The following is a 72,089-nucleotide window of genomic DNA, read 5'->3' as shown; positions in this document are numbered from 1 at the left end:
TCTCATAGATACTCTGATGTAGAGTATGAGATGAGTAATTCCAGTCAATATAAGTTCTAAAATACTAATTATTTATAGGAAATTAAAATACACTAGGAATATACTAATGAAGCAACATACAGACAATTCTAGTTTGAACAGTCCAATTATACAAACGATACAAAGTTTCAAGTAAATGTGACTGTTTTACACCTTTAAAAAAACAGAACAGAAGAAATTCAGAGATCAACCCAAACAGCACTTTATCATTTAATCCCCAAATCAGACCTATATTGATCTTTTACAGTTCATACGAGATCAAGGGGAGTACCTGGATTGGAGCAAACAGAAGAATAAAAAGGAAGTCAGCAGCAGTACAGCAGTAATACGAGCAGCAATACAAACAGCAATCCACAAACAGCCCAGTAACATATGCAGCAAACCCAGGTGAATTTGAAACCAGTTAAAACTAGAACACTCAAACTTAAACAGCTCAAATAACCTCAGAAATGAAATCAGAAAAACACACTACTGCAACACTACACCCAAACTCATCTCAAGCTGTCTCAAAACCTTTGAAATATCGACAGCAACAAAACTCAATCGAAAACCTACTCAACTTTGATCAAAATTACTCAGCATGAAACTCTAAACCAATGCAACAGCATTTTTTATAGAACAGTAGCTCCTTGCAGGGTTGAATGCTATAACTTTTAAGAATATTATCTAAGACCCAGCCTGAATGCAAAGTGGAACCCAAGTGTGTAGGTCTATATTCTCAGCCTGTTTTTTTCGGCCTCAAAGACTCTGTTAGCAATGCTCTTACCATACTCTCCAAAAAACCCCCCCCCCCTCATTCTAAGGTCTGCCCTGTTTTTTATATCCTAAGAAAGACCCTTTTTCCAGCCTGTTTTAACACTTAAATCATTAAAAAATGTGTTTCTTCCATCATATTCCCTGACAGCCATTACTAAGTGTCTAATTTCATTGTTTAATTCAAAGGTGTATGGGCCATGCTATATTTTAATCAATTCTTTTTAAGCCTCCACATACCATTATGTTTTGTTTCCCACTAACTAGTAAACAAATGTCTATTTAATGGTACATTAGTACTTAGTGGACAGAACACTCAAACTACCCATTTCTTCAAGTTTTAAATTCTCAAATTACCCTCATGGAACCCCTGTGATTACTTCTTTCAACTATAACTAATTCTTAAGAAAGAAACCTAATCACTGATTAACTAAAGCTGAATTTAAACACAAGCTCAATTCCCCCAGACCCCAAACTTAAACAGAACCACAGTCAGATTCAAACCACTAAACTCACACAACAATTGAACTCTGATCAGAACGAACAGTATTGCAACCAAGATGAAGGGTTTAAGGATTCAGGGAATAGACTAACACAATTCTACACTAAACCTAAATACGAGCAGATGAAACTGTAAACACATTTGAATGAACAACTAAATTCATATGCCAAGTCACGTCACAGAGTAGGGGACCAAACATCACATAAAAATGAAACAATTTGGCGTAACAGCAAACGACTTGACCAGAACTACTGAACTACAATTAAACCAAATTAATCGACGAAACTATTTAACCATATGTTAATCAACAGAAGAAAATTGGACCAAGAAAAAGGTCCGAAACAGGAGGAAGAACTACTTGACATAAATGACGAACTAATCAGTCAGAATAAAACAACAACAAAAGAAAAAGGAAAACAAAAGAAATACCTCAAAATTTCAGACAAACCCAATGCGTTTCAGTCTGAACTTTGTCTTGCAACTTTGAAGCCAAAATGGACCTTAATCGAGTGTTCTAGATTGAGAACACTCGACTAAAGTCGGTTAAGACCTCAAATTTTTAACTTCGTACACAGTCTGAAGATTGGTTCTTCTAGGGTTTGCCTTCGATTTGAAATTCGAAAGGCTCTAACAAGATTTGGACAGAATCGGGGTAGGATTTGGGATGAGGGTAGCTAGGTGGTTCAGTGGTGTAACTTTGGGACTGGTTGGGTAGATTTAGGGTTTTTATCGAATCTTCGATTGAAGATTAGAAACAAATCGGGATGATTCGAGGTAAAAGGGGTAGGGATTTGTGTTGATGGTGGTTAGAAGGTTCAGGGGTGTGAATTTGAGGGTCATCGGTCCTCAGGCCGCCGGGTTTTTAGGCGAAGGGAACGAGGGCGACTAGGGTTTGGTGGGTCGTTTTGTTCGTCTCTAAAAGAGATGACCGGGGGGTATGGCTTAGTGGGCGTGGGGTGAGGTTTTTTAGGAATATATAGTTGGGTGGGGATTTGATCTTGGCCGTTGGATCATTCACGATCAACGGCCTTGATCACTTCACTAAGGAGGAACGATGTCGTTTGGTTTCAACTGGGGATTGGGTCGATCCGGGGACAAAAGGGTCGGGTAATGAAAATGGCTATGGTCCGTTGGTTTAATCGCATTAGAAACCATACCTATAGGGAATTGTATATTCAATATGTATGCAAAACCTCATTAACATATTGTTCTGTTTACAAAATATAAAAATCATGTCTATAGGATCTAAAATTGGAACAGATTATAAAAAGCATGCCTATAGGTTTGAATCAACCTAAATATCATTTTTGCCCGCATATTTATGAATTCCAAATATTGTGATGTTGCCTTCACTAGAAACATGCCTATAGGGTTCAAACAAATAATTCCGGACATGTTTCTGTGACTTGCCACTGTTTATTATCGCGTAAAACACCTAGACATCATTCCTATAGGTTTAATTTCTTTATGTTTAAAATCAATAGGCAAATCATACAGGTTTTGGAAAATATAACGGCTTTTGCGCATAATTGTCCGCCCATATAAATCCAGATTCATATAGAGATCCTGCCTATAGGTTTCTATAATCTTAACTATTTAAAATCAGCAACTGTCTTTGTTAATCTGACTTGCGTGCATTTGTTATCTAATTGCGGAGGCCAACTTGAGCCCTTATTTGTTTATAAATGAAAGTCCTAACTGTTTTATCTGTCGCTTAGTATTTTCCCTTTTGAGCAACCTAAGTTAAGGTCTAGAACTACCTAAATAGAGGTCCAAAGCCTCCTGGACCATAAGCATGGGACGGTTAGTGCACGCATAGGGTATGGTTTAGAATCAACTAGTGCGCTTTAGGTAACAACTTAAAAATATTAATCGGGTAGCAGGAGATGAAAGCTTGTGCCCGCTGAATAATATGAGTAACACCCCTTCTTGAGGGAGTTACGAAGTATTATTTATATTGCACGGGGTGATCCTTTAGGCTAAAAAACTTAGGACCCCCCATCTTGTCTTTAAACCAATTACCTTGGCTTTCATCAATTATTAGCGTTTAATGAACTTCCCGAATCCTTTGTCTCTTAGTTCTGATCACATAAGACTAATTCATATAATTGAGTTCGGTTTGGAACCACAGTTGTGGACCTCGAAGAGTGCTTAACACCTTCTATTCGAGGTAATTTCGAGCCCTTACCCGATCTTTGGTGACGCAAAATGGTTAAATAGAGTTATCTGCAAATAGGTGCCCTAACACACCTTAATACGTTAGGTGGAGACTCTCTCTTTTAAAAACCTTCCTTAAAAGAGTTGTCACATGTCGAAACCCGATTTTGCGAGAAAAAGGGGCGCGACATGCTGCACGCCAGATTTTTGGTTTTCAATCCAAAACACTTTGATACCTGTACGAAACTCACCCTAGCCCTCGAGGCTCCAAACCAAACCTCCACACAAGTCTAAAAATATCATACGATCTTTCCCGCGTGATCAAAACACAAAATAACGTCTAAAACTACGAATCGAACACTAAAACGCATGAATTTCAAAGTAAAGTTAAAAAATCTCCAGAATTACAACTAAACGTCTGAATCCTATCAAATCAACTCCAAATGGTACCAAATTTTGCAGACAAGTTAAAAATACCATAACAGACCTATTTTAAGTCCCAAAATCAAATTCCAAACTTGTTAGCTAAAAGGCAACCTACAGTCAAACTTTTCAACTTTAATTTGCCAAATTTCAGTAAATCAACATAAATCAACCTACAGAATTCCGAATCAATTCCGGGTATATGCCCAAGTACGAAATCATGATACGAAGCTATTGGAGCCATAAAAACACAGTTCCAGGGTCATTATCACAAATTTAAAATTTGGTCAATATTTCTAATTTAAACGTGTAAGTCAAGAACCAAAGGGTCCAAATCAACCCGAAAGCTTCTTGGAATGAAATTAACCGATCCTGCAAATCATAGAATCATAAACACACATGTGTGAAACACAAAAAGGGGTAACATGCGCAATTAAAGAAAATGACCAATCAGGTCGTTACATTCTCCCCATCTTAAAACAAACATTCATCCTCGAACGTGCATAAGGACATAACTGAAGTGGTGAATAGACGAGGATAACGACTCCACATGTCGTGCTCGGTATCTTAGGTTGCCTCCTTGATCGGATGATCCCTCCATTGAACCTTTATTGAAGCAATGCTCTCTAATTTCAACTTCCGTACCTGTCTGTCCTAGATAGCAATAGGCTCCTCAATATAAGTCAAATCCATGTCCAGCTGGACTATGCTGGAGTCTAGAACATGAGATGGATCACCATACAATAGGCTCCTCAATATAAGTCAAATCCACGTCCAGCTGGACTATGCTGGAGTCTAGAACATGAGATGGATCACCATAATACTTCTGGGGCATAGATACATGGAACACCGGATGAATCACAGATAAACTAGGTGGCAATGCTAGCTTGTAGGCCACCTCACGGATCCTCTCAAGGATATCAAAAGGTCCGATATACCTAGGGCTCAACTTTCCCTTCTTTCCGAACCTCATCACACCCTTCATGGGTGAAACCTGGAGCAAGACTTACTCTTCAACCATGAATGCAACTTCGTAAAAACCTTCCGATCCGCATAACTCTTCTATCTATTTTGGGTTGTACTAAGCCGTTCCTAGATCATCTTGACCTTCTCCAAAGCATCTCGAACCAAATATGTTCCTAATAAATTTGCCTCCCCAACTCAAACCACCCAACTGGAGAACGACATTGTCTCGCATAAAGGGCCTCATAGGGAGCCATCTGAATACTCGATTGGTAGTTGTTGTTATAGGCAAACTCCGCAAATGGCAAGAAATGATCCTAAGAACCCCCAAAATCAATAACATAGGCCCAAAGCATATCCTGCAATATCTGAATGGTGCTCTCGTACTGTCCCTCCATCTAAGGGTGAAATGTTATATTCAACTCAACCCGTGTGCCTTTCTCATGATGTATAGCTCTCTAGAAATGTGTTATAAACTGTGTACCCCTGTCAGAGATGATGGATACTGCTATTCCATGAAGTCGGAAAATCTCGCGTATATAGATCTGAGCCAGCTGCTCTAAAGAATAGGTAGTCACTATCGGAATGAAATGAGCCAACTTGGTCAACCTATACACAATCACTCATACCACATTAAGTTTCTTCTGAGTTCGTGGGATCCAAACAACAAAGTCCATGGTGACACGCTCCTATTTCCACGCAGGAATCTCAAGTCACTGAAGCAAACCTCCCAGCCACTGATGCTCATACTTCACCTGCTGATAATTTAGGCACCGAACTACATACTCAACTATGTTTTTCTTCATTCTACTCCACCAATAGGGTTGCCTCAAGTCCTGATACATCTTAGCGACACCTGGTTGAATGGAGTACCGCGAATTGTGGCCTCTTGAAGAATCAGCTCATGCAACCCATCCATATTGGGAAGCATAACCGGCATTGCATCCACAATACACCGTCATCTCCGATAGTAACCTCCTTGGCATTGTCGTGCTGAACTGTGTCCTTGAGGACGTGAAAATGGGAGTCGTCATATTGATGCTCTCTGATATGATCATATAGGGAAGACCAAGAAATCACCCAAGCAAGAACTCGACTAGGCTCCAAAACATCCAACATAACAAACTGGTTGGCTAAGGCCTGATCATCCAATGCTATTGGCCTTTACATTACTGGTAGGTATGCTAAACTACATAAACTCGCCCGCCTTTGACTCAAGGCATCGGCCACCACATTGGCCATCCCCAAGATGATATAGAATGGTGATATCATAGTCCATAAGCAACTCTAAGCACCTCCGCTGCTACCAGTTAAGATATTTTTGTTTGAACATATGTTGTAGACTTCGGTGGTTGGTAAAGACCTCACAAGGGACATTGTATAAATAATGCCGCTAGATCTTCAATGCATGAATAATGGATACCAACTCCAAGTCGTTGACCGGATAATTTTCTCATGGGTCTTCAGTTGTCTAGAAACATAGGCAATCACCATAACGTCTAGCATCAACACTGCGTCAAGGCCAATATGTGATGCATCACAGTACACAGTATAAGCCCTGAGCCCATAGGCAACACCAACACTGGGGTTGTAGTCAAAGCAGTCTTGAGCTTTTGAAAGCTCACCTCACACTCTTCGGACCATCCGAAAGGAGCACCCTTCTGAGTCAATCTGGTCATAGATGCAGCAATAGACGAGAAACCCTCTACAAAATGACAATAATAATCGGCCAAACCAAAGAAACTTCGGATCTCAGTGGTTGAAGACGCTCTAAGCCAAATCTAAACTGCTTCAATCTTCTTTAGATCTACCTTGATCCCCTCACTCGACACCACATAACCCAAAAACGCCACTGAATCAAGGCAGAATTCACACTTTGAGAATTTTGCATACAACTTCTTCTCTTTCAAGGTCTGGAGCACGATCCTCAGGTGTTGCTCATGATTTTCCCGATTACGGGAGTACACCATGATTTCATCAATAAACATAATGACGAATGAATCAAGATAAGACTGGAATACATTGTTCATCAGGTGCATAAATGTTGTTGGGCCATTGGTCAGCCTAAATACCATCACAAGGAACTCGTAATGACCATACTAATTCCTACAAGCAGTCTTCGAAATATCTGGATCCTGAATCTTTAGTTGATGAGAACATGACCGCAAATTAATCTTTGAGAACAATTTGGCACCCTATAGCTTATCAAATAAGTCATCAATGTGTGTAAATGGATACATGTTCTTCATTGTAACCTTATTTAATAGTCGGTAATCAATACACATGCGTATAGAACCATCCTTCTTCTTTACAAACAAGACTGAATCACCCCATGGCGATACACTAGGTCAAATAAAACCCTTATCAGGCATTTCTTGCAACTACTCCTTTAACTCCTTCTGCTCCGTTGGGGCCATACGATATGGTAGAATTGAAATGGGTTGAGTGCCCGAAAACAAGTCAATACTAAAATCAATATCCCTATCAAGTGGAATGACCGGAAGATGTGCTGGAAATACATCTGGAAAGTCTCTGACTACCGAAACTGACTCAATGGTAGGAGTATCAGCACTAACATCCTTCACAAAGGCTAGATAAGCATTACACCCCTTCTCAACCATCTGCTGAGCCTTTAGAAAATGATACAACCCTGCTAGGAACATAATCTAATGCACTCATCCACTCTAACCGTGATAAAACTGGCATAACCAACGTCATAGTATTGGTGTGTCAATCTAGAATAGAGTGATACGGCGACAACCAGTCCATGCCCAAGATAACATCAAAGTCTACTATAGTAAGTAACAATAGATCAACTCTGGTCTCAAAAAAACCAATGACAACTAAGCACGACCGATACATACAGTCCACAATAATAGAATCTCCCACAGACGTGGATACATAAATAAGAGAACTCAAAGAATCACGAGATATATCAAAATATGGAGCAAAGTAAGATGACACATACGAATAAATGGATTACATATCAAATAAGACATACATCTCTATGGCAAACTGGAACCATACCTGTAATGACTGAGTCTGAAGCAACTGCACCCATCCTACCCGAAAAAGCATAGAATCTAGCATATCCTCCCCCTCTATGTGACCCCTACCTACCTGTCCCCTCCCCTAGCTGGTTGTGCGGGTAGAGCGGGGACTTGACTGAATTCGTGGAGCCTGAGTAGTCTGTGGAGGTGCACCCCTCCTGAGTCTGGGGTAGTCTCTAACCATGTGACAGATATCACCACACTCAAAGCAAGCTCTCAGCGGGCATAGCTGCTAGGATTGGCTCGGGCCTGGTCGGCTGGACTGACCACTAAAGGCACCCCATACCGGAGGTGTAGTTGAAAGTGGTTGAGCAAAGTGTGCAACATGAGACCTCGGAACAATCGGAATACCACTAGAAGCTGGAAGTACTGAATAAACTGGACGGCTCACATAGCCTCTATCCTGACGGGCTGTAGCTACAGAGTGGCCACCATTAAATCCTCTAATACCTCAAGGTCTCTTAGCCTCCTTGTCCTCTCTCTCATGACCCTACATACCCTCCAACCTCAGTGCCATCTTTACCACCTACTGATATGGGGTATATGTCTCCAATTCTCGGGCCATGTTGAATCTAATACCATAGTTGAGCCCCTCGATGAATCGACGGACTCGCTCTCCGATTGTAGAAACCAAGGCAGGTGCATGTCTGGACAAATCACTTAATTAGACTGCATACTCTGACACTGTGGCGCAGCTGCTCAAACTCTACGTGTCATGCATCTTGAAGGGTCTGAGGAACAAACTCTCTCAAGAACAACTCTGAAAACCGAGTCCATGTAAGTGAAGCTACATTGGCTGGGTTACACTCCTCGTACACTTGCCACCACTGATATGTTGCTCCCGACAATTGAAAAGTAGTGAAAGCAACCTCACTCATCTCCACAATACCCATAGTATAGAGAATACGATTTCACTCTTCAAGAAAACCATGTGCATCCTCTAAAGCTAAACCACTGAAAGTAGGAGGATGATACTTTTTGAACCTCTCTAGTCTAAGTTGATCCTCCTCAGATGTTGCTATTGTAACTATGCAATGAACTGGAAAAACAGGTTGTACCTGTATAACTCTAGGACCTGATCAACCTGGACCCGCTTCTTTAAGGTACAGACCATGGGAGTCTAAGCTCGTTCCCAGCCTGATATGTGGCCGGTGCAAGTGGAATCAACCACGTCTGAGCTAAGGTACCAAACATGCTCAAGAACTGTGCGATGGTTTCCTAAAGTGCTGGGGTGGCAACAGGTGCCTTGGGTGCCTATCCCCTAATTGGATCTACTGGTGGCTCCTCTATCGTAGCTCGGGCAGGTGCTCCGGCTACACCATGTGCTACTCATTGGCCTCTACCCCAGCCTCGCAGAGCTTTAGTAGGGGGTGTGGGTGTCTAATCGTCAGATCTGGTGGTCTGTGTCCTCTAAAGTAAAAGATTTAGTTTTCGACGTCAACCAATTCACGCGATAAAGAATCAAAGAAGTGAAGTTTTCCTAACGGTTCTGTAGCCTCTCGAAGATAAGTATAAATGTGTCCGTACTGATCCGCATGACTCTACTAAAACTACTTATGACTCGTAACACCTTTGAACCTAGAGCTCTAATACCAACTCGTCATGACCCCAATTTCCTTCTGAAGGATGTCCTAATGGAACCTAGTCTCTATGACTCTGTAAGCCTAACAATTAGTAATAACTTGACATATATAATTAATATAATACTAAAACAAAGATGATTAACTGATATAAACTACCAAAAACAGATTCAACAATAATACACTCCCCAAGACTGGTGGAACTAAGTCATAAGCTATACAGAATAAAATTAGAATAAATATTGCATCACTGTTTGAAAGGAAATACAACAGTAAATAAGAATAAGGGAAGGTGACTCTGAGGCCTGCGGACACTAAGAAGGCATACCTTGAAGTCTCCGTAAAGCAACTAACAATTGATCTCTAACGATCGGCACGAGTAGACGTACCTGGATCTGCACAAAAATATGCAGAAGCGTGTATGAGTAATCCATAATGGTACTCAGTAAGTATGAAGCTTAACCTCAGTACAGTAGTGATGAGGCCAGGTCAAGATACCTACCAGAATATAAATAAATAGTATGAAAACATAATAAGGATAAATAATGGAAAGCGAAGAAATAACAGATGCGAATGGTTAGCAGCATGAACTAGTACCAGAATTGTAAGCATGGAATTAACATAGAGAAATCAGTTAAGGAGAACCACAATAATCATACATAGACAATAACTGACAATAACAAGGAAGAACAAAACAAGAATCACAACGAAGTACTGCCTCGTGTACAATAAGAATCACCACCGAGGTACCACCTCATGTATATACATACATCAAGAATCACAACCGAGGTACCGCCTCGTATTCACAATTCGTAATCTCATTCACAATCCTTCCTTATGCCGTCTTGTGAGCCTTACATTTAAAATATGTATTAAAAATAGTTTTCCCGAAATAGCTACATGCACTTTAGCCCACCTTATGATGCCGCGTAGCTTCATGTAGTTCCCCTACAAGCAACACGCACATAAGTCCCACCTTATACAGCCGTATGCACACTAACCCCAAGCCTTATACTGCCGCATGCGCGTCAATATAATATCACAATAACAACTCGCACTACAAGTTCCCATATATCACAACTTGCCAACAATCAACAATATCAATGTTTTTACAATAATAGCCCATGGCTCCACCACAATGTGTCTAAGAATATCAATAATAACAATGAAGGTAAAATTCTCAACAAGAAAGATATCTCAACAATTATCAACTTCGCTTCAAAATGATACGGCTTCCACAAGAACAATAAAAAAATAACGTGTAACTACGAACTAAATACAAATAACTCATAATGGAAGGAATAACATGACTTCAAATGAAAATAATAGCGACGAAAGAGATAAGTAGCCACGATGACTTCAAATAATAAACATTAATAATGAAAGAGATAACATGTACAATGACTTCAATAAATGATAATCAACAATGAAAGAGATGTCATGTATCAAATAAAGGCAACAAGTTCAACTAAGGGATGAGAAAAATTTATCATGTAGGATGTAGAACAAGTGTTAAACAAGTCGATTAGGGCATGTAAGGATAAACCAACACAAACAAGAATAGATTGACTATGAGAATTTAAGACATGATATGGCATTTCAATTTAGAGCATGGAAATAATCTAATTAGCCTAAACCGGTCAAATACCATGTACAACCCGTGTACCCACTCATCACCTTGCATACACGGCATTCACATAGCACAAATGAATTAATCAATATCAATCCTAAGGGGTAGTTCCCCTACATAAAATTAGGCAAGATACTTACCTCGACTTGGCCAATTCAACCCTCGGAAATAACTTTTCCTCTAAAATTTGCCTCCACACGGCTCAATCTAACCAAAATCGACTTAGTATCATCAAACAATGCTAGGGAAATCAATTGAAATAGAAAAAAGTATGATCTTTACACTTTTTCCAAAAAATCAACAAAAGTCAATCCGGGCTTGCCAGTCAGAACTCGGGTCCAATGGTAGATTTTTTCCACCCATGATCCCACGAGTTCATATATGTGATTAGTTTCAAAATCCGATTTCAAATCAACTCTCAAAACTCAATTTCTTATTTTTCAACCACTTATCAAAGTTTCACAAATTTTCACTTTGATTCACATGATTTTAGTATTAAAATCAAAGATATGTTGATGGAATATGATTAGAAATATATTAGAATCACTTACCCAAAGTTTGTAGGTGAAAATCCCCTCTCCGAATCGCCTCCTACCGAGTCTAGGTTTCAAAAATGTGAGAATAAGAGATGAAATCCTAATTTCCATACCTTTTGATCAGCTACAGAGGAGGTCACAATTGCGACTAGGATTCGCATTTGTGAAGCTTGTCCGCATCGCAAATGCGACTGTTTTGTCGCAAATGCGAACTATCCTCTACTTGAAGCTACTTTGCAATTGCGAGCCAGGTATCGCAATTTCGATACTTGAGGCTCCGCTGCTAAGCTCGCAATTGCGAACCTGGTGTTCACAAATGCGACACCAGAGGCTGTTGCACACCAGATTTCTAGTTTTTAATCCAAAACACTCTGATGCATGTCCGAAACTCACCCGAGCCTCGGGGCTTCAAACTAAACCTCCACACAAGTCTAAAAACACCATACGAACTCGCTCGCACGATCAACATACAAAAATAACATCTAAAACTACGAATCGAACACTAAAACTAGGGGTGGGCATAATTTGCGCAAACCCAAAATCCAAATCTTTTGGATTTTTTGTTTGGATTTTCGGATTATGGATTGGATTTTGGATTTGATTTTTAAAATTTTTGGATTTTGGATTGGATAATGGATTTAGTACTTCGGATTTTTGGATATCTAAAAATTCGAATATATTTAGGCCATTATCCATATGCTAGTATTAATAAGTTCAACACCCTAGCCATTAGATATTATCTCAAATATTCAATATTAATTTCTAAGTTACTGTCATAATACATTCTATTTGGCTATGGTTTTCCTATAGCTACTTCTTATCGGCCGTATTAATGTCTCTGTTGTACTTTCTTGATAATAATTTTATTACTTGAATACTTTATTTGGATGATTGCAGTGAGAATGAAGAACTTTTAAGGCAATTTAACATGAGTAGTTCATTTGGATATTTATTTTTGTAAAAAAAAGAAATATCTTAACTTATAAGCTCAAAATCGAAAATCCAAAATATCCAAACCTATTAATCCAAAACCGAACTTAAAAAATCTGATCCAATTCGAGCTTATTTAGATTGGATTTGGATTGTCATTTCTTCAATCCGAAAACCGAAAATCCAAATCGAAATTTTCATATTTAATCCGAACTGCCCGAACTCCCACCCCTAACTAAAATGCATGAAATTCAAAGTAAAGTTAAAAAATCTCTAAAATTTCAACTAAATGTCTTAATACTTTCAAATCAACTCCAAAAGGCACCAAATATTGTAGGCAAGTTCTAAATACCATACCTATTCCAAGTCCTAAAATCAAATTTCGAACTCAATAGCTAAAAGTCAATCTATTGTCAAACTTTTCAACTTCAAATTGCCAAATTTTGGCAAATCAACATAATTCAACCTACGGACTTCTGAAATCAATTCTGGACATATGCCCAAGTCCAAAATCACGATACAAAGTTATCGGAGCCATAAAAACACAGTTCCGGAGTCGTTATCATAAAAGTCAAAGTTAGGTCAATATTTGTCATTTAAACTTCTAAGTCAAGAACCAAAGGGTCCAAATCCAATCGAAATCTTCTCGGAACGAAACTAACCGATCCCATAAGTCATAAATCATAAACACACACGTGTGAAGCATAAAAAAGGTAACGGGTGAAATTACACAAAATGATTGGTCGGGTCGTTACACTCAGGAGCACATCACAACTTATACAATGGCTATGAAAGGGAACGATTTGGCTCAACATGAGATCAAATTTGTTCTACTGAATTCTTTTGGATAAACCCTCATGAATGGGGCCTTGACATGGTATTCGATCTTACTCAAGCATTCAATTGACTTTTTATTCATTAAGGTCCATGTCGGGACCAGAAAGGTCCAAGCTAGGAAGGCGGATATATTCAAGATCGCACAAGGTGAGTTCAAATTATTGCGGGAATTTGTGATCAAATTCTAGAAATAGAGGATGTTGCTACCGGTGGTACCAGACGAATGGGCAACGGAAGCGTTCACAAAGGGTTTGAATGAGCGGAGCTCTAATGCCTCCCGAAAGATAAAGGAAAGCCCGCTCGAATTCCAAGTGAACACACGAGCAGATATTCATAACCGCTATGAGTCGAAAATAAGGATAGAAGAGGATCAGCTCGGTTTTCCAACATCAACTAACGGGAGGGACCGACACAAGAACCAGGATTAGTTCAAAGGTGATTTTAACACAGACTGGTGATCTTCTAAAGGCCACTTCTTGCCATATGAGAGAACCAAAGGACGTTGCATCAAAGGGTTCTGGTCCAAGAATAGGTTCATTCCCGACAGAAAAATTGGCTATGGCCAGAATAACAAATCACTGCAAGAAAAAGAGATACCAAAGACTCGAGATTCCACATATCCCAGGTTGTCAGATTACAATTTTGACATCAACATATTGGAGTTAGTATCGGCAATGAGGAATATCAATGAAGCACAATTCCCGAAGCCAATTAGATCCTATCCCAGCCAGAGAGATCTTAATTTATAGTGTGAATATCATGGGACTCACAGCCACAGAACTGGTGACTGTCGGCATTTGCACGAGGAGGTGGCTACGTTGTTGAAAAATGGCCATCTTAGGGAGTTCTTCAGCGACCGAGCTAAGAATAATTACTGCCGTAGTCGGGACAACATAGAACCCATGAAGATAGGAGATAACCCTCTTCGGTTGACTATCAACATGATTTTTGGAGGGAATGAAATCAATGGTGTAACCTTCTTGGCCGCCAAGAGGACAAAGGTATCAATGATCCACAGAAAGAGACTTCGGGAAGTCGCCGAAGACGACATCGCCTTCATGGAGAAAGATGCCACCGGACTATTTCTGTCACATAACGATGCCTTGTTAATCTCTTGTAATGTCCTAGATTTAAAGATTAAGCGTATTTTGGTTGGAATAGGAAGCTCGGCCAACATTATTCAATGGAGGGTACTAGAATATGCAAAATTAACCGAAGGTATCATTACGGCAACAAAGCTCCTCGCCGGGTTCAACGTGGCAAGTGTGAAAACCTGAGGAGAGATCATGTTGCCCATGAATACCAAAGGGGTTACAAAGACCACCTTATTTGAAGTGGTGGACGGCAACATGGGTTACAACATAATCCTCAGAAGGTCATGGTTACATAAGATGAAGGTTGTACCATTAACATATCACAAACTACTTAAATTCCCGACCCCAAAGGGAATCAAGTAGATAAGAGGAGATCTACCAGTAGCAAGATAAATGAATGCAATGTCAATTTTCAGTAGTAAAGGGAAGGATCCCAGCAAATGGCAATTACAGGAACCGGCACCTTCTCATGTGCTAAGTGAAGATGATAAAGGGAGGAGTTGTTGGAATCCCACCAGGTACTGAGATACTTTCAGGTATCGAAAGAGACAAATGCAACCAAATCCATGGAAGAAGAACTCGAGCAAGTGGCTTTGTTCAAAAAATTCTTGGAAAGGAAGTTTCACTTGGGAACAGGAGAATTTTGCAACCCGTTTTCTCACGAAAACGGGTTTCGACGTGGGAAAACTCTTTTAAGTGGGCATTAAAAGAGAAGAGTTGCCGCCAAAATATTTTGAGGAGTGTTAGGGCATTTATTTGCAAATAATTCTGTTTACTTAGCCTATGTAACCAAAGATCGGGTAAGGGCACAGATTACCTCGCAGAAATGGTGTTAGGCACTCATCGAAGTCTACAAACGTGGTCCCGCCCGAAATTCATGCTATGTGGGATTATTGGATTGTCTTATGTGATCATGTAAGTGAAGGAAGACAGGGAATTTAAAAGTTCAACTATAATGTAAACAAGTCTAAAGAAAATCACATATGTGAAAGAATTAAACTATATATATAAATAATCAATCTTTAAAGGTTACAGGATATAACCATAATTATTCTAAATTCAAATAAACAAGGCGCGAACAATAAACATATAAAGGAGGGGGGTCCTATGCTTTTTATACTAAAGGATCACCTCGTGCAACATAAATAATACTTCGCAACTCCCTTAGGATAAGGATTTTCTCATATTATTCAACAGGAACAAACTATCATCTCCTGTTACCCAATTACTATATTAAAGTTGTTTACCTAATGCACTCTAGTTTAATTCTAAATCATTCCCGATGCGTGCACTACTCGTCTCATACCTTTGGTCCAGGAAGCTTTGGACGTACTATTTGGGTGGTTCTAGACTTTACTTAGGGGGGCCAAAAGATAAAACTAGGTGCACATTCGAAACATGTAGGATTACACGTAAAATCAATAAACAGATCAAGTTAGCCTCCACACATAAACAATCAAAGGCACGCGAGCGAATTTCTATATTAGGCAGTAGGTAGTTTCAAAATTAAGGCGTTAGATCATTTAGACATGGCTTCTATGTGATCCCAGTTTTAAACGTCCTACTGGCAGGGTTGCCATTTTAGACTATCGAATTGCAGATAATAAGTATTGTAAAACCTACAGATATGATTTCTAAGTTGTTTACGCAATGGGGCACTAAAACTATTTGAAAACTCAAAATTTCCCGCGTTTGATTTTATAGGCACGCTTTCTAAGCGAGTAGCAGTACCCTATAGGATGGTTCTCTAATAGTTGGTATTTAAACACAGATTCATCATGTGTATTCGTACAAACGTGTTATCTAGGCATGCAGCATAATAAGAACAACAAAAGCAGCCAATTATTTAATCAGTTAAAGCCCTATAAATATGGTATCTAGGTGAGTATTAGCAAATGCATATATTCGTACAATCCTATAGGCATGGTATCTAACAATCACACAACAGTAGGACAAGTTGAGTAAGTAATGAATGATGTTTGAATCCTACAGGCATGCTATCTAATATCGTGTTGAAAAGTGAAGCATGTAAACGAGTGAAACACTTAGATTCTTATACGCATGTTTCTAATAGTGTACAGGAGTACGACATGTTAAGCAAGTAAAGCACTTAGGTTCCTATAGGTATGCTTTCTATCATGGTATAGAAATAGATCATGTTAAGCAAAGTAGCAAACAAAGCATGTAGACCCTATAGGCATGTTTTCTAACCATTCATGCGAGAATTAAATTACCAAGCCCTTTTTTCACTAATTTCCCCATCTATCTCGTTTACAAATTATTATAGGCCCAATTACAAATATAGAATAACCCAGTAACATATTTAGGCCTTCAAATAGACTTAGAAATTCAGGCAAACAGCAAGTCCAAACTCCAGGTGCGGACAATGGACTTCAACCCCCCTCCCCCTAATACCAAAAGCAGGACTAATAAACCAAGCCCAAACAATTGAAGTATCTAAACTAATGGATGCCAAATTTAACCATACGGGTAACAAACTAATCATATAATTAATTAAACAACATAAACATTTAGTTGTTAAAACTAAAACTAGCTGCAGCTCCAGCCAGGACATATAAATAGGATCATGCTAAGTTGAAAGGCATCAAAGACACATATGGGCAAGTTCATGTTTGTAACAAAATTTAAGAGTGATAACAAAATACTTCAAATAAAGCATTGTCCAGAATTATCCTAAAGAGCTTTAGGCAGGGGATTTGAACATGAATATCTAGTAGAGCTATAGACATGAACAAGTGAGGTACAATCTTAACATAGGGTGTCTAACATGAAAACCTAGTAAAAGTAGCATAGCAGAACAAATTCATGATCGAACAAGTATTTAGTCGAACATAAGAAAAGTTTAACATGTTGAGTATCAGTCAATACCAGAAGCACTTATAGTAAATAAGTAACATGTCAATTTTCAGATCAACAGGACAGGCTAGCATCAAACTTTGCACTAGTTGGACACACATGGGAGAAAAGGCTAGGTATAAGATTTACCCTAAGGTCTCAAGTAATACTGAAGAGCACAGGATTGCACAACTCAAAGAGCATACACTGGAACTATAAACAACATGGAAATAGGCCCTAGCTAATAGTACAAACCCCAAAAAACGTAGCAGGTTGGGTATGAATAACTCAACAAGGACTAGAACACATGAGTTGGTTATTATAATAATCCAAAACAAAGCAGAGAGATAAACTCAGGGTAAGCATCAGGCATTAGCAAAGACACAGCAGGCTAAACAGGTTTAAGAGAACCAGGAGTCATTGATGCTAAATACATGTGATAGGCACACACCATAATTAGAACCTGAGCAAGTTAAGATGTTAAGAGTATGGAACCATAAGAAGGAATACGGACGAAAGAGAATGAAATTCCTAAGGTCAATAGACTTACCAGTTACAAATTAACAAACACGCAAATGAGAAGAACAGTCTCAGCACTACTCCAATCGTCAATAGCAAACGAGCAACAGAACCCCAAAATCCCAGTGCGTCAGAGTTCCCAAGGGTTGAAAGTGAACCCTAGGAAGAGCTCGCACTAGGAAAGAGCAATAATCGAATTCTGATAGCCTTGGATTTAAGCCGGCCAAGGTCTTAAATTTAGAATAGAATGAGTGAGAGTGAGAGAAAATAGCAATCGTTAAGGTCCCCTTTTTAGGGGAATGAAGGGTTTATATAGTGACAAATTAAGACGAACAAACATGGAAAATGATCAATTAAACACAAATAAGGGAAGAAAATCGCATGAAATTAGTAATAGAATCGGCAAAGGAGATGGAACATATTCCAAACCCTAGTTAGGCCTAAAGGCCATAAATCGAACTAGGATGCAAGAATCATCCTTTATTGAGTGCATATAGACGGAATAACATCTGAATCCTCATAGGCTTGAGGTCAACCGTCTTGAATCTGAGAGACAGTACTTGACAAATTAGGCAAGTACTTAGTAATTCATTAGTCATGCAAATAATAACGGAGTAGTACGTATAAGGTAAGTAAATCATGGAGAGTTTCCATAGTGTGGCAGGATTTGGAGAGGAGAAGGGAGGCGGTTGCTAGGGTTTTGTGAAGGGAAGAGGGAAGTAGAGAGAATGATGGGGAGGTCGGTTGTGGGAAAATGGGGATTAGGGCTAGGGGTTTAGTTAATAAAAGGGGAATATGGTTTATGGGTTGTTGATCTCTAAGATCAACGGCCAAGATTAAAAGGGGTTAGGGCATGTCATTTCAAGTGGGTCACGACCAGGTTAGCTAAAAGGGTCATTTGGTCTGGGCTGTGGGAATGGGCTAGCTATTTTGGGCGTTTGGGCTATTAAATTGGTCCGGAATTCGGCCTATTTTGGGCCAACTTTTAAAATACCCGAATTTCATTAAAAATAAATTACTAAAATGTTTAATAAATAGTAAAATATTATTTGTGCTGTGAAAAATGCTTGAAAATAATAACATGACATTATAAAAATATAAAATGTTATTTTGGCATAAATAATATAATAAACGCAATTATTTATAGGATATAGGCTATTATTGCAAAAATTGTGTAAATAGCTCAAAAATACAAATATAATTATGTGAAATAAAGTAAAATATTATAAAACACACACGTAGGTATAAATAACAAATTTGGATTATTAAATCACCCACAAATTATTTGAATGGATAATTAATAAATATTCGAATAATTTAAATGCAAAAAAATCAATTTTAAAGCTTTAAAATTAAGTAAATTATAGAAAATACTTATTTGACTCTTGTAAATAATATTTTGAAAGTGTATGGACTGCATTATAAAATATGAGGGCAAAATTAGGTATCAACAACTGCCTTTCTTTACCCGGGAATAATGAAAGAGTTGTCCGATAAAGAAAAAGATGACCAATTTTGTCTGAAATGAGAGAGGATGATGTGTGTTTAAAAAAATAGGGCCGAAATTAGGTCGTATGTAGTTCTGGAGCCAACGGCAAATGCAACTGATTGAGTTGTTATAAGACTAGTCGTGTGTTTTGAAAAATGGATTAGGGCTAGGGGTTTAGTTAATAAAAGGGGAATATGGTTTATGGGTTGTTGATCTCTAAGATCAACGGCCAAGATTAAAAGGGGTTAGGGCGTGCCAAGATTAAAAGGGGTTAGCTAGTCGAATATAGTATAATATAATATCGTATCCATAGAGATTGGAGTTAAACAGTATTATTGTAGTCGTAGCTAGATTGCTATCCAAGATGATCAACAATTGAGAGTTTTGTGATTAATACTAGAATTAAATAAGAATGTATAGCTAATTGACTAATGACAATCAAAGCAAGTAATAAGTAAAGAAAAATATCAATGGGAGAAGATAGGGTTTTGATAGGATAGGTGCAAGATAATTGTCTGGAATTTAACTCTAGATAATTCACTTCTAATGTTCAAGTGAGTCTCTCGAATTCACTTAATTATTAGTTCAATTGTTTAGTAGAAACTCCTCTCTCGATTAAGTCTCAACCTCACAAGATGAACCAATTTAAGCTTTGTGAAGACATGCAAGAATGCGTAGTGGATTGGTCTTTAGGAGAATCTCTCTCGATTATCCTACTAATTAGGTTTAATCAATAATTTACTTAGCCTCTTTCAATTACTAAGAAGAATTAATGAACTCAACCAACAAAATAATGCAAAGATATCACAAGTTATGCCTCTCTCGATTACATGAACAAGTGAATATAGATACAACAATTAAATTATCCAAAAAAACTTCAATACAAAAAACTAGAGTTAATATCCAAAAAAAAAATATCAATACACCAAATTCATTAAACCCAAAAGGGAAATATTCCATAGATATGGAGTAATTCATCACAAATATGTTTATAGTATAGAAAAACATAAAACGATCCAAACTCGTGTCTTGAGTAAGGATTGAATGATGAATTCCTTGTGCTTTTTGCTTCTCCAACTCCTCCTTAGCCTCCTTAGGTCTAAATATGTCAAAAGTGCATAAAATACCGTGTTTTCATGTATTTATACCAAGTAGGGTTGGGCCTAGACGAAATCTCCCTTTCCTAGCCGAAATAGAAAAACTTGCAAACTTATTGCTTTTTATGCATCGCACAGTGCGTAGCAGGGTGCGTAACATTAGTGCTTTTCCCTGACATACCACAAAGACGCAGTCTCTGAAGTTTGTCAATTTCTGACATAATTTTACCCTGATGTGTCGCACTGTGCATCACACAGTCCGACACACCAGTGCATTTCTTCAACAGTTGATTCTTCCTTGAATTTTGACGTCCAGAAGTGATCCTCGACCCCCGAACATGATCCTAGCTTAGTCCTTTGTGCTTTTACTCAGACTTCAAAGCTCCAAATAGCTCGAATTAGTTTCACAATATCTACATAACTCGGAGTCACTCCTACAAGGCATAAAACACAAAGTGAAAAATACTAGCAATTAAAGCTCAAATACAATTAAAGTGAAGTGAATTAGAGTGCAATAAGTGACTAAAATATGAGATTATAGCCTACCATCACCGACCCTTGGTTACATTTGAGATAATCAAAGGATGTGAACGAAAACCGGAGCGAGAATTGCTACTATTTGTAGAACGGTTACCTCCCGAGTCACCTGCAAAAATTAAAACACAATGCACGTGAATATATAGGGTTATGGTGGAAATTTAAACAAGATGCAAATTCCCTTCGGACCATAAGAGTTGTCTTTGGTCGATGAGGATCATGTTTTTTGACCATGACATCCTGGTCCATGAAGCGTATGATAAGGGATTCACAGGCCATGAAATAGTGTCCTCGGGCCATGAGGATGGTGCCTCTAGACTATGGTGCCTTTGAATAATGATATGCAGTTTCGATAGATCCTCAGTCCATGGCATGATATCTTTGGGCTCTGAGGATGACGCCATCAGACTATGACACCTTCGATCAATGTGGCGATGTTTTAGCCCATGAGATGCAAAGATGCGGCAATATCGATCATTTTATAGAGGGAACAAGTGATGCTTAATCATATGCGAGAGCGAGACAAGGTAGTGTTTGGCCTTATGCCCGTGATGGAGATTGTGCTTAGTCTCATGCGATGTAATGAAGGAAGTTCTTTGCCCTATGTGAGAAAGGAAGCGTTAAGACTTATACAATAATGGAGGCAGTTCTTAGCCTCGTGCAATGTAATGGATACAATGTTTAGTCTCATACAAATGATGAGGGTAGTGCTTATCCCTATATGTTGATGGAGGAGATGCTTAGCCTCATGTCATGTAATGGAGACAGTGCTTAGTTCCATGTAAATGATGAGGGTAGTGCTTAGCCCTATGCGTAGAAAGTCAGTGTTTAGCCTTATGCAATGATGGATGCAGTGCTTAGTCTCATGCAATGTGATGGAGACAGTGCTTAGTCTCATGCAAGAAAAAGTCAGCGTTTAGCCTTATACAATAGTGGAGGCAATTCATAGCCTCATGAAATGTGATGGAGACAGTGCTTAGTCTTATACAAGAAAAGGCAGCATTTAGCCTTATCGATGGTGAGGGTAATGCTTAGCCATATGCAAAGAATGATGGTAGTGCTTAACCCTATGCAATAATGGAGGCAGTGCTTAGACTCATGTAAAGAATGAGGGCAGTGCTTAGCCCTATACAGAGAAAGAACCAATTAAATGTGAGAGGGAAATTTGGCCTTATCTTGACGCATTTGTGCTTGGTGACTTACGTCGGTGTGAAGATAGCACTCTTGTTATACATTGGTGGACATGCTTGTCATGTCCGTTATGCCTGCATCCAAAGAAAAGTCGTGAGTTTTGGGAAAAGGTCAGTTCGTGCTCTTGATTCCTCATTTTGCCTTCACTCCTATCTTGACGCCTTATTCGAGTCACCCTAGGTAACATCTAGCCACTATAGAAATGCGATTTTCGAAAATATGCATTTACTGCAAATCATTTGTAAATATTGCAATTACTTTAAAAGATAATGTACAAAAGTAAATGGTTTGGTCGAATTATATGTCGTGACATGCTTTGAGACATTGCAACCCTCTTAACTTGGAATTTTGAAGACCCTCTTAAAATTTTGCCCCAGTTTAATGTATGCTTCTGGTAATACTTTCCATGGCGATACTTGACATAATGAGATTGAAGAAAGCTCGAGATCCTGCCCTGGTTTCTAACCATAGAGGGGAATGAAGATTTTATTATGATGTGATCGAACCCACAGGGCTGCCGACGTATCCCCTTTTAAACAGGAATCAGGACAAGTGTATTTCATGTTATATCAAAAGAAAGTGCAAACATAATCTCAAACGGAGTATCTCTTGACGGCGTCTAAAATGATAGTTTTTGGCCATATTTCTCTGTCCATCTCTACAAGTATAAGCACTCCTCATGCCAATACTCGGTGGACCATGTAAGGGCCTTGCCAGTTAGGTGAGAATTTTTAGTTTGCTTCATCCTGATGCAGGAAGATCAGCTTCAACACCAATTGCCACATGTGAATTGCCTTGATCTAACCTTTTTGTTGAAATACCTTGACATTCTATTCTGGTAGAGTTAATCATGCCACACTACGTTCATCTTCTTACCCTCAATGAAAGTTAGTTGCTCATACCGGCTCTGAATCCATTCTGCATCGCTAAGCTCGGCCTCCTGTATGATTCTTAGGGAAGGAATCTCCACCTCAATGGGTATAACAGCTTCAGTACCGTAGACTAGGAGATAGTGGGTTGCCCCAGTTGACATACAAACTGTGGTGCAGTACCCGAGCAAAGCAAATTGTAGCTTCTCATGCCATTGCTTGTAGTTGTCCACCATCTTCCCTAATATCTTCTTGATGTTCTTATTGGCGGCTTCCACGACTCCATTCATTTGCAGCCTATATACTGTAGAATTTTGGTGCTTGATATTGGATGTTTCACACATGGTTTTTATAAGATCACTATTGAGATTGGCAGCATTGTCAGTAGTGATTGACTCAGGTACTCCAAATCGACAAACAATACGATCTCGAACGAAGTCTGCTACGACCTTCTTAGTCACAGCTTTTAAGAAGCGGCTTCGGCCTATTTTGTGAAATAATCTATAGCCACCAAAATGAACTTGTGTTTGTTTGAAGCGGCGAGTTCAATTGGTCCGATAACATCCATGCCCAAGCATAGAAAGGCCAGGGTGAACTTGTTGCATTAAGTTTATTGGGTGGCACCCGTATCATATCAGCATGTACCTAGCATTGGTGGTACTTCTGTACATATTTGATGCAGTATGTCTCCATAGTCATCCAGAAATACCCTGCCCTTAATATCTTCTTGTTTATAATGAACACGTTCATGTGAGGTTCGCAAGTTTCAACATGTATATATTTGAGCAATCTATATGCCTCATTGGTATCGACACATCGTAGCAATCCCAAATCAGGAGTCCTTCTGTACAGAATTCCTCCGCTCTAAAAGAAGTGGTTGGCCAATCTTCGAAGTGTGCGCTTCTGAGTATGTGTGGCATTTCCTGGGTGTTCTCCTTTCTAGAAATAATCCTTGATATCGTAAAACCATGAATTTCCATCTAAATCTTCTTCGACATGAGTAGAATAAGCTAGTTACGTGCGTATCTCTATCGGGATAGGATCAATGAATTTTTTTCTGAATGTTGTATCATGGAAGACAAGGTAGCCAACACATCTGCGAACTTGTTCTAAATCCTCAAGACGTGTTTGAATTCTATCTTTGTGAACCTCTTGATCAAATCTTGCACATAATGCAAGTATGGTAATATTTTAGTGTTCTTGGTAGCCCACTCTCCAAGTACCTGATGTACCCGCAGATCTAAATCTCTAATTAGCAGCAACTATTGAATATTCATATCGATGGCCAATATTAGTCCCAAGATACAAGCCTCGTATTCTGCCATATTGTTGGTGCATGGGAACATGAACTTGGTGGACATTGGGTAGTGTTGACCAATTTCTGATACTAAAACAGCTCCAATACCCACTCCCTTGAAGTTTGCAGCTCCATTGAAAAAGATCCTTCAACCATTATATGTTTCGGCAATATCTTCCCCCACAAACGACATTTCCTCGTCGGTAAAATACGTCTTCAATGGTTCGTACTCTCTATCTACGGGGTTCTCTTCTAGGTGATCGGTCAATGCTTGCCCCTTGACCGCCTTCTGAGTCACACAGATGATGTCAAACTCACTTAGCTATATCTGCCACTTTTCTAACTTACCCGTAGGCATGGGTTTTAGAAAGATGCATTTTAGTGGATCTATCCTTTATATGAGATATTTAGTGTATACACAGAAGTAGTGTCTCAACTTCTAGGCTATACATGTCAAAGCACAACAAGTGCATTCCAGCAAAGAGTACCGGACCTCATGAGATGTGAACTTCTTACTCAAGTAGTATATTTCCTGCTCTTTTCTCCCGGTTTATCATGTTGCCCTAGGACACAACCAAAGGCTCCATCCAATACGGATCGGTACAGTAGTAAAGGCCTTCCATACTCTGGTGGGACCAATATAGGCAGCTTAGACAATTACTCCTTGATTTTATCGAAAGACCTTTGACATTTTTCGGTTCATCTTATCGCAGCATCTTTCCTTAGCATTTTGAAGATCGGCTCACAAAACACTGTTGATTGTGCCATAAAATGGCTGATATAATTAAGGCGTCCTAGAAAACTTACCACATCATTCTTGTTCTTTGGTGGTGGCAAGTCCTGAACAGCTTTGATTTTTTACGGATCTAGCTCAATACCACGGTGATTGACGATAAAACCCAGCAACTTCCTAGTGGGGACTTCCATAGCACATTTCACATGATTTAGCTTCAGATTGTACTTTCGAAGCAAGTCAAAAAACTTCCTCAGGTCTGTTATGTGATCTGAATTCCTCTTAGATTTGATGATGACATCGTCCATGTACACCTCTATTTCCTTGTGTAACATATCATGGAAAAGAGTAGCCATGGCCCTCATGTAGGTAGCCACAGCATTCTTCAAACCAAATGGCATCATTTTGTAACAATACATCCCCCATGGTATGATGAAGATTGTCTTCTCGGCGTCTTCTTCTCCTATCCAAATCTGGTGATATCGTATGAAGAAATCCACAAATGATTGGAGTTCATGCTTAGCGCAGTTGTTGATCAGTATGTGTATGTTGGGCAATAGGAAATCATCCTTAAGACTTGCTCTGTTCAGGTCTCGATAGTCAATGCACACCCTGACCTTCCCATCCTACTTCAGAACTGGTACGATGTTGGCTAACCAAGTTGGATACTCGGCCACCCAAAGGACTTTGGCTTTGATTTGCTTGGTAATCTCTTACTTTATTTTCAGACTCATATCTGGCTTGAATTTCCTGAACTTCTGCTTTACCGGCGGACACACGGGGTTGGTAGGTAGCTTGTGAGCCACTATGGATGTGCTTAACCCGGTCATGTCATCATAGGACCATGCGACAATATCCTCATATTCTTTTAGAAATATAATGTACTTTTCCTTCTCTGATGGCGATAGATGAATGCTAATTCGAGTTTCTTTGCCAGTTTCAGAATCCCGTAAGTTAACTGCCTCAGTTTTTTCAAAAGTGGACTTTGGTTTTTTCTCAAAATTCTCTACCTCTTTGACAATTTCTTCAGGTATTATATCATCTTCCAAATCTTCTGAATCACTTTTCTTATGTTGCGTTGTCTCATTACATTTCATAGTTGTAGTTTCATTACGATATGTAATAATTATGCTGAAACAAAATGTAGAAAGATAGTAATAAATAAACGAAAATCAATAAAACTTAAAACTGTCAACATGTAGGGCTCGATTTTTGGTGTAATTATTTCAAAACAAAATACTAAAATGCCTTAAATGCCCGAAAACAATTTAAAAATAAATCATGTTAATTCTGCTAAGGCTACTAAGGTACTCGGAGAGCCCCAGATGGTGCAGCAGTCTAGTTCCTGAGAACAGCTCCTTCTCCCATTGTCTGAATGGTAAGGTCTTCCTCCTCCTCTCAGATTTCACTGCAATCCATATCTTCCTCATCTAGAAACAGCTTCCTCATACTAGCCAAAACCTCATCTTCCTTGGATCCCCCAATCACATCAATCTGGCGGAATGTCTAGTGCAGTGGTAGTATATGTTATTCCAATGGATATTAAGAGTCACGCCATAGTAGTATCTAATCCTAATATTCCTGCATGATATACTCATACCTGAGAACAAAGGTTGTGCCATGATATTGTGGTCGTATTGGTTCTGTGATCCCTTGAAGCTTTGGACCAAGTCCCTTGCCTGGTTCATACCCCAACCACATAAGTATGCTCTTTATCTTATTGCCCTACCATCGACCCTTCTCAATTGCGTTTATCGCTCAATGATGTGGTATGTTTCTCCTCCCAATTTCCTCCTGTTATCGATAGCTGGCATAGTCTGGTTAGTATAGATAAGGTTACTTCCATCTCCATGAATAATTACCTTTTAATGATTCCACTCAAACTTTACAGCCTAGTGTAGAGTAGAAACGACTATCCCAGTTGTGTGTATCCACGGTTGTCCCAATAACAAGTTGTAGGTGGCAGATATATCTAGCACCTATAATTCAACGTCGAACCAGGTCAGGCCCATCTACATATCAAGGTTGATTTCTCCAATAGTAGCTCTCTAAGACTAATCAAACGTCTTCATGTTCATTATTCCCATCCGCATCTCATGTAGTCCTATACCCAATCCTTTCAAAGTGGTCAATAGGCATATGTTCAGACTCGAGCCCTCGTCTATTAGAACCTTGGCAATGAGTTTGTCTTCATATTGCACAGTGATGTACAATGCTTCGTTGTGACTCAACCCTTCCGGCGGTAGCTCATCTTCATGGAAAGTAATCTTGTGGTTCTCCAGTATATGTCCTACCATATTATCCATCTCCCCACTAGTGATTCTAGTAGGCATATAGGCTTTACTTAATACTTCATCAAGGCATTCTTGTGTGCATCTGAGTTTTGCAATAGCGATAAGATGGATATCTGGGCGAGAGTCATGTTTAGGTAATCAACAACGGAGTATTCCCTCGCTTGTACCTTCCTCCAAAGATCATCAGTGCATGTCTCCATGACAGGTGGCTTAGATGTGGTCTCTTTGTCTTGTTCCTCCAAGATTCTCAGGTGTGTAAACTCTGCCAGTTCTGGTCATTCCTTGCGCAACACCTCTCTCTTCCATCTTGGCTTTTCCTTTTCTTCTTGCCTCTGCCACATAATCCCATGGGACATCATCAGACTTATAGGACGATGTAGGAGCTACCATCACAGTGAAGGGTGTAGCTGCCTCAACCTCAAACGGTGGCTTAGTTTGCACCACAACCGGCGAGAGGGTGACAGGAGATGTTTTGGGAGCATCCCTCTCTCGAATAAGTCCAATGAATCCCTCATGACCCCATTCTTCATCAATTTGTATCATATTCACTCCCTCGCCTCTATGATCAAGAAGAAGGTTATTGCGGACATTCAGAGCAGCCTCCTTTGCTTGTATAAATTTGGTGCCAATCATCATTTGGATCTTGTCTTTCAACATACGGTATTCCTCAATGGTATGACTATTCATGCCTGAATGGGAGACACAAGTTTTGTTGGGGTTAACCCACTGGAAAGGGTTTTCAACAGCGACAGTAGGAATGGGAGTGACGTAACCAGCGGCCTTTAGTCTTTCATATAGTTGGGCTATGGGTTCAGCAATAGTGGTGTATTGTTTGGCCATGGCTTAGGGTAGTTTTGGCAGGCGGGAGGAGGTGAATGGTAATATGCAGGTTGGGTGTTATAGGTATGGTAGATGGTGGTAGGGTATTGGTATTTTCGAGGTGATGGTTGGTAGGTGGGTGGAGTTGTTTGGTAGGTAAGAGGAGACTTAGGGCCTTGGGCTACATTACGGCACCCGCTTCCTTCTTTGTCAAAATACCTCCTGACTGAAAGGCTTTGTTGGTGGCTTGCAGTGCCTCGAAGTTGGTCACCATACCACTCTTGATCCCTTCTTCTATCATTTCTCCCAACTTGATGATTCTGGAGAACTTGTGATTCTCTATAAACATCAATATTTCATAATATTGTGGATCCTTAGCTCTAACGAAGAACTTGTTCATTTGTTCTTCTTCCAGTGGCAGCCTCACCTTGGAGGCCTCTGATCTCCAATGAGTAGCATACTCACAGAAGATTTCTGTTGGCTTTTTCTTGAGTTTCTGGATATAGAAAATGTCTGACACGTTCTCTGTGTTGAACCTGAATCTATCCATGAAATCGGATGCCATGTTTACGCAGTTCGCTCACTTCTTCTGACTTTGACTAATATAAAAGGATAAGGCATCTCCTATAAACCTTCGCATGAAAGGTTTCATGCGGATTTGCTCATTCTGACCCACTCCTACAAGTTTGTTATAGTAGTCTCTCAAATGCACCTTAGGACCACCGGTGCCATCAAACATCTCAACTTAAGAGGTTTGTAACCCTCTGGCAGTTTTACATCTGGTTGGATGCACAAATTTTCATAGTTCAACCTTCAACGCCCTTCACGCCTTCAACACTCTAGACTCTTATCAGTTTCTTTAGCACCACCGCCATGTTTCAGATGAGCAGGTCCTTCTCGGTCGGTTCAAGTATGTATAGGGTTTGTTTTGGGGTATGGGGTAAGGTTTCCACATATATTAGGTTGCCTTGGTGTGTTCCCGGGATTTGGGTATATGGGTGATCATTGATCGAGGTTTAAGGGGGATCAGGGGTAAGTTGTGGTGCATTCTGAGGGGTGTGATAAGTGGTGATTTGCGGATATTGGGTTGGGTGATGGTGATGCTGTTGAGGGATTTGTACAAGCGGAGGGTTAAGGTTTTGAGAGGGTTCGGGGTTGTGATACTAGTGCATTGTAGGAGGATTCAGTAGAGCTACGGGTGGTGGATTTTGGGCTTGGGTATTCTATGGCGGTATTTGGTTTTAGGTGGTCGTGTTCTGATGGTTAATGTTAGGAACATTTAGGGTATGGGAGTGGTTTGAGATATTCCGGACCTGATCTAGATCACCTTGTAGATCCATGATTTTTTGTTCCAAATATAGGACCAACTCATTCTATCCTAGCGTACTTCCTCCGTTAGAGGTTTTAACATTCTCTGCCATGGTAGCATTGTCTTTTTGATTTCCACTTAGATCATCCATCTTCCCTTTGCCTTCGCTTTTGCTTTTCGGGGCGCTAGGTGGAGAAGGGTGTGATGGACCTCTGGATCTAGTGTGGTATATTGGTGAGGCCAGAATGCACGAACCAGCCTTTGGGAATTGGAGTAATAAAAAAAGGTAACCGAGTCAGTAAGAGAAAGTAAAAGAGTGTTTGCTATCACGTAAGGTCATGCAATAAGTCGCGTCCAAATTTGGGAACCTCATTGTGCCTGAGGTAGGCTTAAGCGACACATAGACTTGGAGAAAATTCATGCCAATGTGGCCTCATTCCATTAATGTGAATATAAACTAAATCAATCTTTTAGTAAATCAAAATAATAATTATAAAGTCACTAATGGCATTAAGCCTTATTACATCAAAATCTAACGAAATCTAATCTAGAAAGCAGTAAAGAACATTATCTCCTAGTCTACTTGGTCCTAGAAGGACCTTCTCCATGCTTGGATCTTTTGACTCTATCAATCATATTTCCTAGAGCGCGCATGTCGAGTAGTAAGTAAGCCATTTCCAACTTCCCTCCTTCATCATGGTCCATGCCTTGACAATCCCAAAGCCTCTTTCTCAGCTTCCCCTCTAGCTCGATCAATCCTTGTTCTAGATGCTCTAACCTCTCTGTCGACCTATATGCAATCTCCTTCCATTCCCTGATCCCCTCCATATCCACCTTATGTTGTTCTAGATGCTTAGCTTTAGATTCGAACACTCTTTTACGTAGCCTCTTGTACTTCACTTGTGCCTCAACTACCTCATCTATGATCCTATCTTTCAGATTGACCCCTAGTTTGACGTCCCCGGCTATGTCGTCTTCCAACCATGAGAGATAGTAGTACATATGACCGGCGTGATCCCCGTCTGGCTCAATAGTCTCTCCATCCACGATAATCTTTTGATTCCATATGTGTTGGGCTTCAAACTTGAATGGGATGACATATCCTTTGAAATCTGCTTTATACTTAACCATATTGGAAACTTGAGGTATGACTTGTTTCCTTCCAGCTTGCCTCATTAACCTTATAGGAGTATAATGGTAGATGCCTCGTAGTCCAATCAGTACTAAGTGAGTGGCCCCTTTGGACCTGATGATGAACTCGCTACTAGGAACTACTCAAACATCCGGTGCACTTGCTCGTCTATCAGATTCCTAATGAAACACACCCAACCTACAGCATTTTCGGGCTTTGCAAACCTATTTGGAATGAATGTCATCTTCTGTGGATGATGACTGGCTATTTAGTCATTCAGCAACTTGCGTAGAATCTTCTGGCGATAATCACCCCTCTGAAAGTATTCTAGCAGCCAAACTTGTAGTAAGAGATTACAACCCTTGAAGTGTCCGAACCCATGCTTGCACTAATCCAGAGCACGGTACACCTCAGCTAAGATCATAGGGATAATACCCTCCATTAAGGTCCTGGCGACTATGGCTAAGCGAGTGTGAATCCTTCCCCCTTGCATTGGAAAGATCAACAAACCCAAGAAACAGACTATGAAGACATAGACTCGGCGGTGTACCCATCCTAAAGAAGTAATGATTATATCCTCATGATGCAGACGATATGATTTGCTATGTCCATACCACTCATAGAGAAATTCAAAAGGGATGTATGATTTCTTCAGGTAGACTAGTTCGTCGTTCTTCTTAAAACATAGCATTTTTAGAAAACCGCATGGGGTGCGATTTTCTGTACTAGTAGACCTAGACTATCCCATTGTAACTTGGCGAAACCCCCTATTTCTTCTAGGAGAGGAGTAATTCCTATATTGACAAATCGAAAAACATCTCTCTTTTCATCCCAAAACATGGTGGGTGCCTTAATTAGTTCCTCATTGGGTCGAATATTCAGCAAAGATGGCAGGTTACCCCGTACTCTCCTCACATGATTTCTATCATATGGTGCAAGGTCGTTTCACTAGTCAATTAGCAGAGGCGGGATATTCTAGACCATACCAAACCTGGGAATTTCGTGCTTCATTTTCTGAAAACAAATAAAAAGTTATCCCTTACCCCCTCAAAATTCAACTATTTGCGCAATAATGATCAACATATTGGTAGTTTTCTCCAAGTAATGCACATAATATGATGGTGTCCTTTGGGATTATGAAAATCCCGTTGGACTTTGGAAAGGTTTATCTAAGCAGGTTGATGTGTCAATGACGTCTCAATCTGTACTAGGTTTAGTATGATGCATGTACATTTCAAATAGAGTGTGGTTTCTAGAAGCATCTAGACTAGTACTCCCAAGTGGACAACTTGAGAGGGAAAGGCACGGGACCGTTGACTTCACCACTGATCGACTAGTCTAGCGCTAATAAACCTTTTTAATTTAAAAAAGGTGTTTTTAGGAAAGCGCAGACACTCATCAAGCGTCGTTATGTTGATAATAAGCACGAGTGGAGTATGATGTTAAAAGAATGCTTTATGCAAAAACAATAAAATATTTCCAGATATTAAAGTTGTTTACCAAAAGCACTTTAGTTCAATTCTAAATCGCGCCTTATGCGTGCACTACTCATCCCATGCCAATTGTCCAAGAGGCTTTAAAACTACTATTTGGGTGGTTCTAGAATTTACTTAGGGTGATCAAAAGATAAAACTAGGTGCACAATCGAAACATGTATGATTACATGTAAATCAATAAACGGCTCAAGTTAGCTTCCATACATAAACAATCAAAGTCACGGGAGCAGATTTCTATATTAGGCAGTTTCATAATTAAGGCGTTAGATCCTATAAACATGACTTTTATGTGATCCCAGTTTTAAAAGTCCTACAGGCAGAGCTGCTATTTCAGACTATCGAATTTGCAGATTACAAGTATTGTAAAACCTATAGACATGATTTTTAAGTTATTTGCGCAATGGGGCAGTAAAACTGTTTGAAAAATTAGAATTTCTGTGTTTGATTTTATAGGCACGCTTTCTAAGCGAGTAGCAGTACCCTATAGGCAAGTTCTCTAATAGTTGGTATTTAAACACAGATTCATCATGCGTACTCCTACAAACGTGTTATCTAGGCGAGCAGCATAATAAGAACAACAGAAGCAATCGATTAGTTAATCAGTTAAAGCCCTATAGACATGGTATCTAGGTGAGGATTAGCAAAGGCATATATTAGTACGATCCTATAGGCATGGTATCTAACAATCACATAAAAATAGCAAGAGTTGAGTAAGTAATGAAAGATGTTTGAATCTTATAGGCATGTTATCTAATATCGTGTAAAGAAGTGAAGCATGTAAATGAGTGAAACACTTAGATTCTTATACGCATGTTTCTATAGTGTACAAGAGTACGACATGTTAAGCAAGTAAAGAACTTAGGGTCCTATAGGCATGCTTTCTATCAGGGTATAGAAATAGGGCATGTTAAGTAAAGTAGCAAACAAAGCATGTAGACCATATAGACATATTTTCTACCCATTCATGCCAACAAAGTACCTAGCCCCTTTTTTCACTAATTTTCCCATTTGTCTCATTTACAAATTTTTATAGGCCCAATTACAAATATAGAATAACCCAGTAACACATCTGGGCCTTCAAATAGGCTTAGAACTTCACACAGACAGCAGGTCCAAACTCCAGGTGCAGGCAATGTACTTCAAACCCCTCCCCTCCAATACCAAAACCAGGCCCAACAAACCAAGCCCAAACAATTGAAGTATCTAAACTAATGGATGCCAAATTTAATTATACAAGTAACTAACTAATCATATAATTAATTAAATAGTTTAAACACTTAGTTCTTAAAACTGAAACTAGTTGCAGCTCCAGCCAAGATATATAAACAGTATCATGCTAAGTTGAAAGACATCAAAGACACATATGGTCAAGTTTATCCTTGTAACAAAATTTAAGAGTGGTAGAAAACTACTTCAAACAAAACAATATCCATAATTATCCAAAAAAGCTTTAGGAAGGGGATTTGAACAAGAAAATCTAGTAAAGCTATAGACAAGAACAAGTGAGGTACAATCTTAACATATGGTGTCTCACATGAAAACCTAGTGAAAGTAGCATAGTAGAACAAATTCATGTTCGAACAAGTACTTAGTCGAACATAAGACAACTTTAACATTTTGAGTATCAGTCAATACCATAAGCACTTATTGCAAACAAGCAACATTTCAATTTTTACATTAAAAGGACAGGCAAGTATCAAACTTTGCACTAGTTGGCCACACATAGGAGAAAAGGCTAGATATGAGATTTACCCTAGGGTCACAAGTAATACTGAAGAGCACGAGATTGCACAACTCAAAGAGCATACACTGGAACTACAAATAGTTTGGAAACATGCCCTAGCTAACAATACAAACCCCAGAAACATAGCAGGTTGGGTATAAATGACTCAACAAGGACTAGAACACATGAGTTGGTTATTATAATAATCCAAAATAAAGCAAAGAGATAAACTTAGGGTAAGCATCAGGCATTAGCATAGACACAGCAGGCTAAACAAGTTTAAGAGAACCTGGAGTCATTGATGTTAAACACATGTGATAGGCATACACCATAATTAAAACCTGAGCAAGTTCAGATGTTAAGAATATGGAATCATAAGAAAACTTCAGAGCAAATAAAAATGAACAATTTGGAATAGTAGGTCATTGATTCATAGAAGTTTCAATGGCACAAAGCATGAATACGAACGAAATAGAATGAAATTTTTAAGGTCAATAGACTTACTAGTTGTGAATTAACAAACAAGCAAATAAGAAGAATAGTCCCAGCAGTACTCCAATCGTCAATAGTAAAAGAGCAAGATAACCCCAAAATCCCAGTTCGTCAGAGTTTCCAAGGGTTTCAAGTGAACCCAGAGCAGTGCTCACACTAGAAAAGAGCAATAATCGAATTATAGTAGCATTGGCTTTCAGCCGACCAAGGTCTCAAATTTAGAATAGACTGATAGAGAGTGAGAGAGTAATAGCAATCATTAAGGTCCTCTTTTAGGGGAATTGGGGAAGGGGTTTATATAGTGATAGATTAAGACGAACAAATATGGAAAACAATCAATTAAACACAAATAAGGAAAGAAAATTGCATGAAATCAGTAATAGAATCAGCAAAAGAGATGGAACATATTTCAAACCCTAGTTAGGTCCAACATCCATAAATCGAACTAGGACGCAAGAATCGTCCTTTATTGAGTGCATATAGACGAATAATATACGAATCCTCATAGGATTGAGGTCAACCGTCTTGAATATGAGAGACAGTACTTGCCACAATTAGGCGAGTACTAAGTAATTCATTGGTCATAAAAATAAAACGGAGCAGTACGTATAAGGTAAGTAAATCATCGAGAGATTCTATGGTGTGGCCGGATTTGGAGAGGAGAAGGGAGGCTGTTGCTACAGTTTTGTGAAGGGAGGAGGGAAGTAGAGAAAATGTTGGGGAGGCCGGTTGTGGGAAAATGTGGATTAGGGTTAGGGGTTTGGTTAACAAAAAGAGAAAGATGGTTTATGGGACGTTTATCTCTAAGATCAACTGTCGAGATTAAAAAGGGCTAGGGCGGGTCGTTTGAAATGGGTCGCGACCGGGTTGGATAAAAGGGTCATTTGGTCTAGGCTAGGTGTTTTGGGCGTTTGGACCATTAAATTGGTCCGGAACTTAGCCTATTTTTGGCCAACTTTTAAAATACCCGAATTTGATTAACAATAAACTATTAAAATGTCTAATAAATGGTAAAAATATTATTTATGCTGTGAGAAATGATTGAAAATAATAACTCAATATTATAAAAATATAAAATATTATTTTGGCATAAATAATATAATAAACGCAATTATTTATAGGATATAACCTATTATTGCCAAAATTGTATAAATAGCTCAAAAATACAAATATAATTATATGAAATGAAGTAAAATGTTATAAAATATACATGTGGGTATAAATAATAAATTTGGATGATTAAATCACCCTAAAATAATAAGAAGGGATAATTAATAAATATTCGAATAATTTAAATGCACGAAAATTAATTTTAAAGCTTTAAAAATTAAAGAACATTATAGAAAATATTTATATGACTCTTGTAAATAAGGTAATAATGCAAAAAAATAATATTTTGAATATGTACGGAATGCTTTATAAAATATGAGGGAAAAATTGGGTATCAACAAGACTCAATCCCGAACTCAAGTCAAGATTTATTAATTTCCTCAAATCTAACGTTGATTGTTTTGCATGGTCGCACTCGGATATGACAGGTATCCCACTAGAGGTTGTTGTGCACAAGCTAAGCTTGGACCCGAGCTTCCCTCTGGTAAGGCAAAAAAAATGCCCAATAGCCGAGGTCATAAACAGGTTTGTTAAGGAAGAAGTAACTCGACTACTTGACATCGGTTCAATTCGGGAGGTAAAGTATCCTAAATGGTTAGCTAATGAAGTTGTGGCTCCGGAAAAAAATAACAAGTTCGAATGTGCGTAGATTATAAAGACTTGAATAAGGCCCTCTAAAGACTCGTTTCCATTGCCAAAAATTGATCAAATGATTGATGCAACAGCCGGGAACGAGTTAATGAGTTTCCTTGATGCTTATTCTGGGTACAATTAAATCAAGATGAACCCGGAGGATCAGGAAAAAACTTTGTTCATAACGAACGTTGGCACATATCATTATAATATGATGCCCTTCGAGCTTAAAAATGCTTAATCCACTTATCAGAGGCTCGTGAACAAGATGTTCGAGAAGCAAATATGCATACAATTAAAGTGTATATAGATGACATGTTGGTCAAGTATTTGAATGCAGGTGAACATTTAAAGCACATTTAAGAAACCTTTGATATCTTAAGGAAGAATAACATGAAGCTCAACTTGGAAAAACTTGCGTTCGAGGTTGGTTCCAGTAAGTTCTTGGGTTTCTTGGTCTCACAGAGAGGGATCGAGGTAAATCCCGATAAAGTTAAAGCCATCAAAGACATCCCAGACCAGCTAATGAGCGTAAAATAAGTACATAGGCTAACCGAAAGATTGGTCTATTTAAGTAGGTTCATCTCTCGGTCCTTGAAAAAATGTCATCACTTCTTCTCACTTCTGAAGAAGAACAAGAACAATTTCGAATGGACTCCGGAATGTCTGCAGGCCTTGAAAGACCTGAAACATTATCTATTAAGCCCCCTACTACTATCAAAATCTGAGGAAGATGAACAATTGCTAATATCTAATAGTCACAGAAGTAGCAGTAAGTGTCGTTCTAGTCCGGGAGGACGAAGGCACACAATTTCCTATCTATTATATTAGTAAAATTTTGTCAGGAGTAGAGACTCATTATCCGCATCTCGAAAAGTTGGCGTTAACTCTCGTAGTCACCTCCCAAAAGCTTAGGCCTTATTTTTAGTGACACCCGATAGCCGTTGTGACAATCTTCCCTTACGGAATGTTCTTCACAAGCTTGAATTGTCAGGACGGTTGGCCAAATGGGCAGTCAAAATTAGTGATTTTGATATTTAATACAAGCCTAGGACTACGATCAAATCACAAGTTTTGGCCAACTTTGTGGCCGATTTCAGTCCTGGGTTATTTACCCTGGTTGCTAAAGAAGTGGTGATGGTATTGAAAAACGACATCAGGAGTTTGGACCTTGTTCACGAACGGAGCTTCCAATGTAAAAGGTTCTGGGCTTAGGGTGGTTCCAATCATGCCCTCGGGGGAAACCCTGAGGCAGGCCATTAAAACTTTTCCGTTAACTAACAATGAAGCCAAGTATGAGGCTTTGGTTGTAGGACTAGAACTGGCCCGGGGACTTGGCCCCGAGGTCATATAGATCAAATATGATTCCCAGGTGGTAGTAAACCAAGTGTACGAGATTTTCGATATAAAGGAGGAATGCATGCAACAATATGGGAATAAAGTCCAAGCATTGCTTGCAAGATTCAGAGAATGGTCGACCACACACATTCCGAGAGAAGAGAACGTAGAAATAGATGTATTGGCTAATTTGGGATCATCTACGGAGATGAAAGGATCTGATTCTGATACTGTCGTTCAACTTATGCATTCGGTACTAGATGTGGACTGCTATTGTGAATTAAATACAACTAACCTAGACTGCGACTGGAGGAATAAGTTCATCGAGTATCTTCGGCATGGCAAGTTTCTCAAAGACTAGAAGGCTTCTCGGGCACTACGGGCCAAAGAGACTCGTTATTGCCTCATAGGTGGACAATTATATAGGATATCATACCAAGGCCCGTTGGCCCGATGTTTAGGAGCCTCGGAGGCAGACTATGTGATGAGAGAGTTCCATGAAGGAATTTGTGGGAACTATTCCGGTGAAGATTCGTTGGTACTAAAGTTGGTTAGGGAAGGATACTACTGGCCCCAGATGGAACAAGACGCAAAGAGGTTCGTTCAAAAATACAACAAGTGTCAACGCTACGCACAGTTAGTGCACCAACTGACGGAACTCTTACATTCGGTATTGTCCTTATGGCTATTTATGAAATGGGGGATAGATATAGTTGGTCCACTTCCACCGGGTCCCGGAAAGGTAAGATTCCTTCTTATTTTAACCAATTACTTCATTAAATGGGTTGAATCAAGTCCTTACCAAAAGATCGGCGAGCGCAAAGTGATCGACTTCCTATGGGAACACATAATATGTCAATTCGAAATACCGAAGGAAATTGTCTGCGATAACGCACCATAGTTTATAGGCTCCAAAGTCACAAAATTTCTTGAAGATCTAAAAATCAAGAGGATTACATCTCTATCATACCATCTAAGGGCTAATGGACAGGTAGAGTCATGTCAACCAATAAGGTGATTATCCAAAAACTCAAAAGGAGGTTAGAAGATGCTAAAGGTAAGTGGCTCAAAGACTTACCATGCATGTTATAGGCGCACCGGAAGATGGAAAAATCAATCACAACAGAGACACCTTTCTCTCTCGTATACATCACAAAAGCTCTGATCACGGTAGAGGTAGGGAAACCAACCTTACGGTTTTCCGGAGCAAACAAAAAAGAAAATAATGAGGCATTGCTGGTGAAGCTGGATCTGCTCGATGAATGCAAGGACTTGGCGCACGTGAGGATGGTGGCTCAGAAGTAAAGGATATAAAGATACTATAATCGGAGGGCCAATGTCCGTTACTTCAAAGTAGGAGACTTGGTTTTGAGGAAACTGACTTAGAACACTCGGGAAATCAACGCTAGGAAGGTCCCTACTGAGTTTAGTTGTCACCGGTAAAGGATCATACGATTTGGAAAATAAAGATGGAGTCAAATTGCCCAGCAATTAGTACGTGACTCACCTCAAAAGGTATTACTACTGATGGATCCTTCCTATACTGAAAGTATGTGTTGCACTATTTTTCCCTTCGACCAGTTTTTGTCCCAATCATATTTTTCTGGCAAGGTTTTTAACGAGGAGCAACAGAAAGCATACTACGAAAGAAAAACCATCGGCAAAGTTAAGACCTTTAAATGACAAGGCATTGAAATAATAAACCTCTATGGGGTGGTTAAATATTATTTGGCTCGATGGCAAGTTCCTAATGGGAAGTAAAGCTTGTCAACGAACCAAAGACTATTCAACCATTCACAAGTGTTTCAACCAACAAAGCAAGACTTTCAGTGTTCCAATTCGCATACTTTGCATTCGAATACTAGGGGGAATAGTATTGGATAAGGTAGCAAGGATGCCACAATAACTAGGACTACGAGACCTAGGAGCAATAATGTTTGATTGGGAGTGGGGACTGCATGGCCAATCCTATAGAAACAAGTTGTACAAGTTAGCCACATGTATTGGCAGTTTCTTTTTTTTTTTAGCAATTAGATGCATATGTACTTTTAAATATAGAAGGAATAAAATAAAGTTGTTTTATCTTTATCTTGTTTCTTGTACAAACGATGAGTTAGTTTTATCATTTGAAAGTTAACAGAAAACTTCAAATGCTTGTGCCGGAATGAACATGAGACGTTCTCTTCAAAAGCACTATAAACATAAGAGGGTCCTCTCTTATGAAACTCATAGTAAAGGGTTGGTTCCAAAAGAGTCTATGCCCGGAACAAGAAACTATCGGACGAAAATACACCCAAAGCCTTATCTAATTCAATGCAAAAAGAATAAACTTTGGGCAATACTTAAGCAAAAGACTTCTCATTTATCAAAATGCCAAATGGCATAAATGCAAAAATACAAAGGAAAACAACAAAAGAAAAGAAGAAAAAATTAAATATTATTATCGCGGGAACTTGGGGGGAGAGAGGCATTTACGCCTCCAGGGGAAGTGGCAGATCAGCCGCCGGTTCGGGACCTGGACCTTTATCACCATTCTATCCAAGCTCATCCTCGATTCTCAAATACTCAAAACCAGTGTTTGAAGAGTCAGTTGTGTCAAGCTTATCAGGAAGATGTTCTCGAGTGGTTAACTCCAGTGCTCGGGCCTTGGCGGTGCAATCATCGATATCAATGATTCCCTCTTTGACCTCCTCCAATATTTTTCTCCTTATATGATACATAGCATATGTATTTTAAAATATGAGGAAATCCTCTTAGTGTTGGATCTTTGCTTTAAGCCTGTCAACCTCGGCCTGAAGGCCATCCCTCATGGATCTCGTGGCGACAAGGCTAGAATCGAGATCACGGATTGTAGAAAGGTGAAGCCGGTTTTTCTACCTAATATTCTTGAATCTATTCTCCATCCTATCCCTCTTCTCCTTAGTGGCATTAGCCTCCTCGGTTTATGAGCTCAAGGATGCCTCCAAGTTATTCACATGTTCATTGGAGGCAGACTCGTGCTCGGCGGCATCAAGCAAAACATCTTGAAGCTCAACCCACTTAGCCTTAGCATCTTTGTACATGTAATTAAGTGGTTTCTCGGCTGTGGGCTATCACTTCTTGCTCACTTTGCTACAACTGGGCCTTAAGCGCGCCCGCTTTAGCAGCCTTTGCCTCCAGCACCGGGAGACACATAGCAAGTTAATTCCTTTCGGCCAATAGCAGATCCCGTTCGGAGAAAAATCCTTCTTTACCAAGAATCAATCTCTGAAGACCCTTAGAATCAAGGAAGTTGGCCTGCAAAAAGTATATTGAAGTTAGAAACCCCATTACAACAGTTATGTAAAAAACAAGCAATAAGAGAGCAAGCACAATACCGCTGGCGCATTATGCATTGCATTATTCAACATGACCTCCCCTGAAAGAGAATGTATTTTCTTCTTATCCTTCTCTGAATACAACGGCTTCAGGTAGTTAGCAAGCTCCACTGGCCTGGACAGAATATATCACCCCTACGAAGCCAAAAGAGTGGCACTCCTCCTCCCTCAGGGATATGGAGAAAGGGGTGAATAATTATGCCTCAAATTCTTATAGTCGAGAGACTAGGGAGGAGAAGCACCCTCCTCTCGGGTATCTGTGGGCAGTGAAAGAGATGCAGCGGATGTTAGTGGTGAAGGTACAACTAGTGGAGGGGCATGAAGTTATTGAAGTTATAGATTGAGAAACATATGCAATAGGAGCAGTGCTAATTATTGGTTGCTCATCAACCGAAGGCAGAAGAGGCCCAAGTTTCAACCTTCTACCAAAAATAGCAATAGGGGTCGAAAAGCGAGAATAGACATCCTCTACTATCTCCATTTCACCCTAAAGTGCTTGGACCTCACCTTTGGTTGGGATTGTAAGCTCTCCCAGTTGAGCACTTGGGGTGAGCTGATGAAGATCGTTGTCTCCTTTAAAGGAAAGTCCCTTCATCACTAGTTTCCCCGTCATCTTCAATGACCACTATGGTCGCACCCGGCTCGGTTGTGGCCTTCTTTATTTTCTTATTTTTATCTCTAGCTGAGGAAGAATGCCACCTTTTTGGTTACTTGTTCTCTAGTTGGGGACTCCAAGAATAAGTACCCCCACCGGAAGCAGATCAAAGGTCACCGCTTTGAGCGAGAGCACTTTGTAACAATCTCGCGGCCTCTGCGAGGTCAGCCAAAACATCAACCTCGGGGTAGGTGACAAACCCCTGCAAGAGTCCTAAATCAAGCAAAAGATATAGTTAGCAAATTTACTTGTGTACATAAGGAAGAAGAAGGAAGAAGGACTCCGTTTACCATAGTTTTTGGCTTTTTCCACCCATATTTGAGGGCCATCTCCTTCCACCGACGGGTTTCTGGTGTTGTAATATCCAGAATCTTTTGAACCTACTGGTCCAGGCCTTGAACCATTGGCGGTGTCCACTGAGTAGCTAAAACAACGGAGACAAAAAGGTCAATAATGACGAGGAACATTCTTTTTACGAAGGAAAGAGACGAATAAACTACAAACTTATGTGAACGATTCCATAATTCAGGAAAAGATGGAGTTGTGGTTGGGATGATATCCCTGGTAGCAATGATGGCAAACCGCTCTATCCAACCACTGTCAATGTCATCATTCACGCTGGTGAGAAGGGCGTGGTGGCCATGTTTACTAAAATTTATTACTCCCCCACGGAAGATTTTATGAGAGTAAAGGTTCATCATGTGTGTCGGGGTTAGGATTTTCCTAGTCTCCGTGCACAGTTGGCATACACAAGCTACCGCTCGTCATATAAAAGGCCTACTTGTGCCAAGCAAACCTAGTACCGATGGCAAAACTCCAAGATCACTAGACCGAGCCCTCCTCTCAAAGAAAAGGGACCCAAGGTGAAGGGGTACGCATAGACATATGTAATACCTTCCTTGGTGAAGGTAACTCGCTCTATCAGATCTGGAGCAAGGATGTTATGGTCTAGGCAATTGTAGTTTTCCTTCACAACAGGAATACCGGAAGGGCGAATGGAGGAGGGGTACTTGCTAACGGCCCAAGTCCGTGAAGATACAGAGGGCAACTTCTCTTAGAAAGCATTGACGATACTCAGGTGGTTGGGTATAATGGTGCTCACCGTGGGAAGATCAGCGTCAATATCAACCTCTTTGTCTTTATTTCTCTTTAGGCCTCGCCGATGAGAAGACTAGAGTTTTCGAAAGACTTAGTAAAAGAAGCCATGGATGTAAAAAGATAGTGAAGTTTTTTGAAGAAAGTCAGAAAAAGATGAAAATATAAGGAGGTTAAGTGCCAAGAAGATAATGAACTTATGAAAGTTTTGGAAGTGAAAGAGGTAAAAAAGATGAGTACAAGTAAAGATATAGACGGTAAAAATCCTGGTCATGATTACCTCGAGAACCGGCAAAAATATTGCTAAATCATGGGGCAACACATGTTAAGTATATTTAATGCGAGAAGAAATACGTCGTTTCAAGTGTCAGAGATTGTTCAGAAAGTTTTCAGAAGATTTTCCGCCAAGAAAGGGATCTTCACTAACTTCCCGGTGATACAAAGATATGCCACTGAAAAGCAGGGGGACTATCTGTATATGGTAAAATTGGCTTATATTAAATGATTGAATAGTAGCGTGACACGTGGAACCAAAAATAGATAGAAAGTAAATCAAGTAATAACCCATACCGGGAACAATAGCTGCAGTTGACATCGGATAGACCCCGAAGGGAGCATGATCAACGTGAGCAGATAAAATATTTGCCATCGGATAGCATTCAATGAATAATATTCTCTGGCATTAAATAGGCAGACGTTGCAGAGAATATTTGCATTAATGGCCTGCCATTACATATTCTTCAATGGCCTCTTTATTGTCATTTAAGAGGGGCTTGATCCTAGTAATACAAGAACTAACCCCCTATCATAAAATAATTAACTTGTGTCATTTTTAAAAGGTCTACTTAACTATTTTTCAATATTAGATCGAACATAAACTTATATGTGTGTATGCAGAAACTGTTATGCCTATAGTAATTTTGCATGCAAACAAGGATGATCAAATGTGCGTAAAACGTCAATTAGCCATAGCTTTGTATGGGTGATTATTGCAATGGAATTTAAAGGTCAACTATGTTGTGGAAAAAAATATTATGCATAATTATTGCGAAAATAACAGAGGAAACATCTACATAACTTTTTACGTTGGTATAATAAAACACTAGGAGTGCTTGGTATGAAGGATATTGTTTAATTTTCATATGTTTGGCTAAACTATTTATTCAAGAAAACATTTTTCTAAAGAAATTGTTTTTCGAGTTAACCCATATAACTGCCAACCTAATCTCTCAGACTAAAATATTTTGTTAGAGGTATCAAATAGGTGGGTTGGGCTGATTTTGGGCGGGTCAAAATGGGTTGAGTCAAAAGATGGGCGGGTCAATGACCCATCCAAAGTTGCTTGAGCTAAGATGAGTTGTGTCAAGATGGCTACAATTTTGGTCATAGCCCAACCCGCTAACTCTTAACAAGCTTTAATTAATGTGTGTTATTTCTATGAATTATTTAATTACCAAATAAAAACTATTTTCTTTTGTTATGGTTATATATAACATATCAAACAAAAAAAGAACTATTTAAAATATATTTTAGCAAAGTTGCTTTTGGATCAATTTGGGCTAAAAATCAGCCCAATTTTAGATAGGTTGGGTCAAAATAGACTGAGTTCAATAATGGGAGGGAAATGAGGGGAAGGGTCAATGAACAGCCCAACATTAGGATGGACAATATATCTATCGGCAAGCTGTAACATGAGTGTGGTTGACCTTGAGGCTCCCAACCCCAATTGACTGAAAACTAAAAGGGGCATTAACTTTATGTTATCCCCCAAATCACAGAGTGTTTGTCCCACATCTACCTCACCAATTTGAACAGGTATGGTGAAGCTCCCTGGATCCTTCAACTGTTGCAGCAACTTTCTTTAAATTCTTGAGATGCACTCTTCAGTAAGTATCACTGTCTCAAACTCTATCAACCTTCTTTTGTTAGCCACAATATCTTTGGTATACTTAGCATATTTTGGGATTTCACGTAGCACATCAACCTAATTGTTGGAATTGTTATGATGACTATGCTTAGTTGTTTAACTTGAGAGTTGGGCGTGAGCCGTCCGATGTGAATCATGTGCATTGTGTGATGTGAGGTCTTAATTACATTCTATGCTATCATGTGTTAGTCTAGAACTTGCCCTATGTGTTAGTCGAAGCAAAATAAGTAAGCTTTGTGAGTCTAGAAAATGATGTAGATATTTCTTTGATTGTCCATTGAGCTAGTATGCCATTATAAATAAAATTATCTTTAGATAGCCTATTCGAGCGTATAAACCTTTTCTTTTCCACCCACATTTCAAGTTGATTCCTTTTTGTTCTTAATTAGATTTTCTTGAACCTTTACCTATGAAAGTACTTAAGTTTCTAGAAGAGTAAGGTGAGAGTTGAGGTAACTTTTGAGTGGAACCATAGAAAGGCCAAAAGGTTCACATATATTTTGAAAGATCACTAGCCGGGCAACCCAAATTGGGAGAGCATTGGAAAAAAAAGGTCAAAGAAAATATAAAAATAAAAGAAAAAAATAGAAAATGCACATCTTATTCCTCTTATCCAAGCCAGTGAATACATTGTTGTGCTTAAAGAGAAAGGCCAAATTGTACATGATTTCGTGGCATTGCTTGAATTGGTCATGAAGAGTGTGCATTCAAAAGATAAGTGTAGTGTATTAAAGTACTTAGGAGGGTTAGTCGTTATACCCAAATATATCCTATTCATCCCTTAATCTGCATTACAACCTGAAAAGACATAATTGATCCTGAACTTCCCAAGCTTAGATTAGTAGAGACATATACTATGGGCAAGCCTATAGGATGACCTCGGGATGTTCATGAATTTTTTTGATAGAGTAAGCGAATTCTTTTGATATATAAGTCCTTAAATTATACTTGAATGCATATTTGAGTGTGTGGACTAATTTCTATCTTTACTTTGTGGGGAGAGCACATGATTTATAAAAGATTGATAAAGTCCAAGCACTTTGAGTTGGCACAAGAAGTGAGTTGTAGCTGGAAATATATTGGAGTCATTTTTTGAAGTTGAGATGTTAGGAGAGTCACACAAATATTTTAAGAAGCTTTGGCATGGGTTTAATTTTGAAGAAAGATGTCAATAGTTCTTATATTGGATTCTAAGTGTTGATATAAACCATTATCACTGGTGTGATGCTCGAGTATATTTTGAATTGTGTTTCTTGCCTATACGCTTAATTTAAAGTTGCTCGAGGACAAGCACGAGTTTAAGTGTGGGGTGGTGATAATGGTGAAAAGTTCATATTTTGATTGTGTTTGTGTATTAATTCTTGTGTGAGTTGCGAGAAAAAAAGGATCAAATAGGAGAAAAATTGCCAAAGGAAGAGTTGAAGACAAAAATCTGGGACAGCGAAGGGGGGTTCGCTTCGCCAGATCGGGATCGGAGCAGAAAAAATCAGCTTCTCCAATTCGAATTAGGAGAAGCCAAATTCACACTAAATGAACCCTAAACGATATAAATATAAAGTTAGCCACTTTTCGAAGGGAGAAGACTTTGGGGAGATGCCACTTTGAGAGCAAAACACAAGTATGGAACACTCGGGAGCACGAAATTCATCAATTCTTCCATCCTTCATCTAGTATTCATAGCTTTTATATTTAAAAATAATATGTTGATTATTGTCATGAACATGAGTGGCTAAGAACCCCATTATTCTGGTGTTATGGGTCGTTATTGACTATTGTAGTTTGGCGGTTGATTGTGTTGCTTGATTCTCATATTAATTTGTTTATTAAATCTTGCACTTAATTATTCTATTGTGTAGCTAACAATAGAGTACTATCTACAAATTTAAAATTGAACTCGAAAGTGGGAACTATAAATTGCATATAAGGTTGAGTAGAGTAAGTTCTTGAATCTAGGTATCGGAGAATAGATTCATGATTAGGATAGACATATTCTAGTTGCCTTACTTGGTTATTTTTGCAGGAAATATACATGTGTTCTTGTCAAGTTTGATTCTATAGACATATAGTCTTAGGTTGGCTTGAATAAGCGAGCGAAACGTCGAAAAAACTTCGCGAGCATAATAAATCCTGTTAATCAACATAGTAGATAAGTCAAGTGATTACATCACCCGGAAGAACGCAATAGGAGAGACATTAATCCCATACCCCTGGAATGTCGCCATCTCATTGAATTCTTTCTAAACTAGCGTTTGACCATAGATTCCCAAATTTATTTTGAAAAATCTGATTTAGGTGAAGTTTGGTTTGAAGATGAAAATGTGTTTAGACATAAGTTTCCAAAATATTTCACTTTTTTAAAAAAAAATATGAAACATGACTTATGCCCACAAGTTCTAAAATTATCAAAAATACCCAACAGAACTTTTATCAATAACATTCATTATATTATCGCAAATCATAGTATTGAACATAAATAAATGCAGTCCAAAATTATTATTTTTATAATGAATTACATAATACACTATCAGATGACCGAAAAGATGAAGCATCATTGTTACAAAATAATAAATGACAGGTTCTTTTATAAAATATAAAAGTTTGGGGTAATTTTTAAAAAATGTAATAATGATATTTTGGGCCAAAACCAGCTCTTGTTTTGGGATTTGGGTTTTGAAAATTTGTCAAAATGTAGATAAAATCTATGGCCAAACATGTATTTGTCAAACAAAAAAAAACAAATATGTTTTGGCAAAATCTATAGCCAAACGGGTCCTAAGTGTTCGTTTGCTCTACTTACGATCTTATTTTCTTACTGACTGACATATAATATATATATATATATATATATATATATATATATATATATATATAATCTATGTATAATATAGTTATAAATATATATAGCTAATGTATACAAATATTGACAAAAAAAGTAAACAATATAATGTGACCGAGTAATTGTGTAACAATTCCAAAAAAAATTCCCCTTAGTGGAAAATGACTCTTCTTGGAAATCAACTGAAGTCATTTTCCGAATCCAAAACATAACACGCGTTCATAGGCATAAAGAGGTCGGCCCATACATATTCACGCGATGAGATGTCAATTTGGCAATACGGTCCGCTTTTCATCTAATTTCGCTCTTTATGTTTTGCGGTCAATGTCGCAAAGTAATAAATGTGCTTTACCATTGGAAAAATGGCACGGGACGCCTTATTTGGTCGCCCTCATTTAATCCATACCTATTTTTTAAAATATTTTAACTTGTACCCACTTTTTAAAAAAATTCAGCCCCTTTTTTTCTCCTCTTTTTCCTCCTCAAAGTTTTATCTTTTCTTTTTCCAGGAGTAAGGTTCATCCCTATCTATTTCTTCTTATTTCTTCGGTGAGTCCTATAAATTTTCAATTATTTTTTCCTTTTTACTGACACCCTCAGCTGTAAAGGTTCTATAATGGTTTTGCAACTTGAATCTTATGCACAATTTTGATGTGAAAATGGGACAAGAAAAATTAATTATTAATTTTATATTGTTGTTTGGTGAGTTGGGTCTGGCAGAAATTGGAGATTTCAGTTATCGATTGGATTGGTAATGTGTTGATGTTGTTTTAAGTTACTTCGTGTGGGTACAACATGCCCCTAGAGCTCTAGAGCTGAAGTTCTCCAGTTACAAATAAAAACATTCGACAGTTACAAAACAAAAACTTCAGCTCTAGAGCTGAAGTTCGCCCAGCAAATAGAGAACAAAACTTCAGCTACTATGCTTAAGTTCAACAATTACAAACAAAAACTTTAGCTCACTTGGTTCAACACACTTGCTACTTCAGTCCCGTCTACTAGAATGCTGAAGTTTTGCGTGATTGTCTTTGCTACTTCAGCCTCGTATGCTTAAGTTACGCGAAAAAATGGGTACGCTTGCAATTTTTTTTGCAAAGCGGGCACAAGTTAAAACGTGACCCAAAAAATGGGTATAGATGCAAATGCCCCTTTACCATTTCATTAAATAAAATTATAAGTTTGGAAAAGAAAAAATCCCACCAAACTAAACACCAAAGTTTTTTTCTAAATATTTTTTTGCCTCACCAACCAAAACTGGAAATGATATGGTGCGGTCCGTTAAGAAGTTCAAAAAGGAAAAAGATTAAAAAATTTAAAAAAATTGTGACAAGTGAAAATTGAACTAGCAATCTAGCAAATATTTTAAATCTTTTTGATTACTGAACTATACTTTTTGGATATATATAAAAAGAATTCAAAAAATATATAAAAAAGGATATATATATATATATACGTAATGTAACTTTTTGGCTAATCCGCTCCTGATAGGGAGCATGTGCCCAGATTGTTTGTGCATAAATTTTAGATATTTTTTTTAATTTTAATTATATCATTGACATTTTTGTAATTATAAAATATTAAAGAAGCTCTTTACTAGATTCTCTAAGCATTATATATAACCCGAAAGTCCCACGTTGGAAATACTTCTATAGAATAATTAATTAATGCAACTAATAAGGATAATTATAATACTATTATTTCAAAAAAGAAAATATCTGAAGTCAGAATTAAGTTGGTAATAAAAAAAAAAAAAAAAAAAGTAAGAGTTAAGTAACAAAAGAACATGGACACGTACGTCATGGAAAAAGGAATCACGGAAGAGGTAGGGTCAAGTCAAATAACTTCTCGCCAGCTCCGATTATATATGGTATCTAGTGTAGTGTAGTAGTATTAAAATTGTTATGCGCTTCGTTGCTGTCGCAGAGTAACTGTCTTTACTCTGTGAGTGAGTGCGTCTTTGATGTTACAAAGTTTTTATTAAAATAAAGACTTTTCTACCCGTACATGGCGAATTCTTCAGGTGAAAAAGGCGAAATGATCGAACAGCCTTTGCTAGATGCTTCTGAAACTCAAAAGGGTGGCTTCAGAACCTTGCCTTTCATACTTGGTATGTCGTACCTGTAACATAATAACCTTATTTCCGTCTATAATTTCTTGATAAACACCTGTAATTGCTCTTTACGGAGCTTAAATTTCATAATATTTTTGTCCATGGAGATTTTAATGAAATAGTTAGTGAGACGCATCTAAGGGTGTGGGGGAGGGAGAACCATGAAGTTTCGGGCTCGAAGCCAATGGGGGCAGAAAAAATACTTTCCCCTCTGCCTAACTGATGGGCAAGAGTTACTCGGTAACTGTGTTGGCGTGAAATACCAGGTACCTGGTAGAATAGTCCGTAAGCTGGCCTGGACACCATGGTCATATTAAAAATGAAGAAATATTTGGGGAGTCCTATTCTCTGTTTGATCTTTTTTTTTTTTTCATTTTAGTTAGGAAATGCTGCTTTGATCAATGAGGCGACTTTTGCTCTTTATCAAGCTTGAATTTGCTACTCCTTTTGTTTCAATTTATGTGATGCACATACATTTCTACATTTAGAAACACTTTAATTGTGAACTTCTCATTTTACCTTAATGAGATGATTTATTTTAAAAGTTTTTCGTTGTTTCTTAAACTCGTGCAACTATTCCTTATTTCTTAAGCTCGTGCCAAGTGAAAGGCGTCAAAGTGCATCACATAAAATGGGACGATGGTAGTAATGTTTTTGTCCTTGGAGATTCCAATGAAACAGTTGGGGGTCCTCTAATTCTCTGTTTAATCTCCTAGTTTTGATTTTGGTTAGGAAATGCGTTTTTTATGAATGCGGCGACTTTTGGTCTTTAACTAACTTGAATTTGATACTCCCTTCGTCCTCATTTATGTGAAACACTTTCCTTTTGAGTGTGTCTTAAAAAGAATTATCTTTTTTAATATTCAGAAATAATTTATTTTTAAGCTTCCCATGTCACCTTTATGAGATGATTTATCGCAGCACATATCTATTATGGCTTGTTTTAGATCACAAGTTTCAAAAGTCTTTCTTTCTTAAACTCCGTGCCCAGTCAAAGTGAAGTCAACCGGCGTCACATAAAAAATGGGATGGGGGGAGTAATTTTTTTTGTCCTTGGAGATTCCAGTGAAACAGATGGGTAGTCCTCTAATTCTCTGTTTGACCTTTTGTTTTTCTGATTTTGATTAGGAAATGTGGCTTTGATGAATGCGGCGACTAATGCTCTAACGCCTAATCTGATTCTGTATTTGATGAATGAATATCACATGGATATGACTACTGGGTCCAATATTCTCTACATCTGGTCAGCAACTACCAACATTGCTCCAGTTCTTGCGGCCTTTCTGGCAGATTCTTTTGTGGGTCGGTTCAAGATGATAGGACTGGGGTCTGTTGTTACCCTTGTGGTAAAGTTCATGCTTTTTAATTTCTTGTTGCTGACTATGATCTATGATGAACCTTATGGAAACTTCTGGACCTTTTATATTTGTATACTAGTGTTAGTCACTTACGGGAACCTTTCATTTGGCATTGCATACCTCGTGAGACCTGTCCTTCCCGTCCATTAGTTTTGTTTACCACACTTTCATTTGGATGAGGGCGACCACTATGGATGTCCGTATATAACTCATTTCCTCTCTTTATTTTGTTTCAACTACAAATAGCTTGTATTTCACTTAATGTATTTTCCCTTTTAAGACTTTAGGAAGAAGGTCCTTCAGATGAGATCGTCTTAGTGAACTGCAGGTCTTGTGATTTGAATGTGATAGCTTGGTCTAGTTTGTCATTGTGGTGCGCTAACTGAGACAGTATCAGTGAGGCTTAGAAAGCTATTAAGCTAGACTCTGGTGCAGTCCTCAGTCTAAAACTGGGATGTACGAAGGGCAATATGTAAGAAGTTCCAGGAAGTAACCATTTTAGCCATCACTTTTAGGTCCTAATCCTAATTATATTCCCATAATCTTTTCTAAGACACTAGTTTCAACCTTGGAGCTCTAGGTGAGATATTCTATTAGTAATATTTTAGAAAATTTGTACAAAAGGGAAGGAGACCTTTCCTCCTCTATGCCTCAAAGAGAAATGGACAAACCCCAATCTCTTAACAAATAAATGCGTGTACATGTAAGTAAATGCAAGAAGGAAAGGATTCTTCTGTGCAAAAAATTTGAGTATATTGTAAAGAGAGACTAATGTCCAAGCTTAATGAACCTAAATACGGGAACTTGAGAAGCATTTGAACGAAGTAGACTTAGCAAAGCAGCTATTAGTACACTTGCCAAAGACAATTCAGACTCCACATTCAAGGAGCACTGTTTAGCTAAGTAACTATTACTTCGATTGGCCTCACCATAACAATAATTCAACTTGTAGGTTAGAAGGCTCAGTAAGTATTTAATCTTCAGCACAATATCTTGTATTTGCCTTTGTATGTTTGCAGCACCTTGTATGACTGTAACTAACAAATTAGGGTCACATTCAATTATCCACCTCTGATACAAAGCTGCGATTAACATGAATATCATGTAGTCTCGGCAAATGTCATTCTATGTTTACCCAAAGTTTTAGAAATAGCAGCCATAAACTTACCAGTATGATCATGCAAATAAAAGCACAACCTGTGTTCCCATTTGATGCGACTGAGTCATCAGTTTTTAACTTGAGGGAAGGAGGAGGTAGCTAGCAATCAACATTAATTGCTTGATCCTTCACAATTTGAGAATTGAAGGAATCATTATCACCCATCTGTTGCAAAATTGTAATATAAAGAATCATAATGATCTGCTTAAACTTGGTAAATTTACCGATTATAATTCTAGCTATTCAATGTGTTTTGAAGGGGATGTTTCTGTTTTGGCTGACATCAGTGATTCCGCAAGCAAGACCTCCACCCTGTATCGGTTCCAACAACATTTGCAGATCAGCAGAGATGTTCCAACTCTTCTTCCTGTGTTCCTCTTTGGGCCTCGTTGCCATTGGAGCAGGTGCAATCAAATCTTCATCTTTAGCATTTGGTTCAGATCAGTTGAAACGGGAAGTATATCAAGAAAATGCGCGTGCAATAGAGAGCTACTTCAGCTGGTACTATGCCGTGTATGCTTTGTCTGTCCTGGTTGCTCTCACGTGTCTTGTTTATATCCAAGTTAACATGGGGTGGGCTTTAGGTTTTGGAGCTCCTGTTTTGCTGATGTTGTTTTCAACTCTTTTAATTTTTTTGGGTACTCCATTCTACGTGAAGCTGAAGCCTAAATCAAGCTTAATCACTGGGTTAATTCAAGTGATTGTAGCCTCTTACAGAAATAGATGTCTCAGATTGTCGTCACAGAGTGAAGATATGCTATACCATCAGAAGAAAGGATCAGTGATAGTTCTTCCTAGTGAAAAACTAAGGTAAGTTCATTCTTACCAATTGTTAGCTTTTCTGGTGGTCATCTTACTTTCTGTATATGCTTGAAAAAGAACCTATCAATATGGTAAATTTATATTTTGGTTATTTTGCCTATATGCTCTTTCGTCCTGAACTAAACTGTTATGTGATCCATCATTTTATTGCTGTTGCACTTCTCTTGCCTCTATAGGAAATTGTGAAGTTCATTGCTTCGACCTGTGTCAGCTGATGACCAATATAACTCAATGTGCTCCTGTCTCCAGCTTTTATTGTTTAAGGGTCCTAATGTCATGCTGTTCGATATTCATAAAGCTACTGGATGTTTTTTTGTTCCTGATATACTTGTTTGTATTGTGTTTTATCTTCAATTTGTTGCCTTTAGGTTTCTGAATAAAGCTTGCATTGTCCAAGATCCTCAACTGGATTTGAGCCCAGATGGAGAAGCAACAGATCCTTGGCGTCTTTGCACTGTAGATCAAGTAGAGGAGCTGAAAGCACTGCTCAATGTTGTTCCAATCTGGTTGACGGGAGCTATCATGAACATAAATATAAGCCAGCCCTCTTTTCCAGTACTTCAAGCGACTACCATGGATCGGCATATAGGTTCAAGCTTTGAAATCCCAGCTGCCTCCTTTGGCATCTTTGCTGTCATCGCTGCTATTATTTGGATTGTCCTCTATGATTGTTTGGTTCTTCCCATAGCATCAAAAATGACTGGAAAACCTGCTCATTTCAGCACGAAAGAGAGAATGGGGTTTGGGATGTTTCTTTCCTTCCTGTCAGTCTTAGTGATGGCAGTTGTGGAAGGTGTCCGGAGAAGTATTGCAATCAAGGAGGGGTACTCGGATGATCCACAAAGCGTGATACCTATGTCAGCAATGTGGCTACTTCCCCAAAATTGCCTTGCTGGCTTTGCAGAGGCCCTAAATGCCATCGGCCAAAACGAATTTTATATTTCAGAATTTCCTAGAAGCATGTCAAGTGTAGCTTCTGCTCTATTAGGAGTTGGTATGGGAGTGGCAAGCTTACTAGCGAGCTTTATAATGAGTACTATCAACGAATTGACGAGAGGAGGAGGGCAGGAGAGCTGGGTATCAAGCAATATAAACAAGGGTCATTTCGACTACTATTATTTGGTTCTGGCAGGATTAAGCGTGGTTAACCTACTGTGTTATATTGCTTGTAGTAGAGCTTATGGTCCATGTAAAGGAGAGAACAGGGAGATGATTGAAGAAGACTAGCCATGAATGGGAATAAGAACTTCTTAGATGTCTTAGCTTGAAAGGCGACACAGTTGCCAATCCACGTACTATTACTAGTCTATATCATGTCAATATTATACACGAACTAAATGCGAAAAGGGGAGGGATTAGAGCGGGAATAAGAACCCGTAGCATGGGGATAAGAACCTGAGATCAATTATGTTTTTAGGCAATGATGAGTTATCAGTGTGCATGCCTTTATTTTGAGCATGGCTGATGCTAATGTATGTATCAGAAGATAGTTTTAGCTTGGATTATTAAATGATTTGAAGCTTTATATACTTATCTTGTTGTACAGCTTGTCTGGGTTACACATTGACACCATATTTTATAACGTGACTATGGCGGATTATATCCTCATTCCTCAATATGGAAGTCCGCAGAAAATACTACTTAGGCAATCTATATTTGTACAGCTGAAGTTATCAAGGAAAATTAAACAAGATGTAATATTTATTCTGACAGGATCATACCCCAAATATGAATGTCAATCCATTACTTGGATTTCCATTTCTCCCTTTCCCCTCCCCTTCTTTGTTCCCAATGAAATAATTTGTCTTGGTTGATTGAATCCTGTATGCTTTTTCTTGATGATAGAGAGGACAATATTGGTGTTGCAGCTTTGGATAGTCATGACATCAGAGATAGAAATGAGACTTTTGAATGTGCTATTAGTAATATTTGGAAGACTGTCGAGATTTTATCTGGCCATAAGACAGAAATGAGTAGCTCTTTCATGAGAGAGAAGTGTCATGGGAAGATATTTGGGAGCTAACCAACTTGCTTGATCATATTGACTTTGTATATAATACTAGAAGTTTGAGCAAAAATAGCTCATAGTTTAGCTAGATTTTTTATTCCTGTTGGATTGTACAAGATGCTAAAGTACATTTGTACAATGTGTTATGCTGACGCATTAATGTAAAATTACCAATTTTCGAGAATAATTTAGCAACGAATTAGATATGTTAGGGAGTTAATAATAAAAGATAAAAGAATAGGGTACATTATTAAAAAGGTTGCATACATTAGGGTGCAAAACGCAAATAACTCTCACTTTTGTAACTGGGTCAAGCTCTAAAATCTAATCAAGCTGGGTGCCTTAGATTTCTTCCCAGTTGAAGCTGGATCATTGGCATAAGCAAAAGCTATGTCAAAGAACAACAATGGCGGACCGTGTGTTCAACGAAATCAGGAACATACTTACGATCCAGTGAGATCGTTAAATCGGATGGTGTCGGAGCCTTACTACCTATTTCACTTGCTCGTTTTCTTCTCCTACATCCCCATTCGATTCTCCGCTTCTCAGCTCCTCTCTCCTGCTCGCAACTCTTTCCTTCTTAAACGAGTATTTGCCCTTTCTCTACTTGACTCTCACTTTATTTACATAAGTTTTTATGTATGTGCAGCCATATTGATACAATACAATAGATGATGAGAACGATTTTCCTATGTAATATACTTGTTTGAAACTTTTTCACATTGACAATCCTACCGGGTATGTGCTACCTCCCATCGGCTGCACAAGTACTGGGTAACTTGCGCGCCAAGCTTTAGGCATATATGAAGAAATCACGACTTCGCTAGGATTTGAACCTGAGACGTCTATGGTTTTCTCCCACTGCATTAACCACTAAGCCACACCCTTGGGTAGTTTCAGTTTGTTCACTCATACTTTCATTTGTGCATATGCTGACAATTTGCCGTTTCATTGGCAGGAAATTCAAGTGTTTGTTGCATACTGCGTCTTGGCTGTTGTGAAGGTAAAATTGTGACCTGAAAAGGAGAAATCTATGTATACTTGTTGAATTGACATTGTTGTTTTACTTTTATGCATGACAGATTGTAAAGACAGAAAGCTGGGAATCCTTCATTCATGATACTTTATTTTTTGCTAAGGTTATATTTGTTCTTTTACTCCCTTTATCTTCATATTATTCTGCTATCTGTCATCATGATGCATAATATGTTTTCAAATAACTGAATATGACTCAATTTTGTTCAGAACGAATTACTCCTTGCAAAATATTTTCCTTTTTTGATAACTTGATTTGCAAATCTTTAACTTACTAAGTTTGTGCATACTTGAACATCAAATTTATTATGGGAAATCTGGTTTTAAGTTTTATTACCATTTGCAGCCAAGTGTTCCTTTATAGCTTCCATTAAATTCTTATTATTTATGGTAATATTTAACTCAAAATTGCTTCTTTACAGATTTTCCTTACTGCCATTGCTTTAGTTTTGGATTATCACTTGGCACTCTGGTACACATTGGCATTTTTAGGTGGGTCCTACTCTAGTTTTCAGTTTCCGATAAATCTAGCTGAAATTTGATGGGAAGGTTAAAAAGCACTATGATTGTTGTCATAATGTGATCCATGTATAAGCACTATGAGGAATCTATTTAGTAGATGGATGACTTACTGACTTTCTTAACCTTTCCAATTTCATTGTTACGCTTATTTGATAATATGATGGAGCTAAGACTCGGGTTAGGACAGTAGGAGGCGACTCTGAACACTTTCCAGTTATTACGGGGTTGCATCAAGGGTCTGCGCTCAGCCCATTCCTATTTGCCCTGGTGATGGATGCACTGACTCATCATATTCAAGGGGAGGTTCCATGGTGCATGCTATTTGCTGATGACATTATTCTAATTGACGAGACAAGAGGCGGCGTCAACGAGAGGCTAGAGATTTGGAGACATGCTCTTGAGTCTAAAGGTTTCAAGTTGAGTAGGACGAAGACGGAATACCTCGAGTGCAAATTTGGAGTTGAGCCGACGGAAGCGGGAGTTGAAGTGAGGCTTGACTCTCAAGTCATTCCCAAGAGAGGTAGTTTCAAGTACCTTGGATCGGTTATTCAGGGGATCGGGGAGATTGACGAGGATGTCACACACCGTATAGGGGTGGGGTGGATGAAGTGGAGGTTAGCGTCGGGAGTCTTGTCTGACAAGAAAGTGCCACCGTTACTAAAAGGTAAGTTTTATAGAGCAGTGGTTAGGCCTGCCATGTTGTATGGAACTGAATGTTGGCCGGTAAAGAACTCACACATCCAGAAGATGAAAGTAGCAGAGATGAGGATGTTGAGGTGGATGTGCGGGCATACAAGGATGGATAAGATTAGGAATGAAGATATTCGAGAGAAGGTTGGGTGTGGCCCCCATGGAGGACAAGATGCGGGAAGTAAGACTCAGATGGTTCGGGCACATTCAGAGGAGGAGCACTGATGCACCGATGAGGAGGTGTGAGCGACTGGCTGTAGTGGGCATGCGGAGAGGTAGAGGAAGACCTAAGAAGTATTGGGGAGAGGCGATCAGACAGTACATGGCGCGACTTAGGATTACTGAGGACATGACCCTTGATAGGGAATTATGGAGGTCGAGCATTAAGGTTGTAGGTTAGGGGAGAGTGTGAATATTTCTACAGCACAATAGAGTGAGACTATCCAGTTAGGAGTTAGACTAGGAATGTCATTGGTCGTCTATTGACGCAGGGCTTTACCTTCTAGTTGTATTATACCAGCCATCTATTTCGTATTTCGTATTTCGTATTCTGTATTTCATATTTCATATCTCTTATATATTGTTGTTATTTTTAATACGCATTTTTATGGTACTAATATATCATCTCCTATTGCTTTTTGAGCCGAGGGTCTCCTGGAAACAGCCTCTCTACCCTTCGGGGTAGGGGTAAGGTCTGCGTACATATTACCCTCCCCAGACCCCACTTGTGGGATTATACTGGGTCGTTGTTGTTGTTGTTGCATCTAAACTTGGTAATTTTATCTAATTCTTTCATTGTGTCGATTTCTTCCTTCCAGTTATACACATTATAGCGCAGCAGCCTCCATATGAAGGACTAGGTACTCTTGCTACTCCAATTTTTTGGTTTACCATACTTGGATAAGCTTCCTGTAAGGTTACAATAGTTTTTTCTATAGTTATCTTAGCATAATAAGGTACACGGTGTGTGCTTATAAAAATAAAATAAAAAGGCACACTGAGTGTTAATGTAAATGTCCAGGTTCTTCAAATCATTTGACACCATTGCAGTTGGAGACTTTGCTTACTGAAGGGAATACATCACGCTTTTGGCTGGTTGGTTCTCTGCAGTTTTTTATCGGTATTTTCTACTTAGTGTTGTGGCCCTCTGAAGGTAAAAAAACATAAATGTTTCTATTTTGGTGATTGTGAATGCTTAGGAAATTTGGTGCATACTCTTGAAAGGTAGTTGTGTGAACAGAAACTTACAAGGCCTTTGAAAATCTCCTGTCTGCTATATAAGCTTTTGCGTTATCCTGTATTCCTTGAGTAGTTGAGCAAACAAACTTTGAATGTTCTTGGCTCTGTAATGTTGTCAGCATTATGTTTTTAGCTTTATTCTTGTCGTGCCCAAGTGTTCTCCGTCAATTCATACTCTTTCTTCCATATATCTATTATTTTTTTCAGATTCTTCCGCGTATCTAATACAGAAGCAAACTAGCAAATTTAGTTATAATTCTTTCAAAATTACAATAAATGAATGCGTAGATGGTGCTAAATAGAGCAAGCATGCTGCTTGATTAGAATGTATAACTAATACAATCTCCGTATTTGTTCCCTCTTATACTTTACTGATAGTCACCTTTGGCAGGTCGAATTTCGTGCTTTCTCCACACCGGCTTGTGTATGCACAAGTTCCTTTTTCCCAGAACTCTCAATAACGTGAGTGCTATGCTCCATTATGATCAAAACTATCATACAAACTTAAGAGAGGCATTTTATGAAGTGAAGTTAGTTATTTGCTCACCCAAATTTGAACTTTTTGAGAGCTTCTTTTTTGGTTGGAAATGCACTTTCTTATATATTTTCTTGAACAGATACTCAAACGCAAATTTATCTTTTGGGACTGTTGATATTGGACTCTTCCCTAATGCTGCTGAAAAAATTGGCATTCCTCTTGGTGTGTGATTGTTTACTCTACCGTTACATGTGTTAAGTGAGCTGGATTTATTGGTTTTGTGGTGTTGAAGTGCTAAACCTGTTTTGTTTGACTTTTCTATTGACTGGTTCATTTGGAGATCTAATGCAGGAAGCTTGAACCAACTTCCAGTGTACATTCTATTTGAGAATGCTATAGAGGTTGCACGCTTTCCAGAGTTTGATTCTGAGCCATATGTTTTTGGTCCTACCATTACAAAGGTATTCTCTGCTACCATATTGTGCAACAGTTTCGTCTGCCTTCCTTTTCTTTTTCTAAGCGGATCTCATATATCCTATTGCATATTTAAACTGTTTGCTTCCAATTTGTGCCTTTTTCTGTTTCCGTATATTTGACGTTTATAATTTGTGTCATTGAAACCATCTCCGGCTTGGATGATAGATTGAACCTGCTAAAGACTAATCTTTTCTTCTATAACACATCTTGCACAGTTCTGGATATAGTAAATATGCACAACTGATCAGCGAAATTCAATTGGCTCCCACTATTTTCCCTTCTTTTTGTTCCTGCATCCCCTTATTGCTTTCCTAGTCTTAGGACTAGCCAATGTTAGCCTAAGTCCAGTTCCCTACAAAAAGCTTTCATACATGACTCGTATAGTGGACCCTTCCTTGAGTAAGCCTGGGAACCCGTAAGAAGATAAGTAGAGTCACATTCTCCCGGTTAACATCTGATCACAAATTAGGTAATTGTGTGCTGGTGAAGATTTGGGCTACTTTATAATCTGGTCCAACTAATTTTTGCCGCAACAATATGTTAAATAATTCTTCTCTACTCAGGACAAGGCAAGTAAATATTCCAAGTAAATACAGAATATATCTGATATCCTAGTTCAATGAATATAAGATGTTTTTTTTTGGTAATAAAGATAGATATGGTATTAAGCAAACATATGCGTACAGAGATGTTGGTGCCCAGGTAGCACCATATTACAAACTAAGTCATTACTAGTACTAGCTATATTGTTTGTAGTATCCCTAACGAATTTATCATTACAACAGCCAAAAAAGTTTGAGATTATGTGAGAGTTACTCCTTTCATGCACTGCAGGTCATTGATCTGGCAAGGCCCATGCACTAAGCGGCAGTGAGCATGTAGTTGATACACCTTGCTTGTCTTCATCCCATATTTTTTTAACAAAATGTGGTGCTTGTTCAAAAACCTGTATTGTAGAATTCCCTTCCAAAAAGCTTCCTGAATTTGCTAGTTGATCTACTAATCTATTTTGTTCTCTGTACGCATGGCTAACTATTGGATCATGTAGCTTCCCCAGCAGGTGTCTGCAGTCAGTCAATAGATTAGCATATATTAAATCCTTAGAATCAATCTCCTCGTGAAGTGGCATCAGGTTGTGTAGTACCGCCAATGTAAGTCCCTGTAATAATGCATATATTTCTGTGGCAATAGTCGATTGAGAAGGTATGTTACCTGAGAAACCTAGAATCCAGTTCCCATTTTGATCCCTAATTATTCCTCCAATACCATTTCTATTGGATTCTGATGAGTGTGCCCCATCAGTATTTAGCTTATATATGTTAGGTTTTGATGGTATCCATTTTAGGGGAACCCTGACACGTCGTTGTATTTTATGTTGTGAAGCAACTAGGTAATAAAATTCAGTTGCTTGTTGTGTAGTAAATTGAAGATTAATAGATTTATGCATGCCTTCATGAACATTCTTGTTTCTGGTGATCCAAATGTTCCACAAACTTAAAGGTAAATAAGTACGTGGATTTAGATTGTACGGTAATTTATGGTCTTTGTAATTAACTAAAGGAAATAGTCATTCTTGTGGTGTATTGAAAGTATGCAAACTATTTATATATCTTCCCATACCCATTTCATTCCAGTAATTTTTCGCATTAACATAGGTTAGAAATAGATGACTTAAAGATTCGTCTGCTTCAGGACAGTACGCACATTCCGCGTTAGTAATAATGTTGAGATGTTGCAGAAATTGAAATGTTGGTAGCCTATTATGATTAAGTAACTAAATGAAATATCTAATTTTGGGATGTACAGATAGGTCCCATATCCACTTGAAATGAAATATTGCATTATGGTTATCAGTGGGTTGATTTTTCAAGGCTTTGTACATTGATTTAACCATAAATTTTCCATCATTTGTTAAAGCCCAGAAATACTATCAGCTTTTTTATTGTAAGTGGAAATGTAAGGAGTCATTATTAGATTTTTTATGTCATTTGTAAGTTGAAAAGGCAATACAAGTATTGGAATTGTAGATTGACTCAATTTTTATTTTTTGATGTGTCAAAGGAAAAGGCCCGCTTATTAATGAACGAACAGTAAGCCCAGCCTTTACCCACGTGTCGTCCCAAAAATTAATGTGTGCACCTGTTCCAATTTGCCATTGTAATCCTAATTGACAATATTGCCAACCTTTTAGTATGTTACGCCAAGTTGTGGAGTGATTGCTAGAAGATGATAAATGTACGAATTTATTGATTAATACTTTTGCCCAAAGATTTTGGGGTGAATGGAAGACTCTCCATGCTAGACTTGCAAGTAATGCCTTGTTCTTTTGATGAAGGCTCTGAATTCCTAAGCCTCTTATTTCTCTAGGTGTTGTAATTTTCCTCCATTTTACAAGATGCATTTTTTTCCTTGTTGTGGTAGTTCCCCATAGAAAATTACGCTGGTACTGTTCCATCTTACTAAGAATGGTTGTAGGAATGTGAATATATTTCATAATGTGATTTGGCAAGTTATTGAGGGTTGAATTGATTAGTGTAGCTCGTCTTGCCATAGTAAGGAAATTGGTTTTCCATCCTGCCAGTCTAGATTTAAAATTATCTAATAGGAATTGAAAGTCAGTCTTTTTTTTTTGGCGTGATTGGAACATTGAGAATCCTAAATACTTACCAAAATTTGTTCCTTCCTTTACTTGGAAGCATTCTATTGCAAAGTTTCTATCATTTATTGTACAGATTTTTGAAAAGAATAATTTTGATTTCTCAAAATTTATTCTTTGGCCTGAATGTTTGCTAAAATGATTGATTACATCTATAATAGCATTGCAACTTTTAGTAGTAATTTTTTAAAAAAGTATAATATCATCTGCAAAGAAAAGATGTGAGAGTTGTGGGCCTTTTTTTGCAATATTGATTGGTTGCCATTGTAGATATTCTACAGACAAGGTAATGCTACGTGAAAACATTTCCATGCACATTATAAACAAGTATAGTGATAATGGATCACCCTGTCGAATGTCTCTGGATGGTGAGAAATAAGGAGTACGTGATCCATTAATGAGAATTGAAGTAGAGGTTGTAGTAACGCAAGACATGATTAACTAAATCATAGATGGAGGGATATTAAAGTAGAGGAGTGTTTTCCTAATAAACGACCATTCCAGTCGATCGAAAGCTTTTTCAAGATCTAATTTTAGTAGCATATAACTATTTTTCCTTTAATTTTCGCAAAATGATTTAAAGCTTCTTGGACTATTATGGCATTGTCAGAAGCTCGTTTGCCCTGTTGAAAACTAGTTTGTGTTCGTCCTATTATTGCAAAGATAATAGGCTTAAGTCTATTGACAATGATTTTAGTTATAATCTTGTAAGTGGTGTTACAAAGACTTATTGGCCTAAATTGTTAGATGGTCTGTGCATGCCTCACTTTTGGTATGAGCATATGTATGTTTGATTTAGTATTGGTGGTATAATCCTAGTATTAAAAATTTCGCGACAAAATTGTTTAACCTTGTTACCTACGTCAGGCCAGTACTTTTGATAAAAGAAAGGATGAAGTCCATCTGGACCAGGTGCTTTATAGGGACCAAAACTAGGGACCAAAACTGAATATGGCCTAAGTAATTTCATTGTCTTTGAGAGGTTCGTCTAGAGTCTGATGGTCTATAAGATTTAGTAAATTAGAGTTTGAGTCAATGTTAACAGTAGTTGAGTGGTCTTGCTCAGTGGTGAAAGATTCTTATAATAAATGAGTATATGTTCTTGAATGTCCTTTTGGTCATAACTCCATTTACCTACCGAATCTCTCGGGGAAGTTATTCTATTTCTCCTACGTCTATGTAAAGTAGACATATGGAAAATTTTTGTATTGGTATCCCCTTCATTAAGCCATGTCACCCGTGATTTTAATTTCCAAAAGTCTTCCTTTATTCTAAGGATACTACTAAATTCAGTAGTCAGTTGTACTTCTAAGTTTTGTAGGAAACAACTAGTTGGATAGTGGATAGAAGATTGTATTCCTGCTAGCCTAGCTAGTATTTTCCTCTTACGATTAAAAATGTTCCCAAAGGTAGTATGATTCCAAGATGTGACTATTTCCTGGAATTTAGTAATGGTTTCCATGAGGGGCGGTGTATCAGCCCATGTGTTGTGTACCAAATGATGAAATTGTGGGTGTGACATCCGCATGGTTTCAAATCTAAAGATTTTATTAGAAGAATGTCTTTTAGTTTCTAAAGTTATTAGTAATGGACAGTGGTCAGAGTATGTTCGAGGTAAATGTTGCACTGTAGCCTCAGGGTACATATTAATCCAGTCATAATTTGCAAAAAAGCGATCAAGTCTTTCTAGAATTGTATGACCATTTTTACGTTTATTTGTTCATGTGAAACGACTACCTCTAAAACCTAAGTCTATTAACTTGCAATAATTAATACAATTTGCAAATTTGTCTGCCCTAGTAACACTAATAGGAAGCCCTCCAAACTTTTCTCGTGAATATAAAATCTCATTGAAGTCTCCCCCTATTAGCCATGGATAATTAAAATTTTCATGCAAATTCATTAAGTTGTCCCAAAGCAAATCACGTAATTGGTAAGAATTACTAGCATAAATTGCCGATAAAAGCCATTTAGGTTTAGTGGGACATACCTGGACAAGGCAGTGAATTTCTTGTTCAGACATCCTCAATTCCTCAACAACAATTAAAGCTTCATTCCATAGCACAACCAAACCTCCTACGAGGCCATTAGCGGACACCTGGGCCATGTTAGTGAAATTGAAAGTCTGACGGACTTGTCATGACCCCGGTTCGCCCTCCGTGAACCATCGTGACGGCACCTAGTCTCTACGACTAGGTAAGCCTAAAATGCGGAAGATAAACCAATTTGCAGAAGAAAAACAATTTAAAACAGTAATAGAGTAATAAAACAGCGTTTAAAAGTGTCGCTCGGCATACATAATATTAACTCTCAAAAACTAATACTTTTTCCCAAAACCCGGAAACCCATGAATCACAAGCTACGAATATAATAAAAATGCTCTAACTCCGGAATGTCTACATCAACAGAAAAGATAGAAGGGCTATCACTACAAGATAGAATGGAAAGGGACTCCTTGGTCTGCGGACGCCGCAGATATACCTCGAAGTCTCTGGAGCAGTCGCCTCGCCTCAAGGGTGATAGGATTGGGTCGAAGTACCTGGATCTGCACATGAAAAACATGTGCAGAAAGGGCATGAGTACACCACAACGGTACTCAATAAGTGTCAAGCCTAACCTCGGTCGGGTAATGACGAGGAAGGTCAGGGCCCTACTGAGATAGAATAAAAATATAAGGTATGACAGAATAAGATAAGCAGTACAGTTGAAAGCTAACAATAAGAATTTAATACAGGAAAATAAGGAACTCAATAACTGAAACAGAGGCAAAAACAATCACAAGGAAATACCACTCTTCACAAGGATAATAATCGGGAATCTCTCAGTATCCCGAGGATCTCTAAGTACCCTCAATATATATACCAGGGATCTCTCGGTATCCTCAATATATGCTAGGAATCTCTTGGTATCCCGAGGATCTTTTGGTATCCTCAATATACGTGCTAGGGATCTCTCGGTATCGCGCACCTCAGCTCAAATCATAAATTCGTGCAAGGGATCTCCCGGGATGCCGTCCCGTAGTCCCAAAGTAAAACATGCATCAACAACACAAGGAATACTCAATTAAGCTCAATTTCGTACCAAGTAAACAGATAATTCTAACCTAACATGCTTCACATAATGCAATTAAGGCCGTTTAAGCAATTTAGTCAATTAAACATGCTTTTCTAAGCTAACAACAGGCTTAAATTGCAAGTAGTATAAAACAGGAAAAGGAAGACAATTGAAATTACTTAAAAAAAAACGGGTTTTCAATAATTAGCTCAAGTACGCACTCGTCACCTCACGTACAAGACATTTCAATTATCAAATATACCAAATCCTAAGGGGAAGGTCCCCCACACAAGGTTAGGCAAGTCACTTACCTCGAACCAGCTCAAATCAATCTGAAACCACGCTCTTGCCACGAGTACTCGACTCCAAATGGCCCAAATCTATTCAATACAATTGCATAATGTAAATAACACTTCAAGTAACTGATTCTACAATTAAATTCTGAGCTAATACGCGAAATTAGGTAAAATGACCAAAATGCCCCTCGGGCCCACGGCTCGGAATCGGGTGAAATTTACATTTTCAGAAACCCCGTACTCTCACGAGTCTATACATAACAAGAACACTGAAATCGAAGTTCAATTGGCCCCTCAAATATCCATGTTAAGGTCTCTTAATCTTAAGCCCTAATTACCCATTTGTTTCAAATTTTTCACCACTAATTAGGTCTTTAATCATATATAAACGAGTTATGAAGTCAAAAATGTTAGTGTGTTTCTAGAAGGATTGCTAGAACTGCCCTATAATTATCTAACAGAGATCTAAAATGGCGCCTAAGCTCTGGATTGTGAGAACCCCTACAGTTCCAGACTATAAGATTCATGATATTAGAAACGTTGGTCGTGACTGGTGGAGTTGGAATCAGGGGATTGACAACAGTTGTTGTCATGTGATCCTGATACTCCATGACGGGAGGAAGTTGACGAAGAGTCGGAATTATCACCATCGAATATTTTCCTGCTTCGCGATTTGTTGTTACACGAAAGTTCAGGCTGCATGAGATCATTTCTGGAGGACACTTTAGGATGAATTTTTTTTCGTACTGTTCCTTTAGGTTGTAGAGATGAATTCCTTTTAACCATAAGAACTCTGTCCTTGTCTCCCCCAACTCCGCCAGAATCTCCGCTAATTCCTGCCTTGTTTGCATGTCTAGTTCGTTGGGAGATAGAGGTAGAGTGGATGGTGAACTTTCTTGTGGTGACAGTGTCTCGCTCGGGCTGCTGGGACTGGAGTATGGAGAAAAAGGGTTGAAGGAGTTGAGGTGTTGGAACCATGGAGCATAAATCTGCCCCATGTGATGTGGAGGTAAAATGGCAGTAGATTGGTCATTGAGGTGGGAATCGGAATCTGGGGATGCATGGGGTAATTCCACTGGTGGGGATTCGATGTTGATGCTTGATGCTCTAATAGCAGTGGAGTTTGAGTGTTGTACCATTGATTTTGAGCGTAACCCTCCATCCCCAATCTCATCCCCTCTGTGACTATTTCCGCAAAGTGTGTGGGATTCTGAACAAGGAGAACAACTTCCTGATTGTTGAGTTCCATTGTGAACACAAGAGCGTAGCCCTGTAATCCCATCTCCAACCACGATTGAAGCGGAAGATCCATCGTGTTGGGTTGAGATGTGTAGACTAGTGGTGTGTTTATGTGTGGGAGTTGTGGGCCTTGCATATTCAGGTGTGGAAGATGAAAGAAGTGATTGTTGTCTAGGTTCCTTAGGTAAGTTGGGTTGTGATATGCTGGGAATGTTGGTCGTTGCATTTTGATTTAGTGTAGAAAGGGAAGGTGGTGCAGTGATAATATGAGGTTCTTGGCAGTCGTGGCAGTGTTATTTAGAGAAGAAATTATTAAATTAGCAGAGTTATTTTGTGTTTTAATTATGGGATCCTGGTGGGTATCACATGCAAAGTAATTATTAGGTTTGTATGGGAAATGAGGTAGGCTAGGGGCGTAGGCTACTGTAGCATGCAACTCATTGTTGCTGCTATCTACGTGGATCCTAGAGGGCTCTTTTATGGCTTGTGAATAGGAAGCCTTGGCTTCTGATGATTGATCAGTATTGCTATGATGTGGAAGGTGTATCTGATGTGGCGTGTTTAAGTTAGTAGGCGTGCTCTGATCTTTAATGCCTAGTAGCGATATAGGAGATGGATTATTATGGGAAGATGTAGAAAATTTGTTATTGGAGGGTATGGTCTGTGGCCCTATGAGTTCTATTGAGGAGTAGGTATTTGTTTTGTCGTGTTCAGATTTAATAGTGGTCTTAGTCCGTCACTTAGTGGGCTTGTTGAATTTATTTTATCCAAGTCCATATAATTACCCATATGATTTTCTAACTCAGTTAATCCATTGAATTTGTTACTAAGTAGGTTAGTATTTTGTGATTGTTGGAGGGCCACTGGAGGCCTAGTAGCGAAAGTAGACTTACCTGTAGTCATTTGTTGCCCTGGCTTCACCGCCACCTGCGCCGCCCTATTGTTGACTGTGTTGCGACTGTTGGTGTGGCGTTGCAAAGGTTTCTTTGGAATACTTACTATTTTCCACTCTGTTTCTTGAGTTGAGTCATTTTGGGTTGATGTTGAAGAGTTGCTAGTAGGTTGAGTTGGTGATTGTTGTTGTGTAAAAAGACAGTTATAATTTGCATGACCAAACTATCCACATCTTGTGCATAATAGATTAAGTTCCTCGTATAGTAGCATCTGCTTGTGATGTCCTATGAGGATATGGGATTTGAGTGGTTTTTCTAGTAGAACTTCGATACATATACGCGCATACCTGCCCCTAGTGGTAGATGAGGTGCAGGCATCCACCTTTAATAACTGTCCCAACTTAGATCCCACCTTTTGTAATATTTGCTCGTCATAAAACTCAGTAGGAAGTTCCGGTAAACGAACCCATATGGCTGAGTATGTGAGTTGTGTAGATGATGCTATGAATTTTGGCTCCCATTGTCTAACTGATAGAAAATGATTTAGAACAAACCAGGGACCTCCATGTAGTGCCTAAGCATGTTCTCTTCTTTTTGAAATTTAATGAGGAAGAAGTCAGAGCCTAGATCAATGAGGGGTAGATCTTCGGTTGGATTCCATAAGGCAAGAAGCTTGTTTTGTAGTAGGTGATGTGCTATCTTACTACCAAATACCTTAACTATTACTAAGTATTTCCATGGTGTATATAAACGGCATTTCTCTTCAGTAGTGATAGGTATAAAGATGTCTTCATCTTGATTGCTGTTGAGACTTTCATCCGATAGATCCAGTGTATAGTTGATACTCTGTTGTATATGAGGAGTTGTTGTGGGGTGTTTATTAGAGATTAGGGTTTGAAGGAAAGAGGGTGAAGGTGTGATTGGTGTTGTATCATCAATTTGCATCGAGCCTATATCTGGCGGTTCATTTATTGTCTTGTTGTAAGAAGCTTTTGTTGTAGAGTCATTCACTGCTGGTTGAATTTGGTATGTTTGCTGTATATGATTATAGTTTATGAAGAAAAGCAGTATAACAGGAAGTAGTATTGGAGTTTTAGAGAGAGAAACTCTCACATCTTTCTAAAGTTTGTGCAGAGCTGAAGGAAAAATGAATATAAGATGTTATGAATCTCAGATACATTCTAATATATGACTTCATTAATCCTTTTGACTTTTAATAAATTCTACTAAAAGATCAAACACAGCCACAATATGAGGCTTTCTGCCAAAATAACTCTTCATTAATATTTTTTCTCCTCCACCAGTGCAATTACGTGGAATGGAACAATGGAGCACTTCCCTCTTCCTAGCATTATACCACCTTAGATCTCCAAGTGATTCTTTTATGCGATTGTTGTGAATTTTTTATCAAAGAAATATTTCTCTGGGCTTGTTGACCTACTAGCACACTCAATCCATCAGCATTTTATATATGTGTGTTTACTTTGAATATTTGGTTTTCAAACTTCACAATTAAATTATTTAAAAATATTTTGATAAAAACAAATTGAATTAACAGAAAGAGATAAACAACTAACAAATAGGAAAGTAAAGCATAGTGAATAAGTCATACACAGTTCAGCCTCGTGATTGTTAAATTTAGTGGCGAGAAAACAAGGTTAGTTTTGCTCTCCGAGCTATATTTGTTTGTTCTGAAGCATGATACTTAGCAATACCGTATTCCTTCTTTAGTGAAAATAGAGGTACTTGAATTTGGCATCTTAGAATCAGTTTTAACTTTTCCTTCTCGAGATTTCAGTTATCTGTATTCTGTTAATGCTGGAATTCTGTGCTGATGACATTTGCAATTTCTTTATTGCAGAAACTTCTTTGTGGCCGTTTTGAGCTTGACAAAAGACTTCTGGATTATGTAAATGGAAAATAGGTAACGATGACCCGCAATTGCTTGAGAACCTTAAATAATGTAACAATTATTCTCAATGCCTCAACTTACATGCTCTCCATCACTGTGTATATGTAATCTTCTTTGCTGCTTGTGTTCGTTCTCAGAACCTTCTAGACTTGTTGAACATAATGTTTTCTTGGATTCTTCATGCCTTGGTACAATTCTCGTGATACTGCTTCCAGAGGGTGTATTTCTCATACTTCTAAAGCTTCATGCTTCTGTCTCTTGTTAAGTGGGTTATAAGTAGTCATCTTATAGATTTGAACAAACACAAATTTTCACCTATTAATTTGCATATACTATTTGTCTGCGTCATATGTCAGACTGAAACTCGCTCATGAAAGTGCTAGGTAGCTATTATCATGAAAAGAAAAACACATGTAGACCCTACGACACAACGTCAAGTAGTTCCTGCTCTTGCTTTATTTTGGGTGAAGTGAGAATTGTATCTTTGCTTGAACAACATCCCTATTTATTTGAAAATATATAGTTTTGTCTCCATCCAACGCATATTATCTAATCCCTTGCATAGCAGTAAGTTCAAATCCGCTTACTTCCTGAACCCTTGGAACAACTCAATATCTTGTTTGCTATCTTTTTTCCTTGGAAGCATCTTTGTTCAGTGAAAAAAATATGTTACCTGCTAGAGAATGCATTTTTGACCTCTCTTCTTCACCCTGTTCTCATTTGATCATCAAAGTTAGGTACTTGTATGGGGGGACTTTGTTCATCCAATAAAATGTAGTAGACCTATATTGTCATTAAACATAGGAACTATCCCCATTGTGTCGCATTTTACCCCAATGATAGAATGAATTGCTTGATTCCTTGTTTTATGTGTTTCATGTTTGGCATACTCTGGAACAAACAATTTAGGTTATCATTTGTCAAACATTGTTTCTCTAATTCATGGGGTTGTGAAACTACCATTTGTTATGCTCTGTAGATATATTTATTACCTTTAGCCTGAGAGAATTACTGCTTCGCAGTTAGGAATGAGATATGCTAATTTTAAGTTTATTCATGTTTTAACCCTTGTAAATGAATGTTTGGTTAACCAAAAAATGCATGGAACATTCCTGCAGGTCAAACATGAACAGTATTTGCTGTCTTCCTTTTGTTTCATCTGAGCGTTGGGCTTTTGACCTTCCAACCCCAATAGAAGATGTTATTCATTCTCATTCGGTTTCTCAAGCTACTTAATCGCTTCTGTTCTTCCTTCAAATTTCCTGTCAAAACTGTAGGCAAACATGTTAAGGGTGCTGGATCAGAGATATGATTCATACTTGACATAGTTAAAAGAGGGAAATGAGAACCTTATTATGCTGCAGTCATTAGGTCACTGGTTTTGGATTTGTACACTGCAGTTCAAATAGTGCCTTTTTGACCACAGGGAAACAATTTTTTTTTTCTCAGTTTTTCAAGTTCCTTTGATTCGGATGCATGCAAGTGAATGACATAAAACCTGCGTCTGGAAGTTTTCTATATATCTATTGTTTGGTTAAAATTATTGAACTGGATCGTATTTGCTTCTCATTTGGCTAGTATTGGATCTAGTGCCGAAAGAAGGTGAAATGTCAATAATTCTATTCCAAATTATACAAAACGTTATAAAAAACAAGTTCAAACAGAAAAACAAAAAATGTTCTTTTCTATAGTTCTAAATTTTCACTTCACAGAAACAAAATGTGTAATGTAACTCCTATCGCCTTCCCTTTGTATTTAACTGTTGTTCATTAATAATATTAATTAGTTATTGTATATTGTATAAAATAACATTTATTAGCGACTGTATTTGGATTCAAGTGTTGTTCATTAGTAATATTACTTACTTATTGTGTATAATGGAGTAACATTTAGGGTGAATTACACTAAATACCCTTGTAATATGAAGCAGTTGCAATATATCCTTATTTTAAAACCAAACACTTGGCCCAGTTGGTTTGGAGGGCATTCATCCATACTGTCATGGGCTGCTTTCCAGACACGCCCCATGACCCCTTGGTCGCGCCCCATGGCGGCCTAGCAAGTCTCACAATGCCTAGCGCCATGGTCGGCCCCGTGGTCTTGGCTGGGCCAAGTGACAAGCGCGCATGCGCCTCTGTCGCCCTACCGATGCCTCTCGCCAGCGGCTGGCCAATGACAACAGCGCCGTGCGCACTGACAATGTCGAGCGCACAGATCCTGATGCTTCGCTAGTGCCCAGCTGCAGGCCCATTCCAGCAGCGCCTCGCGCACAGACCCTGATGCCAAGCACCAGCGCCCAGCCTCAGGCAAACACAACAAGTGTCGTGTGCGCCAACAACACCGCGCGCGCAGACCCTGACCCGCAAGACAAAGTTGCTGCCATCGGACTTGTTTCTACATTGTAATAAACTAAGTCCTTTTCATTGTAATTATAGGCTAGTTCACATCATTTTCATTCAGTGTGCTTCTACAGCTTTATTAGGACTAGTCATGTAACTTTGGTTTATTTTTTTTAAGCATTATTAGGGGGGATCAAGTAATTAATTTTTTGTACTGGTGTCTCTCCCCCTCGACACTGCATCTTTTGTAATCAGCTTTCATTTATCAATAAAATCATCATCATCATTCAAACTCAATTCTCTCTCAGCTTCCGCAATTGCTCGTGATATTGATTTTCCCGTACGGCACTAACAATCTAGTCTAGCGTGTGGAGGGGACCTCATTGGCGGACAGCAACCGCACTGACATCGGTTGCTTAGTCTTACGTTGCTCTTCCAAAGAACATCAGGAAGACACCGCGTAACAATACATATGATATGGGATCAATCCTTCCTCAATACTTTC

General features: G+C 38.5%; 2 protein-coding genes across 4 annotated transcripts; both read left to right on the top strand.

The window, feature by feature from the left end:
- The first annotated feature begins 49,186 nt into the window (after nucleotides 1-49,186).
- Nucleotides 49,187-54,291, top strand: LOC107779831 (protein NRT1/ PTR FAMILY 1.2). 2 transcript variants are annotated; one of them, XM_016600329.2, is made up of 4 exons: nucleotides 49,187-49,404; nucleotides 50,536-50,753; nucleotides 52,184-52,734; nucleotides 53,115-54,291. In XM_016600329.2, exons 1-4 carry the CDS (start codon nucleotides 49,302-49,304, stop codon nucleotides 53,971-53,973), a joined length of 1,731 nt encoding a protein of 576 aa, XP_016455815.2. In that variant the 5' UTR covers nucleotides 49,187-49,301; the 3' UTR covers nucleotides 53,974-54,291. The 2 variants fall into 2 exon arrangements, with proteins under 2 accessions (XP_016455815.2, XP_075096031.1); XM_075239930.1 differs by lacking the exon at nucleotides 50,536-50,753 and having other exon boundaries at nucleotides 49,210-49,404.
- A 771-nt stretch (nucleotides 54,292-55,062) lies between these two features.
- Nucleotides 55,063-70,785, top strand: LOC107779830 (uncharacterized). Of its 2 annotated transcripts, XR_001646697.2 has the most exons (12): nucleotides 55,063-55,342; nucleotides 55,713-55,757; nucleotides 55,837-55,893; nucleotides 56,212-56,281; nucleotides 57,820-57,861; nucleotides 58,023-58,096; nucleotides 58,632-58,702; nucleotides 58,858-58,940; nucleotides 59,070-59,179; nucleotides 60,030-60,073; nucleotides 69,195-69,257; nucleotides 70,364-70,785. XR_001646697.2 is itself a non-coding variant. In XM_016600328.2 (11 exons), exons 1-10 carry the CDS (start codon nucleotides 55,145-55,147, stop codon nucleotides 69,255-69,257), a joined length of 813 nt encoding a protein of 270 aa, XP_016455814.1. In that variant the 5' UTR covers nucleotides 55,066-55,144; the 3' UTR covers nucleotides 70,364-70,785. The 2 variants fall into 2 exon arrangements, 1 of the variants encoding a protein (XP_016455814.1); XM_016600328.2 differs by lacking the exon at nucleotides 60,030-60,073 and having other exon boundaries at nucleotides 55,066-55,342.
- The last annotated feature ends 1,304 nt before the right edge of the window (nucleotides 70,786-72,089 follow it).

The sequence above is a fragment of the Nicotiana tabacum genome, chromosome 20 (genome assembly GCF_000715075.1).
Source record: "Nicotiana tabacum cultivar K326 chromosome 20, ASM71507v2, whole genome shotgun sequence".
NCBI lineage: Eukaryota > Viridiplantae > Streptophyta > Magnoliopsida > Solanales > Solanaceae > Nicotiana > Nicotiana tabacum.
This window is presented reverse-complemented; position numbering and strand designations above follow the sequence as displayed.

What these genes read in the sequence shown, in the direction of transcription:
- LOC107779830 (XM_016600328.2), top strand. Translation starts at nt 55,145, where the DNA reads ATGTCAAAGAACAACAATGGCGGACCGTGTGTTCAACGAAATCAGGAA. An exon ending in GTACACATTGGCATTTTTAG is followed by an intron (nt 56,282 to 57,819) that starts GTGGGTCCTACT and finishes TCTTCCTTCCAG; the next exon opens with TTATACACATTATAGCGCAG. An exon ending in AAAAATTGGCATTCCTCTTG is followed by an intron (nt 58,941 to 59,069) that starts GTGTGTGATTGT and finishes GATCTAATGCAG; the next exon opens with GAAGCTTGAACCAACTTCCA.
- LOC107779831 (XM_016600329.2), top strand. Translation starts at nt 49,302, where the DNA reads ATGGCGAATTCTTCAGGTGAAAAAGGCGAAATGATCGAACAGCCTTTG. An exon ending in AACCTTGCCTTTCATACTTG is followed by an intron (nt 49,405 to 50,535) that starts GTATGTCGTACC and finishes GATTTTGATTAG; the next exon opens with GAAATGTGGCTTTGATGAAT. An exon ending in GGTCTGTTGTTACCCTTGTG is followed by an intron (nt 50,754 to 52,183) that starts GTAAAGTTCATG and finishes TGTGTTTTGAAG; the next exon opens with GGGATGTTTCTGTTTTGGCT.